The sequence below is a fragment of the Panicum hallii genome, chromosome 9 (genome assembly GCF_002211085.1).
Source record: "Panicum hallii strain FIL2 chromosome 9, PHallii_v3.1, whole genome shotgun sequence".
Lineage (NCBI taxonomy): Eukaryota > Viridiplantae > Streptophyta > Magnoliopsida > Poales > Poaceae > Panicum > Panicum hallii.
Window position 1 is genome coordinate 63,470,665 of NC_038050.1, and position 68,832 is coordinate 63,539,496.

A 68,832-nucleotide genomic window follows, 5' to 3' on the forward strand; every position below is an offset into this window, starting at 1 on the left:
GGAGTGCAATTAGAGCATGGTTAATAATAGAGTTAGGTGTTTAGCTATAAGCTAAGATATAGCGATAGCTTTTTTCTATCTATAAAATATTATTTAATTTATACCTTATATTTTCTTTTTTTATTTACCCTCGACCCATCTCTAGAAGTTCATCTTCAGCTTGTTGATTGCATGAGAGCTAAATTATCCTCTCTCCTTCTTCTCTCATCCACATCAGCAAAAATAATGATTAGCTTGACTATAAGCTTATTATTATATCTACTCTTAGAGAAAAGTTTATATTCTCCGCCGCAACCGGCGGCAAGAGTGTCATATCACCGCACGGTGGTGGTGGACCCCTTAGCATTTAATGCGCAGCAGCGAGCGCAGCGAGCGTTTCCGTATGCTCCCAGCGACCGTTTCGCGAGTCATCCGCTACACTCTCTCTTGCTTACTCTCCCATGTACGATCCCGCCGACTCTTCGCCCGCCCATAATACTTGCTCTTAGAGGATGTTTGGTTTGGAGGATGTTTAGTTTGGAGTGGCTTATTATAAACCCACCAATAAACCTCTAATAAGTCTCTTTTTATTCAAACGCGAAGTTTATAGGTGAGGCTTATACCCATGAGCCCTATAAGCCTATAAGCCACTCCAAAGGATGCTTACAGAGCTTATTTTCTATAGACCCCACCAAAACATTCTCTCTTTCCTTCCACTACCCTTATCTCCCTCACCTACAGGAGCATTAATAAGAGGTAGAAATATCATTACCAACTACAGGGTTTTTTTTATAAATCCTTATAACCACCCACCATTTTATATAAGCATACACAACTTTAGACTCGTAATAAACACTTCTCGTATATACGAGAGGTTTATGGGCTTATAATAAATTTCTCCAAACCAAACATCTAATTAAAATTAAGAGTTCCCCTCCCTCCTGAATGCCAGAATTTATTCCCGTAGTAAACGCGGCGCGATTCGGTCGCAGAGGGGATAGGGAATCGAAGGGTCCGACATAAATGGACATTCAAGCACCGAAGCTGGAAACCGTGCCCGGCGCTGACACACGGCAGCGCAGCAATCTGGCCGTACCGCGCCCCGTTGGTAACTCCACGGCATTCTCGTAAAAGAGCACAAACCTCCCTAAAAAAAAAAGAGCACAAACCAATGAACCATACGGCACATCACAGAAATCCACAGGCGTGGTACGCGCGCGCGCGAAAAGACCGGACCTTTTTTCGCCTTTTTGGCCCCGGCACCTCGACCTCGATCACAGCTCGCAAGACCGGTACCGTCAGATCAGATCCAGCAGCGGGGCGCCGTGGCGATTGACGAGACGGAGGTTCGGCATGTCCCCGCGGCACGAAACGCACGCAGGTGAAAACTGAAAAGCCGGTGGTAGGTGAAAAGGACGGCGATGAGTCAACTCAACGACCCCCCCGACGCATGCTCGCCGGCGAGTCACCGGTCACCGCAGTAGTAGGGCCGGCCGCCGGCGGGTTAGGTTAGGCAAGGTACTGTGCCTGTGCGTGGTGGCGGTACATGTGAGCGCGTGGATGACCTTTATTGCACATGCCCTGGCTGCCTGCCGGGCACCGCAGCGATGCCCCAGTGGCCGTGCGTAGACGATGGGCATGGGACCAGACGCACGGCCCGGCAGGGCCGGCTACAGGGCGGGTAACGCAAGGTAGCTAGCTCTGGACCGTGCTCCGGTCGTCTGCCTCGGCGATGGGGAGGACATAGACGGCTGGATTTATGCCTGGCCCAACCGGCCGCACATGGCTGGTGCCAGTAGTTGCTACAGGCTTACGGCTCCGGACATGGCGCGCAGCCGGATCGGGCGGCATTGCCTTCGTGTTCCTGCCGCCGGGAGAGTCGGTTGGGGCTTCGAACAAGTGCATATGCCAGTAGTTACTTGCCTACTGAGTGAGTCATTTTCGGGAGCTTGTAGTATTTTAAAAAGACAGTAGGCAGTAGTGCAGTAATCCATGTCGATGACAGGGGGACACCAGCACTGCCAATGTTAAAAAATAGAAATGGAAAAAGAAATAGTAGAATTTTTTATTTAAGAAATAGATACTTGAGCCTTAACTTGTGGCTTGGACGGACGGACGTAGCGATTTACCGATATGGCCCAATCGAAGAATGACTGACTATGCTTTCCAGCCCAACCCAATAATTTCAGGACGGATATCACAGTGGTGGCCCAAACAGCGCAAATGAACCGGCCTTTCGCCTTGCCGTTGCCGTGTACAGACAAAGGGCGTCGCATTTTCTCCATGAAGAAAGATCAACACTTTAACAGTAGTACCTACTCTATGTGATTGTACCTGGTATCCTTCGCGAGAGTGGGTTTTGATCTCCTAGCATCACCATGGTGTTACTAATCTTCGTTTTGTATGAAGTACCTCCTAGACATGACATCACTGTCAACGTGTACAAGCACATTCATCAGCGACTTCAGAGTCGCAAGTAGAACAGGGATGCAGGTTGGCCATGGTTGGGCACGGCCTGCCTAATTGGCTGACCTATCAACAATAAACTCCACAAATCATAGTGCCACTACAGGTTGCAGGCCTACTAGTAGCACTTGAATAGACTTGGTTTAGCATTCAGCTGGCTCTAGCTAACTGCTGTTTGTTAGCACACGTCACATGCGGTTGGGGGAATGATGCTTTGCGTGCTTTGCGGCATGAAAGCAGCAATACGATACATATGGGAAAATTAAACTTATATATAAAACAACTGTTTAGAAGAAAGACTTTGGGTACGTTAGAAGATCAAAGGGTAGATATGCATATGCACATGAAGCAGTAAGCAGCACCAGGGGATAAAAAAGTTGAAAAATATTGAGTATTTTTTTAATAAAACAAGAGTACGCAACTGTAGTAGTAAGGCACAGCACCGTGTCAACCTTCAGTTCCTGCTCGTTGTTGGATTCTTTCTAGTATCTTGAAGAATGAAACAGGCAAACAGCTTCCTGTCCGTAATGTTTGGTGCTATCAGCCATTGACCTAGGCACTAGCTAGGGAACGAGGTTAGGATGCTAGCAGCCCATAAAAATCAAAGACAATGAGATATCATCCAAACCTACCCTTTACTTATCGCTCGCAAAAGACGAAATACTTTTTAAATCATACTACTACTACTACTCATCATCATCATCATGTTTGGTGGCTTTAATCTAGCACATAGTAGTATATTTTATGCACTATAAAATAATCAGTTTGTGGCTATTGGGCTTTGGATTAGACTACCCTCAAAGCTCCTAGTCACACCTCAACAGAAAGGACCAAGTGGACGAGACGGAGACGCAGCAAGTCAAAGCGGGGAGTATCACATGAGGAGTATTCTAGTGTGCCGCCTTGACGTGCCTGCAAATCCAAGCGAACAGAAATGCTGTGGCAGTGGTTGATTACCGCATACTGATATCATCATGTCCTCATCTAGGTAAATATCATGTTAAAATGGGTCAAACTGAATAAGAAAAACACACAAAACTCATCCACATAGCCTCCTTTAGCTTTAAAGAGGGCAAAGAGGTAATAAGGTCTTGTTTCTCATTTCGTTGTTAAGAATGGTTAAAAGCCCATCCACATAACTTCCTTTAGCTTTAAAAACCCACTCACATATAACTTCATTAGCGTCGACATAAACACACTGCCCCGGTATTTGCTCTGTTTTTTGAGTTAACCTAGTCGAACGCTCTTTGGATTCAGATTTTTTCTTGCTGCCATAGCTTGCAGCATTTCGGTGACATCTGGCGCTATCCATTTGATACTACAGCAGTTGGGCGTGTCCGTGGGAGCGATCAGGTGCTTGCGTCATCCAAACTACTCCTCCACGTCCTGCAGTAGAATAATAAATGGCTGTCTGGCTAGCTGGACTGTTGGAGGTAATGAGCTTTTGGAGCTGTAAACGTAAAATTTTCGAAGGAATCTTACTAATTTGAAGTACTAAATAAAGTCTATTTACAAAACTTTTTGTATGGATGGGCTGTAAATCGCGAGACGAATCTAATGAGCCTACTTAATCCATGTTTTGCAACAGTGATGCTACAGTAACCATCCGCTAATTATTGCTTAATCATGGATTAATTAGCATCATTAGATTCGTCTCGCGATTTACAACCCATCTGTGCAAAAAGTTTTGTAAATAGACTTCATTTAGTACTTCAAATTGACAAGATTCTTTTGCAAAATACTTTTTTGCGTTTACACGCCCTGATCTAAACAGGCCCTTTGAGAATTTGAGTTATGAATTGTGATGCTACTACTAGTAGTATGTATCATTGTGCGACCTAGCGCAGAAGGAATCCAGGAAGCTGCCAAGCTGGTCGCAGGTCGCAACACTTGAAGTACGGCGATAGTGTGGCCTAGTGAGCTGCCCTATCATGGAGCAGTTGGGTTCGGCAATGGGCTCTTCAAACGTCAACAGAGTCAGGAATCTTCGGACGCTCTTTGCATCCAGTTCGCTGCTGCAAGGCTGCAGATTCTGTGGATGGAATAACTAGGAACCATTTGTCCATTTCACACACTGAAACAGCACAGTGATGCGTGCACGCACAACAGAGGCATGGGGCTGAACACGCTCCGGAGTTGAGTTTCAGAGCAGCTGAAGCGTAGATCCACTTGGCGCATCGTGCGTGCCGACGGGCGATGCTTTACATTTTCCGAATTCCAGATTTCTAGCGGATATATGCTTTACTTCGTCGAGGATGCATATGCCTGAAAAGGCAAATAATATTCATTCCTCTCTTTTATCACCAATCACAAAGTGGTGATAAAAGAGGGAGCTTAGAAAAACTTGACGCTAAAATCTGACCTAATATCGCAGAAGGTTCTTTTGTCACTTTCAGTGTGCAGGTTACGGTTCCTTCGCGCTTGTCCAAGCATACGCTCGCAGTGAGTGAGGCGATTACTGGTATCATGTTTAGAGGCAGAAAAAAAAAGGCGCACTTGGCGAGGGAGGGGTGACGGGGGGCATCTCGAAAAGGCGACCGGGAACGCTCGACAAGATTTCCAAAAGGACGCACAAGAAAGATCGCTTCTAGATCGTGTTTGAACTTTGAACGAGCTCGTCCTTCGCGTGCACTTGCATTTGTTTTCTTGTGACCGACAGCAGGAGCAGCGTACTGGGTCAATTGTCTTCGGATATATCGGTCCCAAACTAACAAAGGTCACATTCCTGGTTTCTCTACTGTACTAGTAGTAGTAGTAAACAGCAACCGCCGCTGCTGTTCAGGACTCAGGAGCAGCACCAAAACGTGGGCATGGAAACGGAAAAGCCTTTGATGGTTGCCTCTGCTGTTCATGACGGACGCACCGCCGCGATGGGACTCGCCACGGCCACTCTCTAGACGTTTGACAAAACCGGGGTTCTGTTCGCGAGGACGTACGCACCGGCAGGTCGGCACCTACCCGACCGGCGACCGGCGACCGGCGGGACCAGACAACAGTTGGGTCCGAGTCCATTCAGAAATCAGACGGGAGCACGCTGCCCAAATCCGCGCGACCATGCCACCATCACGCGCGTCCGCATCCCCCGCCGCCCCGCGCCCCCAGCCGTTGGCTGCCCTGACGACGCAACGCCGCCCACGGGCCGACGCCTGCGCGCGCCCCATCCGTGATCCGTCCACGTCCATGCCCGACGCCATCCCATGGGCGTCTCGCGGTCGCCGCCTGCCCTGCCCTGCCCGGCCGCCCCCGGCCCCCACCACGCTGACGCGGCGTGCCTGCGTCGCCGTCCTCGCCGCAGGCCCAGCCGCCCCCTTTATAGCCCCCGCGCGCCGCCCGCTCGCACACTCCAGTCCGCCCGTTCCCACTCCCAAAGTCGCAGGCGCTCCGCCACCGCTTGCTGCTCGCGAACCCGGGCGCCTGAGCTCGACACGCAGCGCTGCGCTGGTGCCGCGTCGGAGAGGCCCAAGGACGGACGCCATGGACGCCGTCTCCTGCGTGGGTGTGACGCCGCAGGGCGCGCTCCTGTCTCGCTCGTTCGCCGACGCCGCCATCGCCCGCGCGCTCCACTTCTCCCTCTCCGACGCGCCCGGGCCGTCCGCGCCCGCCGCCGAGGCGGCCACTACAGCGGCACCGCCCGCGGCGGCGGTGCTGATGCACGGCTTCGGGGGCCACACGCCGATGGGCAGCGTGGCGCCGTCGCCGTCGTCGCCCGCGCGGTGCCGGCTGGGGCCGGCGGGCGGGCACGCGGGGAAGCGGCGGCGCCCTCGGCCGTCGAAGCGCGCGCCCACCACGTACATCAGCACCGACGCGGCCACGTTCCGCGTCATGGTGCAGCGCGTCACGGGCGCCGACGAGTCCGAGCTGCTGCTGCAGCAGCAGGACGGCGCCAGCGGCCTCGGTCTCGGCCTCCTCCTGCCGCAGCTCGGCGTCGAGCAGTTCCTTCAGGCGGGCCCCGCGGCGCACGCCGCCGCCGCGGCGTACACGACGGCTCCCCCGCCCGCCCCGGCGGAGCAGCAGCCGCTGTTCCCGACGCTCGACTCGTGGAACGTCATGTACGGGAAGAAGAACGAGGTGGTCTGAGCTCTGAATGGCCAATGAAAACACGTCGTGTTATCACTGTAGTCCGTTCGAGGCGACCTTGCAGCATCAGCGTGGATGATCAGTCGATGTCGATGATCCCTTCTTCTTGATGGTCGCAGAAGCAGCACAATCGGGGTGACCGTGAGTGGTCTTCTAGGCCACTAGGGCTGTAGTGTTAATCAGAGAACCAGGCGATCAAGCTCTCTCTTGCGATTACAGTAGCTTTGCAGTTGCAGTTGCATGTACATGCCTCCCGTCAGCGTGAGCTTCCTGCTTCATGTATCAAAATGATGGCGTTCGTAAAAAAAAACTCTATCCCTGGTACTGCTAGTACTTTCTTGTGGAAAATCCAAATTACCTCGACATCCTAACACAAAACCATCTATGCTACTACCTCCGTACCAAATTACAATTTATTTTAACGTTTCTATATGCACATAAATATAAATATACATTATATTTAGATATATAGTAAAAACTATATATTAAAAAAAGTCAAAACGAATCGTAGTTTGGGATGGAGAAATTACTAACTATGTTTTGAAAACACACCCGCACAAAAAAAAAACTTTTTCATCCGTCTTGGTTCAATGTGCGCCTTTGCAACACAGCCATGACGAAACAGCGAACGCCACGGCAGAAGCCATTTTTTTGCGTTTGTGCTAATTTTCGATGATTTGAAGAGAATTACGAGTTCAACGAAATTCGAGCTCCACTCACTTCCTTTGGCGCGTGACCTGGTCTTGTATCATGTGCTTTGCGGTAAAGGGACTTTCTATAGGTGTTGGAAAGAGGAGGAAAAATGCTGATCCAAAATAACCAAAAGCTGCCTTTTAATTTGTTCCTCTGGGATAGTGATTGTGCCCATTTCTTTGCACTTACGACTTCCGCAAAACCACATGCCCCCGTTCACATTGCAAGTGCCGACAGTACAGACATGACGATGCCCCTCGTCATTTTAGGACTGAATCCACCGAGGCTCCTGCATTACACTTGATCTGAATCATCCGAATATGTCATGGCAGCACAAAGACGTCAAGGTAACAATTGGCCATTGGATCATCGAAGGACCCTGTCCCTGAGGATGGGGATCACGATACTCTGGGTACCCTTTGCCCTGAGTCTAAGATAGACAGGTGTTGAACTTGGAATGTTCAGGCCTCGGCGCAACTCGGCAACCGCCATGAGATTGCTGCATCTGAAGTCTGAACTTCAAGCAACGGAACCTAAGCTTTCAGTAAGGATTTACCGATCGATCAACAATTGCCAGTTAAGGATGTCAGCTGCTCCTCCGGCCTCGGGGCAATACAAAATGGGCCGCGACAAGTGGAACCTAAGCGTGCCCCCAGCTCGCAGGGCCCGCGTTCGGATTTCACGATAGGAAATTACGAGCCGCGAGGTGCTCTGAAACGGCGATACTGAAACTGTGAGACGATGCACCTTTGTATGGGGATTGGGACGTGTGGTCGGTCAGATTTGCACAAGTTTCAGATGAGGCAGCACAAGGAATGGATAAGGGAACAGCAGGGCACACAGCAGCCATCCACTTCCTCAGTCCTCCGCGAGCACATCCTCCCCTGCCATCCGCAAGCGCGGCCCAATCCAGAATCGAGCCAACAATTACACAAACTCCCTCAAGGCATCCCCCTTGAACTTGAACCCAAATGGCGAATTAGCATTCCCATCCCACCACCACGCCCACAAAATCAGCAAGAGGATGCAGTAACAAACGACGGAGCAGGCGAAGCAACACTGAACCCAGATTACCGGAGCAGCGGCGGTAGCAGCTACCTGCGCAGAATCGAATGGCTGCCTCTGCATCTGCTTCAGTCGGCAGGATGCTGCAACCATCGCTCGCGGCGGCAACCGGCGCCGCCCCTTCTTCCTTCGCCTCGCCGCCGCAGCAAGTCCCAGCTACTCCGGTGCGACGACGTCCTGGCGGCGTCGCCGTCCGGTGCGCGCCGAGCGGCGGCGTCGCACCGGCAGACGACACGATGTCGAAACTCCGGGTGGGCTCGCCGATCGTCGTCGTGGAGGCGCCCGTGATGCTGAAGACCGCCGCGTCGGTGCCGTCGCTCCGATACAACAGCGGCCAGGTCAAGGCCGGCGACGTCGGAAGGTACGTGATAACAAACTGATGTACTCTGCTACTTGACCAGAAAACAAAACGAGCTGCGTAACTACCATAGTACAATGGACTGACGATCGTGTGACTTCGATGGTTGAGCAGGATCATGGCGCGGAAGCCCAAGGACGTCTGGGCCGTGCGCCTCGCCGTCGGCACGTACCTGCTCGACGGCAAGTTCTTCAGGCCCTTAGATGCCGGTGAGGACGACGAGGAGTCCCCAGTGACCCCAGATGAATGACATATCGGTGCTTCAATGGCTGCAAATCTGCAATGCAAGTTCTACACACATGCCGTGCGAACATGTCAATAGCGAGTCGAGGTGATTGCAATCGCAGATGTGTAACTAACTCTAGCGCGCAACGCAAGCATACATCAAATTGTCGCTGTAATATTCTTGAAGTTTAAGTCCATAGTTCAGAGACATTCCAACTTTGTCGCAAGGTAACTTTCAAAGGGGATGCTAGAACCTACTCTGCTGTTTCTTCTTGATGAAGGAGAATGCTCAAAATTACTCGGTGTTGAGTGTTCCTTCTTCAAGGGGAATATTTTCAAGTTTTCTTGACCTACCAGGTTGGATTATGAAGAGCCCAACGAAAAAGTGGTTTGCCCGAGCCCACTAAGGCGTCGGTTTTATTTATCCCGGATATTTTTCAAGTTTGATTGACTTTTGGTCTAAATATTGAAGACCAATCCTTACCCGATGGCCATACATACAAGGATACAAACAGATCATGTCCATCGCAGAGGCAGCAAACCATACGATGGTCATCTACATCCAACATACAAGGATACAAATAGATCATGTCCATCGCAGAAGCAGCAACCTGATGATTGCTAGATGGGCCTGAATCACCACAGTGGCCAGTAGGCGGTCTCATTTTCAAACTCTCCCCGCCGGTTGGGTGGGATGCGGAGTACGCTTTAGAAAACTGGTCACATGTCTAAATCACTGCCACGTCGGCCCCTCCAGCCGGCTCTGACTAATCATCCTCCTCTTCGTTTCTCTCCCCACTCCCCTGCTGGCCTGCCTGCTGGCCGCCGGCCGAAGCGACACGCGAGGCCACCGATCAATCGACGCCCGTTTCGTTGTCGCAGGGCCTCGCACGATCATCGAGCCCTCTCCGCAGAAGCTGACGACGCTTCGCTCGGTATGGAAACCCTACCCACCTCGTTCTGTTCTGCAGGATATTTTCCCCCTTGCTGTGGCGACACCTCAGCTCTTAACTTCTCTTTCTTGGACGGATTAATCCGTCCTTGCTGCGAACTTTCCTTTCCGCGTGGAGGAGTAGAGCAGCGGGTTTATTGCTTTCCGAGATTGCTAGGGGTTCAGTGGAAGTCCCCCTCGCCCCACGTTTGGTCCGCACCTTTCTGGCAAGCTATCTGAATCGGGTTGCGCTGTGCGATTCTGTTCTGTTCCATGCTGGGGGTTCAAACAATCGCGGTGGTACTTTGCCATTTCTAATCAGGCTAAATGCGGCATGCGAACAGTTCCCATTTCCCAATTCAGAGATTGAGGGTGCGGTGTTACTGTTGCAGAATTAACATTGGTAGATACACATTTAAGGAAGCGAAATTTTGCCTATATTTAGGCAAGAAAAAACTGGTTAAACTGAAATGCAGACAATGTGCTGTACGTGGTATTCCTTTCATAGATGAATTAGGAGACAGCAACATGCAGGCACCCGGGTTCGAGCTTGGGCAGGCGGGCTCTCAATCTCAACCGGGGGGTTCTACCAATAAACTCATTTATACAGAAGATTCAGACAAGTTTAGCTAATGGTAGTTAAAGAGGCATCATGCGGAGAAAACTGGTTAGTGGATGGATAAGGAGAAAACGACACTTCTGTGTTGCTTGCCCGCGACAGGAGTGCAACTCTGAGAAGTAATCTTCAGACAGGATTACATATAGATGATGTTGCTATCCTCTTCTCTCATCATTTTATTTAGACTTCACGTCTACTCATTCACCATTTCTCTGAGCCAATTGCCGTTTTCGATCCTTGCAGTTTGTTAAAACGTTGCTGGGGTTGCAGCATGTGTAGTTGGGCATATAGAGAGATTACATTGAGTTAGTGCTCTGCTCTTGGCTGTAGCGACGCAATGGGCATCCTAAGAGCCGGTTCGGTTTGCTGGCTGTTCCAAGTGCTGGTTCCTGTCTGTGCCTTGTGTCAGATACTTTATGTTGGATCAGTTGGGGCTCAAACTGCTCAGTTGAGTGTGGATGCTTCACCTCAGAATGCTCAGGTGATCCCTGGAAATATGTTTGGCATCTTCTTTGAGGTGAGTTTACTGTCTGGTTGTTGTCAGTACATTGGTTTTATGTGTTATTAGAGTGAGTGACCTGTTGTAACATTTACCCTACCAATACCCCACCCTCTAAAGAGATGGCAATGCCTTCATAATGTGGGATTTAATAGGGCAAATCATTGAACTCATGTGCACTAGTCTAAATTGGTTAATGATCTATATTAGTGCTAATGGCCATACACAATCAACTTCAGCTCACATATCATACTGGCTGAGTAAGGATATTTCAGGAGCTCGTCTGGTGTTTACTTTTGCTATAAACTGTAGTAAAATAATTGATGTGAAACTTAACCTGCGGTTATACTAGTCAAAATAAACTGTTTCTTGATCATTCCAATTCCTTTCAACTTTTCATATCATAAAAATGAACCTGGTAGAGTAGCGCTAGATGCTGTTTGGTCATTTTACTTTGAAGGTAATGAATCTCTGTAATTCTTGGAATCATGGTTGTACTGGTAGGAGATCAACCATGCTGGAGCTGGTGGATTGTGGGCAGAGCTTGTAAGCAACAGAGGTAATGGGATTCAATGTCTAAGGTTAACTGGCACTCTGCATGAAGAAAGTCTTGTTCATCAGTTGATCCCATTTTTATTTTTCTGTTGGCAAGCAAATTAAAAGTTTTATCATCAGAATTGTACTTATGTATCTGTAACCATTTATTGCTGTCAGCAAAATAACTTCATGATGGTGACGATGATCTTTGTTTGCTATAGCCATACTAGTTGCTCAGACATTGATGATTTTTGTCTGTATAGATAATTAAAAGCAGAGCTACTAGTTGCTCAGACCTCATTCTGTCCAATATCATCCAGTTGTCCACTATAGAAACTAACAGCTACTCCTTTTTTCTAGGCGAATGTTTGTTTGTAGATCGTAAAGAATAGGATGTCAAGAATGAGCTTAAGATTCAGTCTTATACTTTTCTGGCTCCTTACAAGTTTCCTTCATGTTACAGGTTTTGAAGCTGGCGGTCCTAATACTCCTTCAAACATTGACCCATGGTTGATCATTGGGGATGAATCCAATATTATCGTGGCAACAGATCGGTCATCCTGTTTTGCTGGTAACCCAATTGCACTTCGAATGGAAGTACATTGTGAAACTACTGGAACTAATGCCTGCCCATCAGGAGGTGTTGGGATCTACAATCCTGGTTACTGGGGCATGGTACGTATGACCTTTACGCATCTGACATAATTCATACTTTTCTCCTTTTTTATTATGGAACTTTCCGTAACACTTTCCATCTGCCTTTTGTGTAGATTTTTTAGGACTTTTAAGTTAGGTGTTTTTTCATATTACTTGTTAATATCCTCTGCATTTTTCAGCGAGAGACTAATATCCCCTGTATTCACTACTCAATAATAATGTCTGAACCAATGCGCATATAATACATACACATTTCTTCTCGCTTTCGGACATGATAAGTCAATAAGACATGCTTATCTCCAGTGTAACAATGAGAAATATTTTTGCTACAATTGTTGCAGAACATTGAGAGAAGAAAGGTTTACAGAGCTACCATGTACATCAAGTCGTCAGAATCGGTGGAGTTGACAGTTTCCTTAACAAGTTCAGATGGTCTTCAAAATCTAGCTTCTCATACCATCACGTAAGCAATATCTCATGGTTCAATGCATCAATAATACTTCATTTGCTGCTATTTGTGCCCTTTTCGGTGAAAAAATAGCATATGCAATATAAATTGTAGGGGTGACAAAGAAGATTTTGTTGAGTGGACAAAGGTTGAACTTGATTTGGAATCGATTGGTAGAAATACTAATTCAAGACTTCAGCTTACGACAACCAAAAGTGGCATAATTTGGTTTGATCAAGTATCACTTATGCCATCAGATACTTACATGGTAATTTCATCTCCAAGTTCCCTTTTATCCTTTTGAGGTTCCATAGGAACTTGATGCATATTTCCTCCATACATTTTTTTTTTTTGCAAAAGAGTAGGATGTGAGAAGCACAAAGTCATACTACATGCCATTTTGCAATTACTACTATTTTATATGCAGATTGTATAATCACAAATCCAATACAGCATAACCTGAACCATGATTTTTGGTAACTTTAATTTCTATTGCCAGAAAGAATTATTCTTGGTTCAGAGAATGCTAAGTGATCTTTATCGAACTATGTCGTCCGTTCATAGCCATGGTGCAACCATGCAGTTATAATAGTTTGCACTCTAATGTCTCTAAATACAAGTTGCAGCCATCACAATCAAGATTGCATAGTGTCGTGATGCTAAATTATAAGTTCCTGTAAGCAAGACTATTGTATGATTGGACTTAATCCTAATTTACAACAGGAAATGTTCTAAACAGAAGAAAGGAAAAAAATATGATTCGTATAATCAACTAAGGTGTCAAGGAGTTTCCGTTTTTTGATTTAACAGTGACCCTTATTTATCAATTTTATTTCTCAGGGGCATGGTTTTCGTAAAGATCTTGCCTCTATGCTGGCAAATATGAAGCCTCGATTTCTAAAATTTCCAGGTTTGTCACTTAGCATTTTATCTTCCTTCTGAGATTCTTCATATGTAGAGGTGATGGTAGTATGCCTCAGTACAACCCAGCATGTGAGGAAAGAGCCTGGATTTATTTGACCATAAGACCAGAAAAATCTGTTAAATATTGTGAAATACTGGGCAAGTACTTGCTGATTATACAAGTACATGACTAGCGGTCAGGTTGAGAATTAGATGCATATACCTTGCACATACGCTTGACTCTCTGCCATGGACAGTTGTGTATTCCGTGTAATGTAAAATATCATACCTTGCTGACTCAGAGCAACATACAAGTAATCATTGTTGCAGCATGCGAGGCATACTCTTTGCCGCACTTCTACATGTGCAAGAATTGGATGGTGAATGTTGAAAACATATGCCTTGGATTCTAAAAAATGATATGTTGAAAAGATGTGCCCTGCAACTATGATTATCAGTTTATTATTTTACTAAAATCGGTTTCTTAATGTTGTTTGACAAAGAACTATGTATTCCATCCTCACCAGGAACAAAATTTCTGTTATTGTGCAAGAAAATTTCAAGAGAATAAAAAGAAGAAACTTCCCTAGATGTAATATCCACTTGTTGAATACAACATGTAATATCGATCTTTTACTGAATACAAGATGCATCAAGATCTCTTATGTTTGTGTTTCTGTTATACGGATAAACCAAGAACTACAAAAATAAATCATGATCTCCTTTTTGGGATCATAGTTAGACAGTGAGGTTGCTGGGAACTAACAGTACATTATGTTGCTTTTAGGTGGCAACTATGTAATGGGGAATTATCTTGTAAATGCATTCCGTTGGAGTGAAACTGTTGGACCATGGGAAGAAAGACCTGGTCATTTTAATGATGCTTGGGCCTACTGGACTGATGATGGACTTGGATTTTTTGAGTTCCTCCAAGTGAGTAACAAATTGCTACTTGTCTGAACTGAAAGTTCAACATAATTACAGGCACGCATTCTTGATGCTGAGAGTCCTATTTCATTGATGTAGCTAGCAGAAGACCTTGGTGCTTGCCCAGTTTGGGTGGTTAATGATGGTAATTGCTATGTCAACTTATAAATAAAGTATAGAAGAAGGCATAAAAAACCATTACATATTTGGAGAGATAACTTACCCTTGACTGGTTTGTTGGAATTCCTTTCAATGTGACAGGGGCCAGCCTCAATGAAGAAGTCCCAACTGCAACAATAGCTGCCTTTGTAAAGGTTTGTTCTTGAATACTTAAAATGGAAATGATACTTTAGTCTAGGACTGTTGGGCGAGTGGTTAAACTCGCACCCACTTAATTTTTGTTTTCATTTATATTATCAACTCCGGAATAGCATAATGTACTTACAATTTACAACACAAGCACTACTCAGGCAATGGTTGTGTTTCCTGTCTAAGTATGCTGGAAAATAGAGTCAAATGTTGGCATTAACATGAGGCTTTAATGTCTATATAATGCATAAGTTTTTAATTAGGATTTCTGTGATTTCCTGGTTATGCTAACCAGAAATGTCGAACATACATAACGATGAAGTTTCCTAGAATTTATGGCTCCATTCTAATAATATTTTCTAATATCACCAATAGTTAATCCACATTGTGTTGTTAAAATTTCTCCATGCTTGCCATGTTGCAGGATGTTGTAAATGGAATTGAATTTGCCAGGGGAGACCCCCAGACTGCATGGGGTTCAGTTCGTGCAGCAATGGGACATCCAGAACCCTTTCAGCTTTATTATGTTTCAATAGGGAATCAAGAATGTACTAAATACTATTATAAAGGTTTTCACACAATTCCATTTTCTTCCTGTCTTGCTTCATAGTAACATTCTTTTTCGAACCAACATAGAATTCGTTCAGTTTCATTTTATTGTTATGCAATAAAACTAATACTTCTCCCAATTTGTAGATAACTACATGAAGTTCTATTCTGCAATAAAAGCATCCTACCCAGACATCACAATCATATCAAGCTGTGATAGATCTGCTATTTCACCAGTCAACCCAGCTGATTTGTATGATGTTCACGTAATGACTGCTTTGCTTGGTCTTGATTTGACAATATTTTTCCCAGTAGTGAGACATCTTCTATGCTGCAGGTCTATACCTCATCAGGTGATATGTTTTCCAGATCTAGAATGTTTGATAACACAGCCCGCAGTGGACCCAAGGTACTTGCTTTGCAAATGATACCTCAACTGTCATCCTTACAACTGTTGTAATGCCCTATGTAATTCGTAGGCAATTGTTAGTGAATATGCTGTGACTGGAAATGATGCTGGTCGAGGAACACTGATAGCTGCTTTAGCTGAAGCTGCATTTCTCATTGGATTAGAAAGAAACAGGTTTTTTTATATGTTATTTCTGGTCTGGCTCCTGGGTGATTTAGAGTATGTTATGGACTCATCTGCTTTGCAACGGTTTCTTTGCAGTGATGTGGTTGAGATGGCAAGTTGTGCTCCACTCTTTGTAAATGACAATGATCGAAGGTAATTATGGATAATTACTTCTGCATGGTAAATGTGTTTCTACTTGATTATTCATCGATATTTAATAAAAGGTTCCGCTCTGCGATAGGTGGAACCCAGATGCCATAGTCTTTAACTCATGGCAGCACTATGGATGCCCAAATTACTGGATGCTACACTTTTTCAAAGATTCAAGCGGCGCGGCACTTCATCCATCCACTATTCAACTTTCAAACTATGATCAACTGCTCACATCTGCTATCACTTGGAATAATTCACAAGATGGGAATACCTACCTGAAAATAAAGGTAGTTTCCTTTTCTCATTGGGAAACTTAGCTTTGTGAATGAAAATGAAAATTAACTTGGCAAAAAGAAAATCTTTTGCAGGTTGTAAATTTTGGGAGCAAAGCTGTTAACCTTAATATATCTGTAACTGGGCTGGAAACTGATATTCAGACATTTGGATCCATCAAGACCGTTCTTACTTCTGGTTGGCTGCGGGATGAGAACTCCTTCCAGCAGCCAGACAAGGTTTGATGCATCAACTTGATTCAATGCATTCAAACTTACCAACATGGTACTCCTGTAGTGATGTAACGTCGTGATGTCTGAACTTCTGTGCTATAGGTGGTGCCGGCGGCAAGTCCTATAACCAACGCGGGCGAGCAGATGGGTGTTGTTCTGGATTCCTACTCCCTCACCTCATTTGATCTCCTCCTGGGCTCGAGCCAAACGTTGCATTCAGTCTCAGGGTCGAGCTTGCATTCAAGCTTGTGATTACAGTGTATAATGTTGCCACGATACGGGTCCTCCAAGGCTCCAATAGAAAAATACAATATCTGTGAATTAATAAGAAGCACAGCTGGTCATATGTGTGTTTAGATTATTTGCACCTGAAAGTCAACAAACCATGGTTTCCTGAGCGGAACGATGTGTTGTGAGGATTATTAATCCATTTGTAAGGATTTGTATAATTCAGAACATATCTAAACAGACATCTGTTGTAGTCTAGCTGGTTAGGTTGTAGGCGTACGCTACACACGTTTAGGTGTCCGAACTTCTCTTCTTTTTTTTTGTTCTGATTCACTACGAGTTCCGCAGAAGTTGCTGAAAGCGGCTTTCGAAAGAGAGGACAAACTTCTTCAAAGACAACGCTATGCGCCTGTGTGCTCAGTGCACGTGACGACAAAGATGTCGCAGTGGTTTCCCTGTCATCAAGTTACCGCTATCCCTTAATCACATGGATTAAGAATCTTGGTTTGCCTACCAATTTAAAATTCCACTTTCAACGGAGGGCTAAAACGCATTAAGCATCCTCCCAAATTAAACTCGATCGCCCCTCAACTAATCCCGGCCAGAAAGATTCCCTCTCCAGCCGCGCACGACCCCTTCTATCCTCCGGCGCCCCGACCAGGACCGCCAACACCGACCGCCGCCATGTCTCCGGCCCCGCCGCCGCCGTCGCGCGCCCGCATCCGGCCGTGGCTGGTGGTGGGGGACCTGGCGCTGGCGGCCGCGTGGGTGTGCGCGGGTGCGCTGGTGAAGCTGCTCGTGTACGGCCCGCTCGGCTTCGGGGGGCGGCCCGAGGCCGAGGCGGTGAAGGTCTCGCTCTCCATCGTATACATGTTCATCTTCGCCTGGCTTGAGGCCGCCACGGGCGGCGCCTCCTACAACCCGCTCACCATCCTTGCCGCCGCCGTCGCCTCCCAGGGCGGACCGGTCGTATACCTGTTCACCGCCTTCGTGCGAATCCCTGCCCAGGTAATTAATGTTCCCGGACGCGATGTCCGCCGTCAACTCGCAATTCTATCTTCTGGATTTGGTCTTCAATCTTATCCATTTGTGAAACACAAAACGGCCTATACTAATTTGATTGATCACATCTATGGGTAGGGGACCAAAATTACTGATTATGCTATATACCTGTCTGATATCTAATCCACCAAGTGTTGTTTTATTACCTTATAGGCATATGCCAATTTACAACATTCATACAACAGGCAAGATGCCTGATGCTATAACTTGTAATGCTTGCCACTTTGTCATGATATACAGATACTGTAGATTGTCATTCCATTTTGTCTCGGTTAACTATTAGGGACACATTGATCTGTGTATTTTTTGATTAAATATTTGTCGTCCTTGTTATGTTTATCAGGTGATTGGGGCGATTCTGGGAGTGAAGCTGATTCAGTTTACTTTCCCTAATGTGGGTAAGGGGGCCCGCTTAAGTGTTGGTGCTCATCATGGGGCGTTAGCTGAAGGATTGGCAACTTTCATGGTTGTTATGGTATCGGTGACTCTTAAGAAGAAGGAGATGAAAAGTTTCTTTATAAAGACATGGATCACAAGCATCTGGAAGAACACAATTCATATCTTTAGCTCGGACATAACTGGAGGGATAATGAACCCTGCATCTGTAAGTCTTTCAGCACAGGCATTACTCATTTCTGACTTACAAATGAACCTTTTGGATTTCATCTCTGATTCAGGAGATTTGCTTCCCTAGGAACCAAACTGAAACGATCCAAAAAGTACAGGCATCAATTTGTTGTGACTGCATTCATCCTCCTAGTCCGCGTACTGTTATACTTATACACATGTGTCATTGCAGCATGTCATGTGTGAATTGAGTTGTGCACCAGACAGCAATTATGCAGTCTTGTACTCAGTGTTTTCTAGTCATCCGACTAATCGTGATTAGTCACGATCAGTTGGGCTTATCGCTCCCTTGCCACCGATAAGGGCCAGCGACTAGGTATGAGTGACTAGAAACCTAGTCGTCCGGTTAGTTGTAGACTAACCGTGGTTAGTCGTCCGATTAGGCTTGAAACGATCAGATTTGAGATGATGGGCCTCGGTCAGTGGATGATGGGCTACTAGGCTGGCAATTAGGGCCATTAGGTTTTGGGTATATATCTCACAGCTGCAGGTGCTGCCAAGCCACCTCACCCCAAAACGCCCCCCAGAACACACGCGCGGACGCGCCACCATCCACCTGCCAAAATACGCACTGCCGCCCACCCAAAGGCGCATCCAGCCACCCAGGAGCACACTGCCGCTGAGGAAACGCCTAGGGGCTCCATGCCTCCCCGTTGCCCAGGAGCTCAATGCCTCCCCGCTGCCGGGAGATACATGCTGCCCAGGAGCTCACGCCAAAATTTGTGGTGTTGATGCTTGCTATACACTATGTATTGTACAATATACATATCATATCAGTACTGGATGTGCATGACGACTATACAGACGACTAGGCTCGACTAGGCTCGATTAATCGGCCTTATCGACGACTAATCACCTTATCGGTGCCATGGCGACTAGGTTCGATTAGACGACTGTAAAACATTGCTTGTACTTGCCAAGTGGATGATTCAAGCTGATATCAAACTTACATGCATTTTTTTTTGTTACAAAGGACATATGAAAGGTTTGTGCTATGAAAAGGCTATATGGCAGTCACTGTAGATTATGCCAATTGGCTCCGTGTTAGATGTTTGCTCCTATTATACCTGACATTCATAATTGCTTTAGTTCATGTAGTCCTTGAAAGATTAGTAATCCATATTCAGTTTCCTGATTACTTCTTGTTCTGGTATGTATTTGTAGGCTTTTGCTTGGGCATATGCTCGAGGAGATCATACAACATTTGACCATCTACTGGTATATTGGCTGGCGCCCCTCCAAGCAACCCTGTTAGGAGTGTGGGTAGTGACCTTCTTAACTAAACCCAAGAAGATCAAGGAGCAGTAAGCAGATGAAAACAAGACCAAGAAGAAATAGACTATTCTTTTGCGGAGTTAGAGCTCCATTTCATCTTCTTAAGAAGAAGAGATGAATGTTTCGAAGCTAATCTAAGAAATGCCCATCTATCATTGTCAGCTTCTGAGAAGTCTCCTTGTATCTGGCTTGCTTAGATTGTCCAGAAGCTTGTAAATATCTGTTCCAGCCAAGATATTTGGAACAGTGTATAGGAGGTAAAACTTCTCAGAGCTGATTGTAGCCTACATTATTGTTGCACCAGATTGGTGAAATTATATTTGATCTCATTATCCATGATAATTGGAGATGCCATGTTACGCCCGCACTACGCTGGCCTGGATGGGAGTGGGAAGGCCGAATTCCGCATACCGCATGAGCCTGGGCGAGGAGGCCCAAACTCATGAGGCGATGCAGCTAAAAGGTGCGGCCCATGCAACCAAATTCGTGCAAGCTGCATAAAACGGGCTTGGCTCCAAGCCCAAATGGGTATCATCCCAAGCGAACATGTCGTTAAACTTACATGACAATTCACTCCGTATATTTTGCATGCAGCATCTACTTAAGCTTTTTTCACTTAAGCTGCACGCATTATAATGAAAATACCATTATAGTTATTCAAATAATAACCCAACCACAAATACAATACCTAATTCAGTCACAAAATAAAGTGACGTTCTGGACAGCTACATCTACATGGTTTCCAAAGCACAACTGTGACTAGCACTTTTCCGAACAAAGTATTCATAAAATGTAGTAAAATTATACTTTTTATGAAACTGTATTCTGGGATGAATATTTAAACTCTTGTCATATTCAAATACTCGAACCCAACTTATAAAAGGTAATTTGCAATCGAAGTATGGAATGGCTAATTTAAGACAACCTCAGAATGCCAGGAGTTGGCCTCAGGCTGGTGCCAATGGGGGGCGATACCGCCCCCCTGTCGCCCCAGCCCAGGCGAGAGCGAGGTGAGAGGCAGGCGAGAGGGAGAGAGAATGCGGTAGCACTACCGTCGGGCGAGAGCGGGCACGCCCGCTCTTGCCCGCGTTGGCAGGCGGTAGGCGGGTGATAGGCGAGCGGTAGCGAGGCGGTGCGCTGGCGTCGGGCGAGAGTGGTGGGGCGGGAGTGACGTGGCGCGTTTCTATTGGTCCAAGTGGAGGTTGAAATAATTAAATTTGAAAAAGAAAAGCTGACGTGGAGAAGAGAGAAGTGAGAGTTAGCACTATAGTCTCTGCATTGGAGGGGTGGGGTGAGAGTGGGGGCGAGAGGTGACGTGGCGGGACGAGAGTGAGGCGAGCCACTGGACTCAGCCTTAGAGCCTACTGGGATGGTTTCCTAAGTTTAATACTCGCGCTGGGCCCTTGATACGTCCGGGATGGCCCTGATAAAAGCAGGCTCGCGATGCATTTGAACTTGGAAGAGCTCGGGCAGAGGTCAGGAGAATCAATGGCATCACAAAATGCTGCGGGTAGCCTTGATTATCCAGCAAAAAGTTGCAAAGAAGAGTACTCGATCGCTGCTCAGCGTCCTGTCGCACGCGGGTCTAGGTCCATGTGACATGCCTCTTTTCTGCAGGGCATATGGGCCCATGAAAGGCCGGAGAAGCTCATGCAATGCCGTCCGTTCTGTCTAGCCACTGGCCCACTGCCGCTCTGGTTGGCCCAGTTCAGAACTCCAGATCCACTCACTACTGTCCGCAGCAGCTGCATGGCCATCAGGCGACGAGTATTCAGTAATGCTGGCCCCTCTGGGCCTCTGGTCCTTTTTTCTCCATTTTTGAGGGACCATCATCGTTTCCTTTCCTGGTGAGAGATTTCTATCAACTCAGTTACTACCACACGAACATGCGACCTCCCCCGGAATCCCCTCTAAAAAAAGGACGCTAAACATATGGACGTCAAAGAGTAGATGCGTCATCCTGAGGAAAAGTTCCTGACACGAGTACACGACCACTCAATTGTTTCATAGCTCCAGTTGGCCTAGTCTATCATCCGAATCGGATTGGATTAGTTTAACTCGCAGATATATTAATATTATTGACGATATCCGTTCGGAGGCGGCGATTGCGTCGCGTCCGTGTGCCGCGTGCTGCTTAATTTTGGAGGAGGCGGCATGCTTGAGCAGAGCTCTCACGCAACGCCATGCACCCAAACAAAAACTTGGTCCCCATGAAACATGATTGGAGTTGCCATTGTGTCCTACGATCATTATCTGAGAAAGTTGCGTCGTCAGACATTCTGAAAGCAGGTGCGGCGGCAGATAAAATAACCGGCATGTTAACAGGACAGGCATATACAGCCGGTGGGAAAAGGATATCAAGGTAAAGTGTTCGTCAGATGAAATATAAAACTAGTAGTCTCGGAAATGCAGAGAAGAGGTACGACAGGGAGGTTAGGGATCGTGGAGCGATCTCTGAACTCAGAAGCAGACAAAAAACAACAGATGGTTGCTTAGAAAAAGGAAGAAACGAGTACGGTCAAGACCGCGAGAGTAGGCAAAGAAAAAAGATCGCGACAACAGGTAGGAGTACGTGGGCTTGTCAACTGACCGTTCGAGAAAATGAAAACGATAACGGGGGTAGAGTGTGTGTGGATGTGGCTCAAGCCCAGGAATGTTCGGCGCGACGTTCCATCAGGCGTCAGCCGAGGAGAATTTGATTCTCCGTGGACCCGATCGAAGGAATGGAGCCTTCATTAACCCATTTTTTATAGGGCGTGCGATTGGATTGGATCCCGTACATTCTGGTGGCCATGTCAAGCTCGAATATAATCCTCGGGTTCTTTATTCATTCTGATCCAGAGCAGACGTGCACGCAGACTGTCATCTGCGCACCATGCTCGTATGCCAGCGATTCAGAATGTCTGGTTCCTCAAAAAGAATGTCTGATTCCACAAGACCACGACCGTGGCATATGCCCGGGCATCATCACCCATCACTTTTTTACGCGCATGTAATCCCGTGGGGCAAGGTACGCGAGGACCACGAGGTAGTCGTTCCCTTTTTTACTTCTACGCGAGGACCACGCGCACCATGCTCGTGCTCCATCTCCTTTTAGCATATTAAATATATAATTTTTACTATAAATCTAGATCTAATATAAAATCTATGCATCTAAATTTATTAAAATAACATACGTTTCGAAACGGAGAAAGTATATATATATATATTGATCATTAGCCATACATAGCCAGAGGTACGCGCGAGTTGTTTAGTGTGAGATGGGACACACTTCGAGTGTACTAAATCTTATCATCAACAAGATGTGGGGAGAAAAAAGGAGGACTGCCAGTATGTGATCAAACGGCAAGAAAAACCAAGGAAAAGTCCAGCACCTTTTTGTTCCTGCAACATGCATGCAGTAGCGTGACGTTCACCAAATTGGTCCTAGAGTATGTGATGTAACGGCCTGGTCGAGACGGTACGTACGGCCTGACTGATCTAGGAAGGTGCACGTGCCTCTCTCTAGGCTCTAGCGTTCCTGTGGTCTTATCTCGACTACTATGCCGGACAGGCCAGATCACATGCGTCAGTGAAAAAGGACGCGGCGGGCAGTCGGCCACGTCCGCGTCGTGCCACTGTAGAATCTAGTGGTCTTACTACTAGTATGATCGTGACTGGACGTGGAGACTCCAGTGCGATCGGTCGAGGCGCGCAAAACCCAAACGCGAATTCTCTACTCTGCTCGTCGTCGTACTAGTTGCGCAGCCCGGCACGACGAGGAGTAAATATCGCACTGACACAGGGCCTATCATGATCGCGCGCCGTACGTATGGTCCGGACTCCGGAGACCCGGACCGGGCAGCTGCTCTCTGCCGTCGGCACGCCGCCGCGCCGCCACCCGGCCGACCTTTCTGACCGCAACCCGTTCCAAAGCTCCGCCACGCCGGCACACGCGCCGGCACAGGCGCACAGAGGCACGTTCGCTCGCAGGGACCTCGCGCCGCCGCGCCGGGCCAGCCAGAGCACGGCAACCTCGGCGGTCGGCATGGCTATCGGCACGACAGGCTACAGCAGCCAAGCCACGCCCCGCCGAAGGCCGAGGCGCTAGCTGTAGATACTAGATAGGCATGGCACGGCCAGCTCAGACGATGTGAGAGTGCGTGGGCCGCGTACGATACGAGACCCGGCAGGGTAGGCATAGGCGGTGGCGCGCGCTGCGGCTGCGGCAGGCGATACGATAGCCTCCCACCGCCGGCGCCGCGCCAAGCGATCGGCCGGCCGGCGCGCGTGGGGCCACGGGCGCCGCGCGTCGTTTTCCCTTTCCCCCCGTCCCATGCGCCCTGCCGCCGCTGGACCGCCCGCTTTCCCGTCCCCGGGCCCCGGACGAAGCTGCCAGGAAGCTTCGTCGCCCTCGCTCGCATCGTACGCATGATCCCGGCCGAGCGCGACGTGCGTGCGCCGCGCCGCGGCCCCCGTGGCGTCCAGGTTGGTGGCGGTGGTGCGGGTACGGGCCGCTACAGGACAGCGGCCGGCCGGCTGGCTGGGCCCGGGGTTCGGACGTGGCCGGCGAGCTGACGTGCCATTGCAGGGGTGTTTGGCAATGCCCGTGGCCCGGCCGCGGTGCCGGCCTCGGCGCGCCTGCCTGCTTGCGCCGTGTTTGGCAATGTCCTGCACGGCGTGAATGGCTTGTCCGCCTATTACGGGTAGGCTGAGAGCCACCACGCTTCCATTGCCGAGCTGCTAAAAAATCTGGATGAGAAGTTGCATCAGGACTGCGAGGACGCGCCAAGAACCAGATCGCTCGCCTGTACGTCTCAACGAGAGCATCTACTTTTTTTTTAAAAAAAATAAATTAATTGTTTCCGACCTCTGCGACCGCACACATTTTACATCACGTGAGCATCAGCTACTAGCTTTTCAAATTCGATGCGATCACGAGGATCTCATCTGTGGACGACCGAGCAATGTTGGGCGGCCGAGCAAGTAAGCAGCGCCTGATATTTCTCCGTGGTAAACATGCGAGATGCAAGCGAAACCATTCATTCCCAAAACGTAAGAAACGAAACATTATAGTAAATGAAGCAACAGCAGCAACAGCGACCATTCGCCTACGAACATCTGGGCCAAATTCTATCGTCGGATTTGGCAAACAAAGGGAAAGCAGGCGGCCCGCTGTCGCGTTCGCCGACCCCTCCCACCCTCTCGCGCGCAGCTGCCGGGAAGCTTCCTAGCGCTCATCCCCCGGACGGGACTGTCCGACGTGGCTCGAGCCGACTCGATCGGTCCCACGGACTCCTGTCTCGCGGCACTTCCAGAAATGAACCCATGGCTCCCCACATTCCCATCGACCATCCACTCCGTCAGCAAGAATTTTTTTTTTCCGGTAATGATCGCCGAGCTACGGATTATTCGACTGGTACTAAACTACTACTACAAGCAAAGTTGCAAGGTCAAATTCTCTAACAACTTTACACTTATCTTTTTCTTTTTTATTTCTCGAACACGCAGGAGGGTTACATATCTTTATATTAAGAGAAAAAAATAGTCCAATTATAATAGACAAACAACGGTAGAGCTGTTACAAAATTATGAACCTAGAACCTGACCACACCTTTACACTTGTTGTACTTCCAGAAGGTAACGGACACGACGGCGACGGGGATTAAAAGGCAACATTGCACCCGTAACAGAATATCGCAGTCCGTTTTTTTTTTATCGGCCGCGTGGTCAGCCATTTTTTTTATCGGCCGCGTGGTCAGCCATTCTCAGATCAGCTTAAAGAAACCAAGGAATTCTTGCTTGCACGAATGGCCATGGTTGTCCTCAGCAAGCTCTCTCCAGACGCCAATGACTGGAAAGTGGAAACGAGAACGTAAAACCGCCACCTGCTCGAAACAATGTCTGGCCTGAACAAACGGAGGAAGCTTTCTTTTTTCTTTTTATTTAGGCGCGTGCAGTTGCGCGAGCACGCTGCACGCCTGATGACGTACCGAACCGGCGCCGCGGCACGGCCATGGTTCGCCCCCGCACGTCGTGTGCCCGCGAGGCGAGAGCGTGCGAGCCCTTTCTCCCGGGGGAGCAACGAGGCACGTGCGCGTGCTCCCCCCGCGAACTTTTGCGCCGTTTCCAGCCGGTACGGAACAAAAGCGCCACGGGATGGCGATGCCGAGGCATTTCACCGGATGAACGGCGCTGATGCGCGTGTAGGGTTCTACCGGGTTTGGGGTTGGTTATCCTTCCTGCCAGTTTTTCCTTCTTCTCTTTTTGTTACTGCGCAGAAGATCTTTTGATTTGCTGCTGCAGTTCTCTTCCTCCTCATGTTGGAGATACTGCAGCTCTTCTCCAGGCAAGCAGATTTCTCTAGGGTTTTTCCCTTTCTTTCCTAGGGAATTATCTGAATCGACCATGTAAAGATCCACTTGTTTCTTCTTCAAATTCCTCTGGTCTCCATCTGCACAATGCTGGAATTTTCACCCCTTCATCTCCCGTCGATCGAGAGGAGCATCCACGATCACCTGGGTCCTCCGGTGGATCCGGTTGGCGCGCGCAATCTTTACCAAAAGAAGCCTGATCCTCCTCCCACGGTCCCACCCGATCGAAATATCCAATCAATTGGCCTACAGCGTCACCATGTGCCTTTCATCAGTTTCTGCTCGCCCCCCTGTTGCCCCTGCGCGCCCAAAAATCGACCGAGCACGGAGCAGGGCGCAGGCGCGCGGGTACACCGGTGGCCATCTTGAGCATTTTTTGCAGGAAAAGGAACGTCACAATTTCTCAACATTTTTGGTGGTGTGAAGCCTGTGTCCTGCCAACAGCCCAAACAACCAATACCAATGCTGTCCTTATTAACAAAAAGAAACAGATGCTGCGAAAGTCCAGCGGATTTATTGGCAATATGTTGCTGTTTGGTTCTGTCATTCGCTCCTTTTCTGCTGGCCTGCTTTCAGAAAATAAAATCGGTTCCCACGACAACAGCTCGCGTTTTGCCATCTTTTTTATGAGTAGACGTGCGCAAGGCACCAGCCCATAGGTGAACAGTACGGCTAGCTGGAGTATAGTACTGTCTCCACACTAAACAGGTGGATCATTAAAATCCTATCTGAGTGACGACTTCTGAGATAACAATTAAGGTCGAGGAACCTAGACCCTGTACTTGCTGTCAACGGTGGTGCAAATGCAAATCCCAGCACTGATTCGGCTGTAAGATTCTTTTTCCTCCATTTTTCGATCAGAAGAAAGGAAGGAATTAATAGCAGTGGCCCAAAAGACACAGGATGCGACGCAACCCTGCAACCCTTGGGGACCTGAAAAGGGCCAGTGAAGCGGCAAATGCAATCAAACAAGCTTTTGGTGCCGAGACCCGGAGCCCCACCTACAAGCCCCTGTGTGTCTACTGTCTTGGCCGGTTGCCACAAGGCCACACCTCGCCCGCCCCAACGCTTTATAGCACCACCACACCCCTCTCGTTTCTCCCCCAGCGTAACATCCTTCTCCCAACTCTCAACCTAGTGCTCGCTCTCGCTTCGCTCTCCTCCTCGAGTTCTTGCGAGCCGCTGATCATCCTTCGCTCTGCGCTGGAACCGGAAGGTGAGCTGCGGTGCCTCAGCCCCGAATCTGTTTCTTGTGTCACTTTGAGCTGCAAGAGTTTTGCATTTGGGTTGTCCTTTAAGCTGTGATTCTGAGACGATGGGTTTCCGGGGGCAAAGACTAGGCTTCAGCATGATGCTGCTTCCTGTAAATTGCGAGGCCGCTTGCTGTGGCATTTTCGGTTGTCCTCTCCTCTGAAATAGTGCATTTCCCTTTGGCGGCCTTGGCGTTTCCAGCTCATCCGTGACCTTTCGCTCCGCGCCAACATCTTTTCTTCTTTCTCTTGATTTGTTTCAGCAACACCCCCCCCTGTAAAGTGCCTTTTGGTCTGAATTTTCGGGTTTTGTTCTGAATGATCCATGTCAATCAGCATGTGGCGTATGCCTGCACAAATGATGCCAGTGCTGTTGCCTCTATGCTTTTCAGGGTATCAATGCTTTACCTGCAAAAGTCTCAGCCATTCGTAGGCTTCTTTGTGCTGCCTTGCGCCTACTGGTTGCAGGCGCTTGTCTTACCCTCCTTTTATATTGGTCAAACCGGATCGAATCATTCTCTGGTTTGGAGCTGTCTGGTCATTTTTTATCGTTTGGATCAGGTGGTGGTAATGTTTGGGTGACAAAATTTAGGATTTACAGAAGGCTGCGCCCTTTCCCTTCTCCTTTTTGGTTTCGGGGAAAGAACATAAGAGCTTCTCTTGAAAAGATGACACATGTAGACAACTCGGGAATCGTTACGCTTTGTAAACTTTGCATGGCATTCATTTCCCGTCAGTTTTTATTTTTGTTGTTTATTTAAAGGCGCCCCCGATGTTTGCGTTCCAACTTCCTGAGTTCTTTTGGATCAATGCCCCACCTGCCGTTTAATCTTTTCGATATTTTTTCACCCTCTGGTCATTTCTTTCAGAGTTGTCTGTTGAGCGCTAGCGATCTATGCTCACCTGCAAGAAATTTGTGAGTGTCCAGGGCATACTGTTGAGTAAAGCCTAGTTCTTCCTTCCAGGAAGATGATATAGCCTCCTTCCAGGAAAATGATATAGCACCAGAGCGTGTTCTGTTGTCTCACTTTTCTCCAAATTTTGCCATAAGATTCAGTCAAAACAAAACTCCGTACTGAACTTAGGAGTGCGTCCACCTAGCCTCTCGTTTCCCTCTTTAGCTCGTGTGTTTTTATTTTCCTTTTTCTCACCAGCGCTTGTCACTTGTGTATTAGAATAGCTAATTTTCCAAGGTACTAATTCAAGGATTGGTTTATTGAACAACTGCAGGTATTTGAATAACAGCTCGAAGGTTCAAAGGAACCTTCGTTCGTTGTAGGATGTATAGGGCTAAGAGAGCTGCACTGTCACCAAAGGTGAAGCGCCGTGTTGGGAAGTATGAGCTCGGACGCACCATTGGGGAAGGAACCTTTGCAAAGGTCCGGTTTGCGAAGAACACTGAAAATGGGGAGCCTGTTGCTATCAAAATTCTTGACAAGGAGAAGGTTCAGAGGCACAGATTGGTTGAACAGGTCAGTATCAGGCAATTCCTTTCTAAGACCAAGCACTAGTTTCTTGTCATATCTTTTGTCTGTCCATATCATGATTCATAGATCAAACTTCAATAAATTAGAAATACCAAAATCAAAAGTCTTATGCTCCCTATATAAGCCGTATATGACTTTTCTAGATAGTAAGATGTTCAGTCTGCCAAACAGTCAATCTTATCAACGTTCCTGACAGTCAAAGATGCAACATGTGGTTTCCTTCTGTCAAAATTCACTGTCATCACTTATATCTTTGTATCAAAAGGAACAACTGGATAATGAATTTTCTTCCTTAGATGTTGCCGTGTCAGCATGGGAGCATAGGCAGATGAAACTCCAATTAAGAAACGATTCTATATCTACATATTTGCATGCCATCGAGATATATCCACATGGTGGTCTTCCAGTTATACTACCAACTCAGTATGTTCTCCTGGTGCCTTGTGCTGTTTCCAGTTGCAGTCTAAACTTTGTGCAAATTGAATACAATGTCTTCAGTTTGTACACTTCAGTATATGTTTTCTTCTTGAGTGCCCTATTGAATCTCCATGTCCTCAGTTGTTCATTAATTAACTTTATTCATTTTACTTCTAACCATATAGTTCCCGAACAAATAACTTGATATGCCAGAACAATTCACAGTGAAAACATACAGTATTGTTTATGCTCCTCAGGAATGATTCTTGCTGTATGCATTTTTTAAGCAGATTCTCACTATGTTCTATACATCTCTACGCTGATACTATCCTAAATTTAATGCAGATTAAGCGTGAAATTTGTACTATGAAGTTAGTCAAGCATCCTAATGTTGTTCGACTGTTTGAGGTAAGATCCAAAAAAGTATCAACACTTCATGATGTATCACTGCATCTTTCTCGGAATACGTTTGTTTTTAATCTGGGAATGTATTTTTTTTCATGCCTATAATCTGACACTATTTGGCTGGAATTATGCCTTCTACCTCAGGTGATGGGAAGTAAAGCAAGAATTTTCATTGTTCTGGAATATGTTACTGGCGGAGAGCTTTTTGAAACCATTGTAAGTGACACTATATCATTCGTTTGAAATGCCTTTGTCCTACATGAGACTAATGACACGAGTTACACAATCATGTTTTTGATTAATTCAATTTGCTGTTATGCAACAACTTCATGATCAGGCTACTAATGGAAGGTTGAAGGAAGACGAAGCACGGAAATATTTTCAGCAACTAATCAATGCAGTTGATTATTGCCACAGTAGGGGAGTGTACCACAGAGACTTGAAGGTGAACCCTTATTTTCCTTCGCATATTCTTCTAAAATAAATTATGGGAAGAAGTCAAGAAAAATGAGATATATGCTTAACCTGTATTTGCAGTTAGAGAATTTGCTGCTTGATGCTGCTGGAAATCTCAAAGTATCCGACTTCGGTTTAAGTGCTTTAACTGAGCAAGTAAAGGTACTATTCGAATATATTAGTTGTGATAAATTCTCAATAATTGTTGCATCGTGTTCCCTTTTTTACTGCGTTTCATTTCTTACACTCTAATATTATTGTTAATTTTTTGCTTTAAAGGCTGATGGTCTGCTTCATACTACATGTGGAACTCCCAACTATGTTGCTCCTGAGGTAACATTTTTTTCTTATCACAGAAAAGTCGTGTTTTGATTACACAGTATTAAACAAGTTTGTCTAAACAATATTACTATTGTGTCTTTGTAGGTGATTGAGGATGGAGGCTATGATGGCGCAACTGCGGATATTTGGTCTTGTGGAGTAATCCTCTTTGTTCTTCTTGCTGGTTATTTACCTTTCGAGGATGAAAACATCATTGCCTTATACAAAAAGGTAACATTGATGGAAAATAGACAATAAAAATAGAACCAAGATGCTGTTGTTTTTTTATTATGTTTTAATACTCCCTTTTACGATCACAGATATCCGAAGCTCAGTTTACATGTCCCTCTTGGTTTTCGGCGGGAGCTAAGAACCTGATTGCCCGAATTCTTGATCCCAATCCTACAACTGTAAGTATCATATTACTTTTGAGCATAGGTGCATAGTTGTTGAAACAGATCATAATCAGCTAAACAAAACACTCGAAATGTTATTCCCCCCACTCCTGCAGATCATTGAACCATTTTGTTAACTGAGTCTTGTAATCATTATTTCAATTGTTGATGAATATTTCTTGAATCTCAATTTACGTTTATTTTTTTTGCTTTTCGATGTTTATCAGCGGACCACCATTGCTCAGATACTGGAAGATCCTTGGTTCAAAAAGGGATACAAGCCTCCTGTTTTTGACGAAAAATATCAAACTAGTTTCGATGACGTTGATGCTGCTTTTGGAGACTCAGAAGTGAGTCAAATGGACCAATAAATATTAAGCCTTTTGTGGTAGGAATTAATTGAGTAAGTGTCATAATTGATTTGTTTACCAGGACCGGCATGTGAAAGAGGAAACTGAAGATCAGCCAACCACAATGAATGCATTTGAACTGATTTCACTAAATCAGGCACTGAATCTGGAGAATTTGTTTGAGGCAAAGAAGGTCAGATATGGTTCTGTGTCTTCTTACAGGGTCAATGTTATGTTTCGATATTTTATTACATTCTTGTTAATTCATCTATCTTTTGGAAACTACATATTTATAATGATCCTACTGTAAAAAAAATTGACAGGAGTATAAAAGAGAGACAAGATTCACCTCACAATGTCCTCCTAAGGAAATAATCACAAAGATAGAAGAGGCTGCAAAACCACTTGGATTTGACATTCAGAAGAAAAAATACAAGGTAGTCCTGTTGATTACAAATATAGATAAATAGTTCTCTCACTGCTTTCAACTGTACTGCATTTGACTATTACTGCCATCTTTTCCATACATATGTCCTGAAAGGTTTTTGTGTTTCTTGTTTTCAGATGAGGATGGAGAACCCGAAAGCAGGTAGAAAAGGCAATCTAAATGTTGCAACTGAGGTAAGTGAAAAGACCACGTTTACAAAAACAGCTTAAAAATTGAAGACAAATCATAAATTCAGACTTTATTTTTTTTGAAAAAGTTTTAATTCAGACCTTATTTTTGTATGGCAAACTTTAGGTTTTTCAAATAGCCCCGTCCCTTCACGTGGTTGAGCTCAAGAAAGCAAAGGGGGATACTCTGGAGTTTCAAAAGGTACTAGTTTCGAGCAATTATCCTTGCAGTTCTCTTTAAGCTGTTAAGCTGGGGCATTGAATTAGTACCCAAATTAACCGTGCTGTACAACAGTTCTACAGAAGTCTGTCGACCCAATTGAAGGATGTTGTGTGGAAGTGCGACGGCGAGGTCGAGGCCAACAGCACGGCAGCATGAAGCGGCCTCCGAAACTTCCACAGGCCGGCGCTGGCTTTCCTTTGTACATAGCTTCTCCTTCGGATGATCGGTGTCCATTGCAGAGTCGGTTTTGCAAGAATGTTCTTTGGTTCATTGGTTGATGGCGAGTAAGCTCCGATGAAACAACCGCCTTCAAGGCTGTTGCGGATGGAAGCGCGTTGCTTAGTCTATTTTATGGTCTGGAAGTTAGGTGGGACGGGAGCCACAATCAAGGCTATAATAGTGCTGTAGTAACGAGGTATTGATGAGGTACATCAGATGGTGTAAGGGAGTATCAATTGTTAGTTCAAGGCTTCAAGCTTAGCCCCCCTTCAGTTTGTTCTATGGTGTGTTACTTCAGAATAAACACTACTTCTAGATGTATGACGTGAACACAGTTAGCCTGTGTCCTGGTCTTTGTGCAGTGTGCATGATCCTGAGTGCTAGCCTCCCTTAAAATTTATGATGATGGAGGAATGACAGCTGAGGAGGTAAAATGAAGTCTGAAAATCTGCTGTAGCAATGGCGAATTTTCGAGTGTGGTTAGTTTACCTATTACGTCGCTCTGAAGCGTACGGCGGCCCGCCGCCGGGGAGAGAAATCGCAGCCGACGGCGGCCGCCAACCGCCGCGGCCTCCACACTTCCAGAATCCAGAGACGGTGTTCCAGCCAGCAGGAGGACGCGGAAGGCGGTTCTACTCACCCGATCGCGCTGCGCCGCTGCCGCAGCATCTCCTTGAGCTCTCCCTCCCTCTCAAGCCCAATCCATCATGTGCTGCAGGGGCTGTGGGCTCAAAACAGTTCAAGCAAAACGCGACGGCCCGTCGCCGTGCCCCTAAACTCGGGCTGTTGCGGCCTAAATGCCGGGTGTTCCGTCGGCATCTGTCTACATATGTCGGTCAACCAAACCAAAAGGTCAACTCGGCCAGGTTGATGGTTTATGGGAAGCAACTGGCTGCTCACTGGCACCAAAGGAGACGAGCAGATTCGATCGATGAACAAATAGAACTACAAACTGGATTCAACCGCAATCAGGGTCCAGAACAAGCAAAGCCGTACAGATTCACACAGGAAGCAAGAGGTTCGTTCGACGACACACACTGGGACAGGCAGGGGTGGCAGCAGAGGGACTCAAATGTTCAGCAGCTACAACTAGTACGGTTTTCTTCAGGGGAAGACGAAGGAAACAAGAGCCGCATGCCTTACTAATACGCAATGCACGGTTTCCTCCTTCCGGCGGGGGTAGTATACCATCAAACACGAACTTCACTTGGCCATCATCACCTTGACGAACTCCTCGTAGTTGATCTGGCCGTCGCCATCGACGTCCGCCTCACGGATCATCTCGTCGACCTCCTCGTCGGTCAGCTTCTCGCCGAGGTTGGTCATCACATGGCGGAGCTCCGCGGCGGAGATGAAGCCGTTCTGGTCCTTGTCGAACACCCTGAACGCCTCCTTGAGCTCCTCCTCGGAGTCGGTGTCCTTCATCTTGCGGGCCATGAGGTTGAGGAACTCTGGGAAGTCGATGGTGCCGTTGCCATCAGCATCAACCTCATTGATCATGTCCTGGAGCTCAGCCTCGGTCGGGTTCTGACCCAGGGAGCGCATGACTGTTCCCAGCTCCTTGGTTGTGATGCAACCTGTCCAATGCACAGCAGAGAACAATTTCAGATCAATTTATATAGGATTTACATAGCAGGATAAGTCAATGATTAACAAGCCTCAATATCATGTTTGCTCAAATCGACAACACAACTAAACCAGACATTAAGCAATCATGCCAGAAGAAATAAGCATATCATTCAGAAAAAGGACGACATTAATTCAAAAATTGTGGCGCATCGATGTTGTGAATGGTTTAGAAGGTTGATGGTCAGCATTCAGCAAACCATTTGTCCAGCTCCAACCTTGGGAGGTACTTCCAAAGCAAGTATTGAATTTGATACTTCCTGAGATATAATTTTTTGGTACTTCCCTAGGGCCGGCAAAGCAGCTAATCGGCCTTTAACTAAAGTAAACAAAATCTTTTTTGATATTAGAAAACTCCTAACTAAGTGGATTTCTTCAAGCGTACCTGCCAATTTAAAGTACAATGTCACAATTATCACACCATAAACATGGTGATACCGTAATCATGGCCAAGCAAAATCAGAGAGTTATAACCTGAACTCAAAACATTAAGCAACACAGGCCAAAATCAAAATCTGAGGAGGCCCAATGCCACTATCAGCTCTATACAAAATCTAAACATTTCTCTCCACTGCTTTCAGATCCTTGAAACTGTGAGCCCCCAGCCTACACCACTAACCCGAGGGGGGAAATCCTTCCATGGTTTCCAGCCCACAGGCCACAGATACAGAACACAATGTCAGTCAAAAGTGAAGCTATACAGGTCTCATGTGCCCCTTGCCTGCCATGACCAAACAAACCCCAATATTCTGCCCTATGAAAAATTTCCAGCCCGCAGGCCACAGATACAGAACACTGAACACATATTGTCAGTCAAAAGTGAAGCAGTGCGCATTCAAATGGTATACATGTCTCATGTGCCCCCTACCTGTCATGACCAAACAAACCCCAACATAACCGACCCCAGCATAACCGACCGATCTGGACAAAGGCTACCTACCGCCTACAAGTAAAACGATCCCAGCCTGACCCGGTCCACAGCAATGGCCCGGATCTAAGCCTAACTGCTTCGCCACTTCTGGATCCGAGACGAGGCCACGAGCAACCACATCGATCTAGATCCCAGCAGCGCTTTTTGCAGCCTGATTTTTCATGAATCGCACGAGATCTCTCGACCCACACGCAGCCGAGCAGCGCGGGCGTGCCACCGCATCACACCATGTTTTGGTCACGCGTCACCGCTCAGTAGAATCTCGCTACCGGATGCTCTGGGCGCGGTAAAATTTCAGGCGCACACGCACGGCACGGCATCCTTTCAACATTCTGCACCCAGACCACGAACAAGGATGCGGAATCCACGGGTTTCTAACGGAACATGGAGAACGGACAAAAGTCTTCTTCAGCAGCTACGACTACGAGCCTATAACACGGCAGATCACCGGCGATAAGAGCTGCAGCGACGGAGGAAATGGTCGAAGAAGGGGGCGTGTCTTAGCTTACCGTCGCCGTCCTTGTCGAAGAGGCTGAAGGCCTCCTTGAACTCGGCGATCTGATCGTCGGTGAGCTGGTCCGCCATGGTCTCCGGTCTTCTCTCTCCGAGCGGCGGGCGAGCGCGAGCGGGGGAACGGCGTCGGGCTGGCCGGAGAGATTAGGCAGGCAGGCAGGGGGCTGGGGAGGGCGACCGGAGGCAGGGAGCGATTTGAGGCCTCGCGCCGGGGAATTTTACCGGCATTTATACGCGCACGCGGCCCGTCGGCTCCGTTCCGCCGTCCACGCCCTCCCCCGTTAACGCCGCGCCGCGAATTGCCCAAACTGCCCTTCCTCCCTAGCGCTCTCTGTCTAATCATGCAGCCGCCTGCTTGCCCCTTGGTCCCCAGGCTGGACTGACACGATGCCAGTGTTCGAGACGGGCGCTAGCACAGGAGAAACGGTCCCTGATTGGGACATGCGTGCCACGGGGCCCGGCCGATCGCCAGGCACGACCGGCGGTGCGATGATCTGGCCGGGGTGTTGTCAACATCGCGTTCATGCGTGCGTGCATGTCGTGGCCGGATCTATCTATCGGTCTACGGATCGTGATCCGTGGTAGCATATTTTCAGTGTTGTATTGTGTTCATCTTGCATTCGCGTGATAAGAATTATTCCCTCGGTTGTAAATTAATTTTTATCCCAAATCAAAAATTTAACATCGACAAAATTTATAAAAAGTTGCAATAGCATGTATACAGTATCAAATGGCTGCACTGCGTAAGGTCTCGTTCAATTGCAACTGAATTGCAGCCGGATCGGGCCGTTCCGGGCCCGTTCCACGTGGATGATGTCAGCCCAGATAAAAACCGGCTGCGAGTCGGATGGCCCGTTTATTTCGGCCTGGCTTGGAATGGAAACCGGTCCGGATTGACGTTTCCACTCCCCACCACGGCCTGGAACGGAGCCGGACCGCCCACCCTCCGGAACGGATCTTGCCTAGCGACGGGAGCGAGGGCGTGAGGAAACAGCACGGTGGCGGCGCAAGGAGACGGTGCGGGTTCGCGGCGGCGCGGTGACGGCTCGGTTGCGAGGCGATGATAGCGCGACCTCATTCTCGCTGGTGATCCCCTCGCTCTTCCTTTCATCCTACTCTTCCCTCCCTCTAGGGTTCTTTGTTCTTGGATCTCTTAGTACGAGAGAGCGAGAGATAGGTAGGGCCCTGGAGCAGTGAGGAGCTGTAGCCGCCTATAAGGAACATGTCTCCATTAAGTTATGACTGTGATTTTGGTGATTGTATGACAACATAGTCAATGGGACTGTCGGTACATACGGATAGGGGCACCTCCTGTTAGGGTGTCCAGGCCCTTAGCGTCACACCATGCCTAATCTCCCCCTCGCCTTCTGGGTGACGTGGCATACGGCCCGGGTCTGACAGCTGGGACCATGGTCTCCGAACCCTCCCTGTGCTCTTCAAGGTCCGGGGCCTCCGCGTGCCCAGGAAGGCTGGAGAGCTCTCGGGTAGATCCCGCGGACCCGGACTCCCCAGGGAGGTCCGGGGCCGCCACGTGTGATGGCCAGACCATCACAGACCTGGCCGCTCCCAACCGGCCTCGAGGGCCCGGACCCCCTTTCCCCGGGAAAGGGGTCCGGTGCCACCACGTGCCACCCCCGCGGTGGGAGCGGGATTGGCCCTGCCACGCGTCCGTTGCCGGGGGCTCTTCGTGGGTCTTCAGTCCACCTACCGGCATTTAATGCGGTAGCTGGGCCGGGTGCGCCCAAGTCAAAAAGCATGGCCTGCCACTGACACACGGGGCAGGTAGGCTGACACCACGGTAAGCCCGCCTGTTTCCGAGGCGGTGCGTCGTGTCACCGTATACTGTGCGCAGGCGGTGTACAGTCCCGTCACAGCGCCGCGCACGGCGTGATGATGGCCTGTAATAGGTGAGCCGAGGCGTGCGCTGTTACAGTATGCGCGGAGGCAACGGCACGGCGGGACAGTGCTGCTCTTTCGTCTGACAGGTTCTCACCCAACAGTGGCAACACGGCTCCACAGTTGGGCAGCACTGACAGCGGTCACTGCACAAGACAAGGCTGCATACGGCCATATCCTGGCTGTAGATACGCACATCAACTTCTCGATTGAGAGGACTACGGAGAGGAGCTGGAGATGAAGATCTCCATATCTCTCATAGAACAGGCTCCTGTTGGCTGGGCCCATCTGTCGGGGCCCCGCACAGTGTAAGCACACCCCTTGGACTATAAAAGGGAGAGTGCACTCGTTAGAAGACAAGGTTCACAGGGCTCTCAGACAGGCTTCTACAACCAATACAACTTCTAAGTGGACGTAGAGTGTTACGCTCCGGCGGCCTGAACCACTCTAAATCCTTGTGTCTTTCCTGCGTTCATCCGCACATCGATCGAGCGCTCCTAAGTCTCCTCCAAACCCATCCTTAATTAGGATTAGGCGGGTGCATTCCGCCACCCAGCTGGAGATTTCCTCCAACATTTGGCGCGCCAGGTAGGGGGCTTAGATTTGGTTTGCGCTCGGTCGACCCTCAAGACCGCAATGGCGCAGGAAGATGGTCACCACGACCTCCAGTTGGGCGAGGAAGTGGCGTCCATGACGCCACATGTTTCCCGTCGTCCAACGTCCAGGGTGGCGCGGGCAACACCGCAGCGTGCTGCGGCACGGGCCTCCGTGGCCCAATCGGTGCCGGCACCGAATGGGCCGCTCATGGCAGCCAGGGAGTTGCTTCGCAACCCCCCTGGTGAAGCGGCCTCGCCAGACGCCCAGACGAGTGGGCCCAGTGGCGCTGCCCCTGGCAGCGGCAAGAAGAAGAACAAGAAGAGCCGTGGCTTCGACAAGTCACGGATCGGGGGTCCGGCCGTTGCTGCAGCAACGACCGGGGGCCAGAACCCCCGCGGCAAGCGCCCACGGCAACAGCGCACCGACCCCGGGTTGTGCCCTGTTCACCCTGGGGCTCGCCACAGCGCTACCGAGTGCCGCGAGATCCAGAAGCTCGCGGAGCGCCTCAGCAAGAGGCGTGACCAAGCCTCAAGGGAGGGCTCCTCTCCTCCACGGCGGTCCGGCAAGGAGAAGGCCTCCGACGCTGACGCGGCCGCAACGGAGAGGGAGTTGGGGTATAAAACCCCCAACAAAGACCTCAAGGGTCTCTTCCACCAGTCCGACTCCGAGTCCGGTGGTGACGACCGCCGCAAGAAGCTGTACGTGATGTACAGCGGCAGTTCGGAGCTCGTCTCCCGGTGGGACATCAAGACCCTTCGCCGAGAGGTCCTCTCGGTGAGTCCGGTGACGCCGAAGGCGGCGCCCCATCAGCGGTGGAGAAACACCACCATCTCCTTCGGACCGTCCGACTGCCCGGAGAACATGGCGGGCGCTGGTGTGCTGCCGCTTGTCACGGCACCCACCATCGCCAACGTCCGCCTCCACCACGTGCTGATCGACGGAGGCGCAGGCCTCAGCGTCATCAGCTATGCAACGTTCAAACACCTGCAGATCCCGGAGTCCAAGCTGACTCCTTCGCGCCCATTCTCCGGAGTGGGCCTGAACCCGGTGTACCCGGTAGGGACCATCACTCTATCGGTTACATTTGGGACGGAGGACAACTTCCATACCGAGAACGTGCAGTTCGAGGTGGCGGAGGTTAACCTCCCCTTCAACGCCATCATTGGTAGATTGGCCCTGTACCGGTTCATGGCCATTGTCCATTACGGGTACCTGGTCCTGAAGATGCCTTCTCCGGCGGGCGTCCTCACTGTCCAGAGTGACCGGGCCGCTGCCGTCGTGGCGGTCGAGAAGCTCCATGCGCTGGCAACAGGGCTTGCCCCTGCAGCTGGCGCCCAGGGGTCCGACCCTTCCACCTAGCGTGCCAAGGCTCTGGCCAAGGCACCCAAGGTCCGTCCGTCCGACATGGACGATGTGCCCGTGAAGACCGTTCAGGTTGGAGCGGAGACCTCCCAGACCACCCGCATCGGGGGGAATCTGGGAAAGAAATAGGAAAGCGCGCTCATCATCTTCCTCTAGGCAAATGTCGACGTGTTCGCCTGGGAACCGTCACAAATGCCCGGGATCCCTAGGGAGGTGATTGAGCACCATCTGAAGATCCACCCCGACGCCAGGCCGGTCCGGCAGAAGCCACGCAAGCAGTCCATCGAGCGGCAAAATTTCATCCGTGAAGAGGTCCGCAAGCTGCTGCAGGTTGGCTTCATCGAGGAGGTCTACCATCCAGTGTGGTTGGCCAACCCAGTCGTGGTCCCGAAGGCTAATAGGAAGCTTCGGATGTGCATCGACTACACCAATCTTAATAAGGCATATCCAAAAGACCCATATCCACTTCCGCGTATAGACCAGATTGTAGGCTCCACCTCCGGGTGTGATTTGCTGTCCTTCATAGATGCCTATTCTGATTTTCACCAAATCAAAATGGCCGAGGATGATAGGAAGCATATAGCTTTTGTAACAGTGGATGGTCTTTATTGTTATATAGTAATGTCTTATGGATTGCTTAATGGTGTACCCACCTTTGCTCCTGCAATGAACATCACTTTAGGTGATTTGGTTAGAGAAATAGTTGAGGTGTATGTTGATGACATCGTTGTCAAGACTAGAGAATCAAATTCCCTCCTAGAAAACTTAGCTCAAGTCTTCGACAAGTTACGAGCGACCTCCACCAAGCTTAATCCCGAGAAATGCGTCTTCGGCGTGTCAGCGGGAAAACTCCTTGGCTTTCTGGTCTCCCACCGAGAGATCGAGGCCAACCCGGATAAGGTCCGGGCGATCAAGGCAGTGAGACCCCCTATGCGCCTCAAGGATGTCCAGAGGTTGACGGGGTCTCTTGCAGCTCTCAGCCGCTTCATCACAAAGCTGGCGGAAAGGGCACTACCCTTCTTCAAACTGATGAGGGGGTCTGGTCCATTTTCATAGACTAAAGAGGCGGAACGTGCCTTCCAAGAAATGAAGAAGTACCTCACCTCCTTGCCGGTCCTGGTCGCACCGGACCCAGGTGAGACACTGTTTCTTTATCTTGCAACAACGGCCGAAGTGATCAGTATGGTGCTGGTCACTGAGAGGTCCGAGCATCTTCGGCAGGGGGCGCCTGCGGACCCCCCTGCAGGAGGCGGAGGTCCGGCCTCCACCACTCCAGCAACTGGCCCTACTTCGGAGGGTCCGGCCGGGTCCCGACCCGGAGAAGCACCAAGCAGCATGGGGTCCGACGGGTCCCCAGCTCAACCAGAAGGATCCGCTCCGGCTGGCAGAGTCAGGACCGTCTAGAAGCCGGTCTACTACGTCAGTGAGGTCCTTCATGAGGCGAAGGCCAGGTATCCTGAGACGCATAAACTTCTTTATGCCATACTCGTTGCGTCCAGGAAACTCCGCCACTACTTCCACGCCCACAAGATTGTGGTGGTCACCTCCTACCCATTGAGGGCCATCCTCCATAATTCCAACGCCACGGGCAGCATCGCCAAGTGGGCAGCTGAGCTCGCTGGATTCCAGCTCGACTTCGAGCCACGCCATGCCGTTAAGAGTCAGGTCCTCGCTGACTTCGTCGCGGAGTGGACACCAGCGCCAAGCGTCCCTGGGGGTCCGGGAGATGGCTCGGACCCCCCACGTCAGGAGGTTACGGCTCAGGTGTTCACCGAACCTCACTGGACACTCTTCTTCGATGGGTCCGCCGGCAGCAAGAGAGCGGGGGCTGGCGTGGTCCTCATCGACCCACGTGGCGAACAATTGAAATATATGGTGCACCTCAACTTTGAGGCCACCAACAACATGGCGGAGTATGAGGCCTTGATCTTTGGACTCACGGCGGCTCTGTCCCTGGGGGTCCGGGAGTCCTGGTCAAAGGGGACTCCCAACTCGTCATCAGGCAAGTCCGGGGGGAATGTTGCTGCAACAATCCCCAGCTCGCAGCCTACCTCTTTCATGTGAAGAGGCTGGAGAACGACTTTGATGTGCTGGAACTGTAACATGTTCCACGCGAGGACAACTCAGCAGCTGATGCCCTCTCCGCGAGTGCATCGACTCAGGCACCTGTGCCCGAGGGCGTCTTCTAGAGACGTCTGCTGAAGCCTTCCGCCCTTCCTGCCGACCTGGGCGAAGGGGGCCGAACTAGCACCTCGAAGCTAGCGGTCCCGGCGGCGCTCCATCCGTGGAGCCCGCCAAGGGTCGTGCACTCCCTCGAGGGTCCCGAAGACCTCAGGGAGCCATGCCCAAATTCTCAGGAAGGTCCCGATGCATGGATCTCTAAGGTCTGGGACTAACTGAAAGATAATTTCCTTACTGAAGACCAAGCATCTGCTGAGCGTATAGTCCGGATGGCTAAGCGATACACAGTGGTAGAAGGGGATCTCTACCGCCGTCGCGCCAACGGTATCATCATGCGGTGTATTACCCAGGAAGAGGGCCGCGACTTGCTCGCGGAGATCCATGGAGGCGAGTGTGGAAGTCATTCTTCATCCCGCACGCTGGTCGGTAAAGCCTTCCGGCATGGCTTTTACTGGCCGACAGCGCTCCAGGATGCAGCTGAGTTGGTAAGGTCCTGCAAAGCGTGTCAGTTCCATGCAAAGCAGATACACACTCCAGCTCAGGCGCTGCAGATGATTCCTCCCTCTTGGCCCTTTGCTGTATGGGGGTAGCATATCTTGGGACCTTTCCGTAGGGCCATCGGCGGGTACCGGTACCTTTATATCGCCATTGACAAATTCACCAAGTGGCCAGAAGCAACTCCAGTGGTCAACATCACCAAAGCGTCAGCAACCGCTTTCCTCAAGTCGATCGTGTGCTGGTACGGGGTCCCGAACCGGGTCATCACTGGTAATGGGACTCAGTTCACGAGCCAATACTTCCAGGAGTACTGCGAGGACATTAGCATCCAGCTCTATTTCGCCTCAGTGGCGCATCCCAGGAGCAATGGCCAAGTCGAGCGGGCTAATGCTGAGATCCTCAGAGGACTCAAGATCCGGACCTACTGCGATCTCGAGAAACATGGCGCAAGGTGGATTGATGAGCTTCCGAGTGTGCTGTGGGGAAACCGGACCACACCCAGCCGGGCAACAGGGGAAACCCCTTTCTTCTTGGTCTTCGGGGCCGAAGCGTGCCTTCCTCCGGAGATCACCATGGGCTCTCTACGAGTCCAAGCTTTTGATGAGGATTTGCAGGAACAACAGCGTCGCCAAGATGTGGACCTCGTCGACGAGCGCAGATGGCAAGCAGCAGTCCGAAACGCACGGTATAACCAAGCGCTCTGGCGCTACCACCAACGGTTCATGCACAGCAGGGAGCTCCGGGTCGGTGACCTAGTCTTGAGGCGGGACCTAAACCGAGAGGGCCTGCACAAGCTCTCCCCCAGTTAGGAGGGGCCCTTCAAGGTAACAAAGGTGTGCCGACCCGGATCTGTTCACTAGCTACGGAGGAAGGCATGCAACTATCCAATCCATGGAACATTGAACACCTCCGTAAGTTCTACCCTTAGGACCTGGTTGAGAGGAAATTTTTTCTTTGTAATTGGTAGCATCAACGTGCGGACCAGGGCGTTGGAGGTCCGCCCTCGTAAACCCGGCCCCTGGCGTACATCGCACAACTCTTCTGTACTAATTCATTAAGGAAAAATTTATTTCTCAGTGTGTCCTTGAAGTTTATACGATTCTATTTTTCTTTGTTTCTTGCTACGCTAACCTCCACGTGGCCTTTCGCGTCTGTGTCGTGCCTAAGGCCTTTCTTAAGTTGCTGCGCTACGTTTCTGCACCGGGACCTCCGTCTCGCAGGAGAAAAGGAACCGGACACCCGGGAATCGGTTTCAGGGAGACGTGCTCGTTCTTTGCTGGGGTCCAGGGTCGTGTAGCCGCTTAGCCTCGTTCCGTACCCTAAGCCTGCATGCCCTGACCCCCTAGAGCGAGTATCGTCGTACCTCCAACCATGGACCCGGGGGCCGGGACCCCTTTAATCCCCGAACCTAGGCCCTGGTGCTGTGACTCGCTAAGCAACTTAGGAGTCCTTCGCTCGCCAGTCCGGGACCTCGTGGGGATGTCTACTAAACGTTGATCCTAAGTCATGTGCAGGACCTCGGTTCTATGGCAGCTAGTCCCGACCTATCGCGACTACCTCCCAAGGGGCCACGGGACCTCGGTGTGCTTGAGAACACTTTACAGATTAACAATCAGGAAAACAGCTAAGTTTTTCACAAAAAGTAGACGCATGAAATACTTAAATGCATTACTGATAATGTGCACAACATCACAAAGTTATCTTACAATAACAAAAGTTATATTATAAAAGAAACAACAAAAAGATACTAGCACTATTGTCCGGCGGCACCCCCACTCTCTGCAGGTTCGAGGCGGCGTCGGATACGGGCCACAACCATGTCGTCCGCCTCCTGGACTCCTTCTTGCGCGGCGGCTGCCGTTGCCCGGAGGGATCCGACCAAGACGGGAGTCAGTTGGATGGCAGGGTCGTGGCTCCGAAAGCTGGTGAGGATGTACTCCGCCATCCCCCGAGCAACTGCACGCCCTTCCATCTCCAGGAGGTCCTGTATGCTGGCCTCCACGTCCCGCAGCCGCGCGGCGGTGGAGTCCAGCACCTGGAGGGCGGCGCCAAGTGGAGATGGAGCTCCCGTCACCCGGATGGGGTTAGCTCTGAGTGTTTCCAGCAGAGGGTTCACCGCACCGACCCATCTTGTGATCTGGCCAATGCTGGCGCTCCGCTCCGCCAGGAATTCCTCCACCTTGGCCTCCCTCTCCTGGAGGGCCGCCTCGCACTCCTGGAGCCTCCGGATCCCGGCTGCCAGCTCCTCCTCCACGGCCTCTTCCCGCTCCTGGAGCTCCTGGAGCTGGGCCACCTCCTCTGCTTCGCGGGTGGCAAGCCTTTCTTCTCTCTTCGCTGCGGCTGCCGCCAGTTCAGCAAGAGTAGTCTCCTGCGCCTTGGTCGCTGCCACCACCCTCTTGGCCTGGTTGGCCAGTTCCAGGGCGGTCCGCTCCCTGTCTGTCGCCGCCTGCACCTTCAGCTCCGCCGCGAGCTCCCGCTCGGTGGCGTGCTTCTCCCGCCGTGTGGCCGCTCTCTCCCGTTGGGCCGCAGCCGCTTCACGGTCGAGAGCCTGCTGCAGTTGCTCTTGCAGGAGCTCGCGCCCCTGCACAAGCTTGGCGCGCTCGTCGGCGTAGCGGGCGGTGACGGACTTGATGCGGTCCCCTAGGCGGTGCTCCCAGTCGGAGAGCCGGAGATGCTCCGCCTCCAGCTTCTCCCATTCCCGGCGAATGCCAGCCTCCAGCTCCTCCTGAGCCTGCTGGCATTTGGCAAAGAGCCGAGGGAGAGGGATCTCCGCTGTGCTCGGGAGGAGGCGCCTTCCCAGAACCACCTCCGATTCCTCCTCCTCTGCTGGTGGGGCGGCGGTGCTGGCAACCTCAGCGACCTCCGGTGCCGCTGTCTCCGCCACCTCCGCTGCCTCCGGCGCTGCAGCCTCCGCCGTGGCAGCGGCCCCCTCTGCTGCTGGCTCAGTTGGAGGTCGCGAAGTCAAGAGGGATAATGAAAAACTCTGACAAGACTACTTACGCTAAGTCGTACCACTCCCATCTGAAAGCATCTAGGCCCCTAATTCGAGTTTTGGTAATTAATGATAACGGCTTGTGGATTAACAATTCCTTTTGAGATAATGAGTATAGATTGATCCACGGATGAATGAGAGTTAATAGTGAACGTGTGGATTTTTGGAGACGATAATCAAAGCTTGGGCTCAAGGCAAAGGTATAAAATAGGATCTTTTGAATTTTACCGGTCACAAGGCGTTTAGTGGATGAAAAGTGACCGGATTTGTTGGATAGATAGCCGTACTATCAAGAGGGGTCATGTACTCGTGCTTGACGGGTCTTTAGTGCCATTTTGCTCAAAATGTCTAGGTGCATGCATGAGGGCTAACAACGCTTTGTCGGGTTTTGAAAAAGAACAAGTTAGAGAGTTGACTGCTCTAGCGCGGATGGTCCGCTACCGTTACAGAAGGTCTGGTGGAATTCACATGTGGCCGGCGGACGGTCCGGCCCACGTGGGCGGACGGTCCGCCACTCTAACTCTTTTTGTTCCAGAAAGGGTGTTCTCTGGACAGGCTTGTGTTCTGCTCTGCAGACGGTCCGCTGCTGAGTCGCGGACAGTCCGCAGGCCTTTCGATAATTTGATCCAGAAACATTGCTGTCTCTGCTTGTTTTTGTAGGATGAATTGCGGACGGTCCGCTATTTGGGAGCGGACGGTCCGCTGGCTAATTTCAGTGTTGTTCCAGAGACTGTTTCATCTCTAGAGTTGTGGAACTCTTAACTGCGGACGGTCCGCCGATTATGCGCGGACTGTCCGCCAGGGCTGTAACGGCTAGTTCTGACACGCATTTAATGCACTCTGTCTCTCTGGCTTATAACGGCGGACGGTCCGGTTTTTGAAATCGGACGGTCCGCGATCTCGCAGAAAAGAGTGTAACGGCTAGTTTTTGATGGGATGTCTATATATACCCAATGCCCGGCCATTGGGTCATTCTTTTGGCCATTTGAACTGCATTCTTGACACTATAGAGCTAAGACATCCCTCTCTCACACACACTTGCTAAGAATTTGCATTTTTGAGAGCGAGAGTGCTTTCTAGTGCATTGCATCAAGAGTTTGAGCTTTGTGGCACTAGGGAATCTTCAAGCAAGGGTCATTGGCTTGTTACTCTTGGGAGTTGCCGCTCCCTAAACGGCTTGGAGAAGGTAATTTCGTGGAGCTTCTTGAAGTAGATTGTTGAGAAGCCCCGATTTCGGTTGTGAGAGGTTTTGTGCTCACCTTACCGGAGTGGTGAAGAGCAACTCTAGTGGAATCGAGGTGTGGAGTGGTTCCTTGGTTCAAGCCGGCTCAAGATCAAGAGGTTCTTGATAGAGGAGCGGTTGATTCTTGGAATCCACCTCAACGTGGATTAGGGGTGAACTACAAGTCCGGAGGAAGACATTAGGTGCTTGATAGTGGATGCACTCAACACATGACCGGAGATCCAATGATGTTCTCCTCTCTAGATGAGAATGTGGATGGCTATAGTGATATCATCTTTGGTGACAATAGCCGAGGCAAAGTCAAAAGAGTTGGTACAATTTCAATATCAAGTGATTATTCTCTTTCAAAAGTATTGTTGGTTGATTCTCTCAAGTTTAATCTCTTAGCAGTCACTCAACTTTATAATTTTGGATATAAGTGTAGTTTCACTAAAGATGATGTTGCAGTGACTAGCTTGGATGGAAAAAATCACATCTTTACGGGATTTAGATATGAGGATATATATCTTGTGGATTTTACTACTAAAGAGGCAAACTTGTCTACATGTTTGTTCACTCAATCATCTTTGGGTTGGTTATGGCATAGAAGATTTGGTCATGTTGGCATGAAACAACTCAACCGTCTCATAAAGCATGATTTAGTAGTTGGCTTGAAGAATGTGAAGTTTGAGAAAGATAAGTTATGTAATGCATGTCAAGCCGGAAAGCAAGTTGAAAATGCTCATCCCACTAAGAGCGTCATGTCAGCCGAGAGACCATTGGAATTATTGCATATTGATTTATTTGGTCCTACAACATATAGAAGTATTGGTGGAAATTGCTATTGTCTTGTGGTAGTGGATGATTATTCAAGGTATACTTGAGTTTTCTTTCTTCATGACAAAGCCGATACTCATGACATATTCAAGAAATTCTTGACAGGGGCCGAAAATGAATTTGAACTCAAGGTGAAGAAAGTGAGGAGTGACAACGGAAGTGAATTTAAAAATACAAGAGTTGAAGAATGGTGTGATGAGAAAGGAATCAAGCTTGAATTTTCAACCAAGTACACTCCGGAACAAAATGGTCTTGTTGAGCAGAAAAATAGAACCTTGATTGATATGGCAAGATCAATGCTCTCCGAGTACAACGTTTCCGATAGCTTTTGGGCCGAAGCAATCAACACGGCTTGCCATGCGTCTAATAGATTGTATTGCCATAGAATTCATAACAAGACCCCATATGAGTTGCTCATTGGAAGGAAACCAAATATATCATATTTCCGAGTGTTTGGTTGCAAATGCTATATTCTCAAGAAGGGAACTCGGTTATCAAAGTTTCAAAGCAAATGTGATGAGGGTTTTCTTCTCGGGTATTCATCTTGTAGCAAGTCTTATCGGGTCTACAACAAAACACATGGCATTGTTGAAGACGCATATGATGTTGAATTCGATGAAACAAATGGGTCTCATAATGAACAAGAAAATCTTGATGATGTGAGAAGTGATGGTTTAAGAAATGCAATGAAAAATATATCAATTGGTGATATTAGACCAAGAGAAGAAGATGAAGGTGATGATGGTCATTCTATCTCTACTAGAGTTAATCCTTCAACTTCTATCTCAAATGATCAAGCACAACAAATTGTATAAGATTCTAGTAATGATGATTCTCAAGTACAAGATCGAGTTGGTTCATCAAGTTCACCTTCTGTATCAACTCAAGAACCCATTGTTCCTCAAAGAACTCATCATTTTCTTGCAAAGGATCACCCCGTGGATCAAATTATGGGTGATATTAGTAAGGGTGTCCAAACTCGATCTCGCATTGCTTCATTTTATGAATATTATTCTTTTGTATCTTTTCTTGAACCTAACCGTGGAGATGATGCATTGAGAGATCCGGATTGGGTGAATGCTATGCATGAAGAATTAAATAATTTCACCCGGAATCAAGTTTGGGATCTAGTTGAGAGGCCTAAAAATTATAATGTCATTGGCACTAAATGGGTTTTAAGAAACAAGCAAAATGAAGATGGATTGGTTGTGAGAAACAAGGCAAGATTGGTGGCTCAAGGCTTCACTCAAGTCGGAGGTTTGGATTTCGGTGAAACTTTTGCCCCCGTTGCTAGACTAGAAGCTATTAGAATTTTATTAGCTTATGCGTGCTCTCATAATATAAAACTTTTTCAAATGGATGTAAAAAGTGCTTTCTTGAATGGCAAGATTAGTGAACTTATTTTTGTTGAGCAACCTCCCGGTTTTGAAGATCCCAAAAAGCCAAATCATGTATACAAGCTCTCTAAAGCTCTTTATGGTTTGAAGCAAGCTCCACGAGCTTGGTACGAAAGATTGAGGGACTTTCTTATTTCCAAGGGATTCAAAATAGGTAAGGTTGACACTACCTTGTTCACTAAAACAATTGGTAACGATTTGTTTGTTTGTCAAATTTATGTTGATGATATTATCTTTGGTTCAACTAACCCAAGTTTTTGTGAGGAATTTGGTGAAATGATGTATAGGGAATTTGATATGTCCATGATCGGTGAATTGAGTTTCTTTCTTGAACTTCAAATCAAGCAACTCAAGGAAGGCACCTTTGTGTGTCAATCAAAATATGTGAAGGATATCTTGAAGAAATTTGGTATGGAAGATGCAAAACCAATCAAGACTCCTATGGCCACCAATGGGCATCTCGACCTAGATGAGGGAGGTAACCCAGTTGATCAAAAGCTCTACCGTTCTATGATTGGTAGTTTACTTTATTTGACCGCATCTAGGCCCGATATCATGTTTAGTGTTTGTATGTGTGCACGATTTCAAGCCACACCTAGAGAATGTCACTTGACCGCCGTCAAAAGGATTTTGAGATATTTGAAATATACTCCTAGTATTGGTTTATGGTATCCCAAGGGTGCTCATTTTGATTTGGTTGGATTCTCGGATTCGGATTATACGGGGTGCAAGGTTGATAGGAAGAGCACTTCCGGTAGTTGTCAATTTCTTGGTAGGTCTCTTGTTTTTTGGTCTTCAAAGAAACAAAATTCCGTGGCTCTTTCAACCTCCGAAGCGGAATATATTTCGACCGGAAGTTGTTGTGCACAATTGTTATGGATGAAGCAAACTTTTCTTGACTATGGTGTGAAATTTGATGAAATTCTCTTGTTGTGTGATAACGAAAGTGCCGTGAAGATTGCTACTAATCCGGTTCAACATTCAAGAACCAAGCATATTGATATCCGCCATCATTTTCTTAGAGATCATGTGAACAAGGGTGATATCAAGATTGATGGTATTGGCACGGATGATCAATTAGCCAATATATTTACTAAGCCCTTGGATGAATCTCGGTTTTGCAAGTTGAGGAATGAGTTAAACATCATTGACTTTCTCAAATGTGGCTTGAAAACTAGCACATGTGGCATATGGTTCTTCCATGTTTTCTATGTTTTATTTTTCTGAATTTTTGAGGGATTTTTGAGCCGTTTATGAGTTTTCATGATTTCACTCGATTTATTTTTGAATTCTTGTTATAACTTGCTCATATGAGATTTTGGAAGGTTTTCATGCAAGAATTGAGATTTTTAGATTTTTATATGAGCAATGATCCCATATTGAAGTTGGAATTGTGAAAGTTGGCAAAATTCTGAATAGAATGAAATTTGGTACAGCGGACGGTCCGCGGGTAAGAGGCGGACGGTCCGCCGTTCATGAGGATTGTTCACCAGAGGCACTGCAGAATTGATCTTAGCAGCAAAATTACAAAGCGGACGGTCCGCCGGGATGTCGCGGACAGTCCGCCACTGGACAGATAGATGGGGCCGGCCTGACTTGGCTTATATTTGAATGTCACTTTCTCTCCTCCCACCAAACCGAGCACTTCTCTCCAAAAGCACCCTCTCTTTCTCTCTCAAGCACGTGGGGAAGACTTCAAGGTCAAGGCCTTTTGGCGTGATTCGCGGACAGTCCGAGCACATCCCCGGACTCTTATCAAGATTCTTCATCATGTCCTCTCGGTATTTCGATGAATCCGTAACTCTTGTTCTTGGATTTCTTCATTGGAAAGAGTTAGGGTTAGTTGCTCCGATCTACTTTTGGGCCATGGATTCTTGTAAATACTTGGAGCAACTTGTTCCTAGTGATGAGGAGATGGTGTAGTTGAAATTTGGTTGGTAGATTTGAATCAAAACTCAAATTGTGGATGGATCAAATTTTGGGGCGACTGTTGTGTTCCTGCGCTGAACAGATGAGTCGCGGACGATCTGCGTTCAGTGGGCGGACGGTCCGCGTTCAGTGGACGGACGGTCCGCGTTCAAGATTTTTTCAGCAAGATTCTGAATTGACTTATATGATTATGGATTGGTTCTCTTACTTTTGTAATTATTCTTATGGTCAATTCTTGATCTCAGGCCACCCCGGAAAATTCTCAAAGCATTCACATCTAAAATCAAGAAAGCTGGGACATCAAAGAGGCAAAGAGACGGTGATAATTCCGATGACTCGGACTATGATCCTAATCCTAGTGAGATGGCTGCAGCATTCTCAGTGGGTGGTGTTGGTGATGAATCTTCAGAGGAAGAATTTGAGGAGTTTGAAGATGATGTCACTGTTCTGATGGGGCTAGATCTTCCTAACCGACAGTGGACTGCTGAGAGCTATGCCAATGCTAGAGCAGTGAATCAGTTCGACATGCCTTGTGACACCAACATCCTGTTCTTCAAAACTAAGGTACAACAAGATGCTTACTTTGGTCATTTAGTTAAGAAGACTGTATTCAAACATCAGACCATTGACCTAGGCTATATGAGATCACATCAAGTCATGTCTGATCTAGTGGATAGATTTGAGGAAATGGGGTTAGCAAATTTTCTGCAACATAGATGTGATTGGAATGAAACAGTCATACGTCAGTTCTATGCTACCTTAGAGATTGATATGGTAGAGGCAACATTTAAGTGGTCAACTGGGAAGAGAACCTATTTTGCTACATTTGCTCAGTTTGCTGCAGCTAACCAGTTGGACTATGATTTCATTACTAGTGAGCAAAGCATGAATGTTGTCCTAGAAAATCCTTTAGATGAGAATGACTACCCCATGTACTATGAGACCGCACATCTTGGTATTGCCAGAAGCTTTGGGGAACTCAGGGCCTGAGGCATCATCCTGCAGTGATCAATAAAATTGCAAGAGTCACATTCATGCCTAAGAGTGGAAACAAAGACAAAGTTAGAGGGCTCTATTGGAATGTGATTTCTCATATCATGAATGGGAATAGAATTGATGTCATTGCTCTCATTATGGATCAGCTTGCAGATTTAAGGCTTAATATGGAGATGAACTTATACTTTGCTCCATACATCATGTCCATCATCAAGGCTAAGACATCTTTTAGAGGCATTTGGGAGTGCAAGCACACTCCCTTTAGGCCATTCAAGAATGACCATGCTTTTCTTATGAGGCCGTTGACTCCTTTCCCTGGAGATGCTGAATAACAGGAGCATGATGGTGCTGACGATAGTGATGATGATGTTCACATAGGAGCAGCTGTAGCTCATCATGCCATGCCACCACCACACCCTCCAGTACAGCAGCAGTTGGCTCCTCCAGCTGGCTACTTTGATCCTTGCTTTGCATCCATGCAGGAGAGTCTATCCTATCAGATTGCCGGGTTGACTAGTCAGATGCAGAGTCAGATGGACCTTAACTTCCAGAACATGCAGCAGCAGATGTTCCAGCCCATGATGGCTCAGATGCAGGATGTTCAGGAGAGTTTACACTCCGATATTGCAGCTCTTGACTCCTGCTTTGAGGATTTGCCTTCTTCTGAGCAGTTTGAGCAGCTCGAGCATATGCAGCAGCATCTAGAGCAGCGCTTTGATACCTTCAGCACAACCTTCACCGGGTTTTCTGACCACTTCTACTCAGTATTCCCGGCTCCAGTGCCGCCTCCAGAGTTCTACTCGCACCAGCCGTTCTACCCACCTCCCCCTCCTCCACCGCCGATGGATTGATCTTTGTGACAATTGATGCCAAAGGGGGAGAAGGAGCTTTGGAGTGCTTTGTTTTAGGGGGAGCTCATGGATTTCTCATGGAACTCATTCGCTTTCGGCTTCCGCTTGCCACTCATATTTTATTTGTGTTGAACTCTATTGCATGGACTTATGCTTTATATCTTGCGTGGATTTGGTTTGTAGTATGTGATGAACTATGTTGATTTGTGCTACTCCTATTTACTTATGTTCATCTTGTGGTTGTGAGGCTATGCTAATGAAGCTAAAATTCATATCATATATATCTTGTATCTCGTATGCCTCGATTTCCACTTGTAGGGGAAACCCTGTCAAAATGTTCATATATATATATATATATGTGCGCTCTTGGTATTCATTCAAACCTATATGCACATACCAAGGGGGAGTTCTCTCTACTCATCGAACTTGGTGAATTTATTCATACAATATTCTGAAATTTTCAAGAAAAAAGAGTAAGTTCTTCCAAAGTTAAATTCCAAGTCCACCTTATGCCTACTGTATAAAGTTGACTTGAACACTTTTATCACTCCAAAACTTAGTGTTGTCATCAATTACCAAAAAGGGGGAGATTGAAAGCATTTAGGCCCCTAATTCGAGTTTTGGTAATTAATGACAACGGCTTGTGGATTAACAATTCCTTTTGAGATAATGAGTATAGGTTGATCCACGGATGAATGAGAGTTAATAGTGAACGTGTGGATTTTTGGAGATAATAATCAAAGCTTGGGCTCAAGGCAAAGGTATAAAATAGGATCTTTTGAATTTTACCGGTCACAAGGCGTTTAGTTGATGAAAAGTGACCGGATTTGTTGGATAGATAGCCGTACTATCAAGAGGGGTCATGTACTCGTGCTTGACGGGTCTTTAGTGCCATTTTGCTCAAAATGTCTAGATGCATGCATGAGGGCTAACAACGCTTTGTCGGGTTTTGAAAAAGAACAAGTTAGAGAGCTGACTGCTCTAGCGTGGACGGTCCGCTACCGTTACAGAAGGTCTGGTGGAATTCACATGTGGCTGGCGGACGGTCCGGCCCATGTGGGCAGACGGTCCGCCACTCTAACTCTTTTTGTTCCAGAAAGGGTGTTCTCTGGACAGGCTTGTGTTCTGCTCTACGGACGGTCCGCCGCTGAGGCGTGGACAGTCCGCAGGCCTTTCAATAATTTGATCCAAAAACATTGTTGTCTCTGCTTGTTTTTGTAGGATGAACTGCGGACGGTCCGCTATTTGGGAGCAGACGGTCCGCTGGCTAATTTCAGTGTTGTTTCAGAGACTGTTTCGTCTCTGGAGTTGTGGAACTCTTAACTGCGGACGGTCCGCCGATTATGCGCGGACTGTCCGCCAGGGCTGTAACAGCTAGTTCTGACACGCATTTAATGCACTCTGTCTCTCTGTCTTATAACGGCGGACGGTCCGGTTTTTGAAATCGGACGGTCCGCGATCTCGCAGAAAAGAATGTAACGGCTAGTTTTTGATGGGATGTCTATATATACCCAATGCCCGGCCATTGGGTCATTCTCTTGGCCATTTGAACTGCATTCTTGACACTATAGAGCTAAGACATCCCTCTCTCACACACACTTGCTAAGGATTTGCATTTTTGAGAGCGAGAGTGCTTTCTAGTGCATTGCATCAAGAGTTTGAGCTTTGTGGCACTAGGGAATCTTCAAGCAAGGGTCATTGGCTTGTTACTCTTGGGAGTTGCCGCTCCCTAGACGGCTTGGAGAAGGTGATTTCGTGGAGCGTCTTGAAGTAGATTGTTGAGAAGCCCCGATTTCGGTTGTGAGAGGTTTTGTGCTCACCTTATCGGAGTGGTGAAGAGCAACTCTAGTGGAATCGAGGTGTGGAGTGGTTCCTTGGTGTAATATCCCGGTAGTTAGACAATGAGATAGTAAGTTTGGATGTATTGTATGTATGCATGTTATGGTATATATACAAGTTGTACAAAGCAATAGGGGTATATTTGTAAATTATGAGTTTTATAAATTCTTGTGTGCAAGTGTGTAAATGTTCTTGAGTGTCAAATTCAGATGGCTATAGAAAAGAAAAGAGCAAAAGTTAAATAAACCTAAGGGAAATAGACTTTATATGAAACTAAGGACCTTTACGTGATTAATACAAAGATATAAGGACTTACATATAAAATGGTTGAAAGATAAAAGTAAAACTTAGTTCACCTAAGGGCTAAAGTGTAAAAAGAACTAGTCATGATTACTGCAGAAAATCTTACAAAGTGACCCCAAACATTAGAGCATTTTGTTTGAATTATAACACAAAGTTTATAATTTGAATTGTGTTCAAAAATTCAAAATAAAACTGTCTCCTTTGAGATTCTGAACTTGAACCCTAAAGCATTCTTGTAGGATTTGAAATTCTCTACAACTTTGCTTTTGACATTTTTCTCATTAGGATTTTGTACCAATGGGAAATTTTAGTTTTCAGAGGGGTCCCTGGACTTTTTGGGAATTGCAAACGAGTCCTTCTGACTCCTGTCTTCCTTCTCCCTCCTCTGGCACCGCTGCTTCTCCTCTGCTCTGCTTCCGCCGCCGCCGCTCACCGCCGGTGCAGTCCCCCGAGCACCACCTCCTGCTGGATTTCTCTTCCACGCGTCGCCCCTTGCCATTCCCACTTCTGCGCCCCTCCCTTTCTGGCATCCCCTGCGCTTGCCACGCGCACGCCGTCGCCGTTCGGCCACCACCGAGCTGCCGCCGTGGCGAGCTCCAAAGCAAGTGCCCAACTCCTGTGTTTCCGGGCGCATCAGAACCACTAGGACCCCCTCGACCTATTCCAGCCATCAGTTCGTCATTTCCTCGCCTTTAGCCCCCGGAACGCCGTCGTCATCGCCGCCCGAACGCCGGCGAGCACGAGCTCACCGTCGCCCCACTCCACCGCAGCTGCTCCGCCTGCACCAACCTTGCCTTTAGCTCCAACGCGTCCTCGCGCAGCTGTCCAGCCAACCTTTTTCCCCGCTCGGCCACCGGAGCGCCGCCGCGCCGTTCTTCCCTGCGCCGGCTCGGCCTCACCGTGGGCAGGCCTACACCGACCTCCTCGACCCCATCCGCAACCACCCGAAGGTCGCCCCCGACTCCCTCGTGCTTATTCCCGCTTCTTCCCCCGCCGCCGGCGACCAACCTCGCCGGAATCGACGGTCAAAGCTGTGCCCCCCGCTCTGACTCCGGCCAAGGGCCACATTGCAAGCATTTTAATTTTCTAGGGTCCTTTATGCAAAGTTTCAATCCCTCCCTCTCTTTTAAATCTGTGAACTTTAAAAATGCATAGAAAACAGTAGAAAAATCACAAAAATATAAAACTTGTTGCGTTGGAATCCTTGTGATGAATTCTGCAACTTTTATTTCATAACCATGTCATGAAAGTGCATAGCTTGTTCTGTATTTTAAATACAAGTAAAGGGATGCTTTAATTGAATCTCGTGATACATAGCCTTGCTACTGTTGGTTTTTGGAGCATGTGTTGTAGGTGATGTAAGTAGCCCTGTGTAAATTTTTGAAGCATAGATCAGCCCTCTAGCTAGAGTATTTGGTTACTTTTGTTATATGTTCATGAAAGCTTCACAAAGTAATTTCAAAAGCACCTGTGCATATTTAGAGATGAAATTTCTACCACAACTTGATCTTTATGAGTATGACCCATCATAAAAATTTAAGAATCAGAAACCTAATAGAACTTGAATTATAAGTTTCAAGCTTAAATTCAAAGGTAATTCATAAATAATATTTATTATGCATGAAAAATTATGAAACTTTTCTGAAATACTAGCCTTGAGTAGTTTATGATGCCCTTAAAATTTGAACTCTAGTTTTAGTGTAAAACCCCAGATATAATTGCATCTTGAAATTTCAATGTAGATCTTGTTTAAATTGGTGACTTAGTTCCTTTTAGAATAAAAATCCAATAAAACTACAGTAAATATATCAAATATCAATCTGTGCTTAGTAAATTTTGTAGCACTTGTTATGAACTATCTTGCACTGTAAAAATTATTCAAGTTAAACATTTTGTTTAAATTAAGTGAGTTGTTCTAATTATCTATTGTATAAAATATTTGGAGTAAGGTTATTGCAATTAAACCCACTTAGGGAAATTTTCATAAGTATTAATCCATTTACAATTTGTCTAAATTAATTCAAGGTCAACCATAATTAAATAATAACCTAAAGTTAATTACAATGTTTAACTAATAAAATAAATGGAGATTGTTAAGTGTGTTTTGTTGTTGCTTATGGTAACCAGATGTGTTACTTAATATAGTTAGTTGGGTATTTAGGGTAACCCCCCCTGTTGCTTAACGAGACTAGTTAGTTTAGTTAATACCCGATAAATGACTGCCCAGTACAGGGTAGTTAGGTTGATTGTCAGATTGTAATGTTTCTTTAATTGGATTGCAACTTTATCGTGAATTGAAATGAAAAGTGTATGCATTCATTAAACTCCATCTTGCATATCATATAGATTCGACCACTCTCACCGACGGAGATTATCAGTTGATTCCGGAACCAGAAGGAATTTATTCTGAAGACCCCGGGAATCTCGTCGCGGATTTCTCTGAAGCCCCGAACCAAGGTTCGGAAGAAAATAATTTGACTAACCCCAGCCCCACCAGCGAAGGCAAGCCCCGGACATAACCTACTATTTTTATTACACTGCACACTATATTTATTTATGTAATCTATGCATTAAGTTCTTAGGAGTTGTTTGAAAACCTTAGTTGCATAATTCCAGGAACCAATGTATTGTACACTAGAACTTGAGTCCGACTAGCTGCTATGCTGATAGGACCGGTAGAAGTCGAGTGATTTCCTGTCACTCGCGCGATATAGGAATTGTGATGTTTACATTCCTGTTATCATTATAAGGATGACGGACGGGAGTTTTATGAGGTATCATGGTCAAGATGATACCCCGTCTGTTTTGATGAATTTGATAAGGTCGCAGTGTGTGGTAGCGGTGGTTAAGCGTTTGAAAGTACTAGCCACATACCATGAAATATGGTAAGCGGTAAGCCTAGTAACCGATCGGCCCGAGGAGTGGACATACCCCCCACCACATGTATTTGCTTCTTTTGGTTACTTAGTTCGACGTGTAGGCATACGTGTTGCTGGGCAACCAGGAGTACGGGTTTTGTAGTCGCGCTACAGACGTACGTCCTGCACTTTGGAAGTGCGTATGACCTGCAGTCGCTTGTGGTGGATCTGATCCACGAGTCGGAATGAAAGGCAAACGGTTGCTTCGGAACAACCCTTTGGTGTTCCAAGCGTGTGTGTTAGGTTTACCCTTGCAAGGTTTGAATCTCGATTCAGAATCGTCCGCCTCTCACGATGAATGAGACTGCTTATTCCCTTTACCACATAGAGTAACAAGAGCAACTTTATGATTATCAAAGATGGTGCTTGATTAAAGATTTTACCATGCTTGATTAGTTATAGGTGCTTACCTAGAATGGTTAATCCACTAGGACCTGAAAAGCTAAAAGTTGAAAATAAGGATCTACTTTTTGTTGCTTTTCAGCTGAAAACTCTACCTAAAAGCTAAAAGCCTTCATGAGTCTAGTTATGGGCTAAGGTATACCCAATTCCGGGTAAGTCTTGCTGAGTATTAGTATACTCAGCCTTGCTTTTGTTGAATTACTTCAGGTAATCCTCCTGATGAGCCAGCATTCATTACACCATGGCCCTACCCTTTGCCTGATGGTTGGTCCGTGGAATGGGATCCGTCCCTGACCAACACAGATTCCGCCGAGTGATATCATGCCAGGACTAGCATGATATCTGTAATACGACGTGTACAATATTTACGCTTTTCAAACTCCGCTGCTTTGACTGAAAACTTAAACCTGTTTTGTAATAATCTCTCCTCAGTGGGAGCTAATGATACTTTGTATATTTTTGTAATATAACTGCCTGTGGTGTAAAATGTATTGGCATTATATCTCTGGACTCACCTTCGTGTGAGGTACCTTGTTGGATCCTGTTTCGGTGGTTTATCGGGACGTTACCCGACAGACCAATAGTATTATACCGTTTGAAGTACGAGGTAGCCCTCCGGCGAGGACTCGCGTACTTGAGCCGGTATAATTCAGGTTGGTTCCGCCACACTTGGTTCAAGCCGGCTCAAGATCAAGAGGTTCTTGATAGTGGAGCGGTTGATTATTGGAATCCACCTCAACGTGGATTAGGGGTGACTGGCAAGTCATCGACACCACGGGATAAATTTATGTGTCAAGCTTGGTTATCTCTCTTACTCACTTTAATTGTCATTTTATTTTGAGCAATTTACTCTACTAGAGCTTGAATTGTATCTTGTCACCCTAGGTTGCAAACCTTTATAGAGATAGTAGTAGCTTGACATAGGGCTTTCTTTTCTTACTAATTAAATTTCTCTAGTGTTGTTGATTTTAATTTTAAACCGCCTAATCACCCCCCCTCTAGTCGGTGTTCTTGATCCTACACCATCTGCCCCGGGCGGCTGGGGGGACCTTCTTCTCTGCCGAGGACTCCCCGGACCTTTGGCGGGTGTCCCCGGCCACCGGTGCTTCTGGCGGCGGTGGTGGGGTCTGTGGCCTGGGCTTGGACGGTGGTGGTGGCGTCGCCGGCCGCTGTGTCGGCGGTGATGGTGGAGGCCGTCGCGCCTCTTCCGGTCTCCTCTCCGGTTGCTGGCGTTGTGGCGGAGGTGGTGGAGCTCCGCTCTGCTCCTCCGCCCCCACCGTCTTCTGGCGCTTGGGCGCCAGCTCCCGACCATGGAGCCGTCGCCACGCTGGAGCCTCCGGGACTTGCTCCCTTCGGCTTGGCTGCTCCGCGCGGGTGCTGCCCCCTGAGCCTTGTCGCTCCTTTGGGCCGAGGCAGCACCCACATTGTCCTTGTGCCGGTGCCGGAGCACCGGCACCTTCTCTTTCCCTTTCCCGCCAGGGGCCGGACCTCCGGGTCTTGGCTCCCTGGGACCTTCGCTGGTACGTTGCTGGCGGTCCGGTGTGGCGCCAGGGATCTGGAGCCCGCGGTTGGGGTCGCCTCCCAGTTGCCGGATCGCCAGGCCGCCCTCGTCCAGGGTCAGCATCGACGCCAGGACTGACGCCCGCTGCGCCTGGTCCTCGCACAGGTCCTTCACCCCGCTCGGGAGGACCAGGGACTCCGGGCTGAATACGTCACCGGTCATCCCCCGGATCGCGACCTCCAGCTCCGCTCTGGTGAAGTCGGCCCCGGGTCCGCGCGCGATCCTGCAGCAATCATTTAGCCCTGTGTACATGTAGGCCATCCGGCTCCGCTGCTGCAGGGGGGCGATCCGCCGCTTCAAAAAGTCGCCCAGCACCATCATGGATGTCAGGCCGCTCCGTTGGAGATTCTTTACCCGATCAAGGACCGGGCCGAGCTCCTTCGGTATCGTCGGCTTGGCCTTCCAGGTGCTCCGGTCGCTCTGGGGTCCGTCGGTTGGCAGCTCCAGGCGGTCCTGGGGGTCGGCCTCCGCAATGACCCAGCCTTCACGCCATTCCTCCCACTTGGAGCTGGAGAAGGCGGGGATGTAGGAGCTCGCCATCCAATGCCGAAGCTGGAAGTAGTACGTGCCGACCTCGCGCCTGCTCCTCCCGGTCCCGACCAAGGCATAGAAATGCCTGAAGATGGTGGTGCAGGGTCGCACCCCCATGAACATCTCCATGAAATGGGTGAAGACCGCCATGAGAAGGATGGAGTGGGGGATGAGATGGTGAAGTTAGAGGCCGAACTCCTCCAGGAGAAGAAGGAAGAAGGAGGAGAACGGAGGGACCAACCCGCACATGGCGTACGAGTTGAAGAGAATGAACTCCCCGCGGCAAGGTCGTGGAGGGGGATCTTGTCGGCCTTGATCTTCTTGGCGTTTGCCGGCGAGGTCCATCCCACCAGGCGGCGCACCAGGTCCAGTTGGGCCTAGGTCTGGAAGCGACGCGGGAAAGGAAGGGAAGACATGGCGATGGCGTTGATGTAGGATCGAGATGGCGGACTAGAGGGGGGGTGAATAGTCCTTTCTAAAACTAATTGCGCCGGCTAACCGAAACTTATGCGGAATCGAAACTATTCGCTTAGCCAAGACTTCACCCCTCTAACTATGACTCTAAGGCACTTCCAAAAAGATCCTACACAAAACAAATGGAGTGCCAAGCTAGTAAGAGCTCTCCTAACAATTCTAATGCCAGGCCACACAAGTCTAAGCACTAGTACTATACAAACAAGGGGAGCTCCTACACAATTCTAATGGGCAATAGCACAAAGCCAAACCTAAGCTCACTAGATGCTCAAGGACAAGGATACACAATACAAACTCAAGAGCTCAACTTGCTTAGCTACACAATCTAAGCAAGAGCAACTAATTAAACTACACAAGCTAACTAGTTACACTATGATCTCTACTTCTAGCTACACAAGCAAGAAGATGATTAGCAAGCTACACAAACTAACTAAACACTAGAGAGCAACTACACAAGCACAAGATATATATGAATGTAAATACAAGGCTTGTGATTTTGAGAATGCAAACCACCGAGAAGAGTAGACAAGATTGACACGGTGATTTTTATCCCGAGGTTCACTTGGTTGCCACCAAGCTAATCCCCGTTGAGACAAGCTCCAAGGTTGCCGCCGATCCTCTTGCTAGTGGTGACTCTCAAGTCACACTCTCCCACGTGGAGTGCTCACACCGAGCTCTAGCACATGATCCGGACGAACCACTTGTTGCTCTTCACGTCTCGCTCAACTAGAGTTGCTCTTCGCGGCTCCCACGGGGTGAGCACAATACCCCTCACAATCTGTTCTCCGGAGCACCACACAATCTTCTTGCGGGCTTCAACGGAGCCTCTTCCCACCAAGCCGTCTAGGAGGTGGCAACCTCCAAGAGTAACAAGCACACCGGCTTGCAACACGATCACCTAGTGCCACTCGATGCAATCTCTCAAAGCAATCGCACTAGAATCGCTCTCTCACTCAATTGGATGATCACTATCAAGTTAGAGTGAGTAGAGGGCTCTCAAGCACTCTCACACATGGACACCAAGTCCCCAAGGTGCTCAGCACTCTCAAATGGCCGGCCACACCCTCTATTTATAGAGGGAGGCCCCAAACTAGCCGTTACACTCAAATCCCGAGAAAATAGAGATTTCGCGGACTGTCCGCCTCACAGAAACCGGACCGTCCGCCATTCAAAACCAACGGCTAGAACAGCAATTATTATGTGTCAGAGTCGACCGTTAGAGCCCCGGGCGGACTGTCCGCGCCCCTAGGGCGGACTGTCCGCGGTTCAAAACTTCGAACCAACCGATTTGCAAATATCTCTGACTAAATCTGGAAGTGAACGGCGGACTGTCCGCACCCCATGGGCGGACTGTCCGCAGTACAAAAAGTGAGCACACACAGAAACCGTAGTGTTTCTGTCCCAGAATTTTCAGTAGGAGGCGGACCGTCCGCCCCCAAGGACCGGACGGTCCGCAGTTCATTTTGGACACCCAAGATAGAACTACCAAGAATCTGCGCCCGTTTCAGCTTTTAATGGCGGACCGTCCGCCCCCATGGACCGGACGGTCCGCAGTTCATTTTGGACCACCAACAGAGCCAAAAATGGCTCTGTTAGAGCTCATCCGGGATAACGGCGGACCGTCCGCCCCCCATGGGCGGACCGTCCGCAGGTCTATTTCCAGCAGAAATGTACCTCGGTAAAACGGCCATAACTCTTAGCTCCGATGTCCAAATTAGGTGATCTTGGACTCTATGGAAAGCTAATTCAGAGGACTACACAACCGAACTGAATACTTGGTCCAAAACATAATGGATCAAAGCAGTATTCCACTCCAAGAGACAACCTAATTTCCGGAGAAAACCGAAAAACCTTTCTTGCTTCCCAAAGTTGATCAACATCAACTCCAACTCTTTCTCCTTTGCAAAAGTGCCAACACCACCACGTGAACAACACCATGTGCATGTGTGTTAGCATTTCACAATCATTTTCAAAGGATTTTCACTTGATCTCACCACGCCACTCGATCCTAGCAACATCGCAATGTTAGATCGCTCAAGTGGCACTAGATGACCGATATGCAAACAAGTTTGCCCCTCTTGATAGTACGGCCATCTATCCTAAATCCGGTCAGGCACTTCTCTACACAACCTTTGACCGGTGAAATGAAATGCCCTACAAGTCATACCTTTGCCTTGCGCGTTTCATTTCATTTTCCCAAATGTTGATGCCACACAAGCACCAAATTCCATCAAGCCTTTTGATCATCTTCATAAGTCAACACTTGGCTTGATCTTCCTTGAATGATATGATCCACTCCATATCATCACATGACCTCTTTGGTCCATCGATCTTGACCTTGCTCGCTCTTCACCGTTGCCTCGGTCCATCGGCGCCAAATCTTGCTCAAGCTTCACCGCCTCGCGGTCCCTCGCTTCAAAGCCTTGACTTGCCCTTCTCCATTGCAACCGGTCCATCAAGCCAAGCCTTGTCTTGATCTTCTCCATTTTGGTCACATAACTCCATGTTATGTCTCATATGCAATGAGCTCATCGATCACACTATATGAGCATAGCATCAACCCTTAGCCATTTCTCCTCCATGGCACATGTTGCTCATACTAGTGTCTTTGTGTGGACTAATCTCCTGTGTATCTCAACATAAACACTTATTAGTCCACCTAAGTTGTCCATCAATTACCAAAACCAAACAAGAGCCTTTCAGTTGAGATCACTAAGGATGGATCACAAAGGAGCAGTGAAGAGAAGGAAGCCGAGCGCAAGAAAGCTGATCGCAAGGAAGGTTGTGAAGACGAAGGGGCGCTACAGCTTCTGTTGATGGCAAGAGCGAAAAGGTAGCCGTTCCCTTCGGCGCTTATCTTTTATGCAAAAGGCTGTTGCCCTCTTGCGCTCTGCGGCGACCGAGGAGAAGTCGAACGGTTGCCCGCACCAAGCCCCCTCCTCTCACACCCAATGACCGATGGGCCCAGGCCCGCCAGTCAAAGGCGTGACCGCTGGAAGAAAGGGGGAAAGGCGGAATCCGAATCGCCCGAGCCGCGGGACGGGCTCGAATAAGACAAGAATCTGAACCGCCTGACACGCATGGCGCGGGCGGGGGACGGGCCCCTCGGGGATCCCGCTTTGAGGGAAAAGTCATCCATGCCCTTCCCCGGTGGGAACAGGCTGTCCACCCGGCGCAATGCTGGGGACTGGCCCCACCTACGGGTTCATCCTTCACCCAAGGTGGGCTCGGGGGCCTGTGTCGGTACATACGGACAGGGGTACCTCCTGCTAGGGTGTCCAGACCCTTAGCGTCACACCATGCCTAATCTACCCCTCGCCTTCTGGGTGACGTGGCATACGGTCCGGGTCTGACAGCTGGGACCATGGTCTCCGGACCCTCCCCATGCTCTTCAAGGTCCGGGGCCTCCGCGTGCCCAGGGAGGCTGGAGAGCTCTCGGGTAGCTCCCGCGGACCCGGACTCCCCAGGGAGGTCCGGGGCCGCCACGTGTGATGGCCGGACCATCACAGGCCTGGCCGCTCCCAACCAGCCTCGGGGGCCCGGACCCCCTTCCCCCGAGAAAGGGGTCCGGTGCCACCACGTGCCGCCCCCGCGGTGGGAGCGGGGCTGGCCCTGCCATGCGCCCGTTGCCGGGGGCCCTTCGTGGGTCTTCAGTCCACCTACCGGCATTTAATGCGGTAGCTGGGCCGGGGGCGCCCAAGTCAAAAAGCATGGCCTGCCACTGACACACGGGGCTGGTAGGCTGACACCACGGTAAGCCCGCCTGTTTCCGAGACGGCGCATCGTGTCACCGTATACTGTGCGCAGGCGGTGTACAGTCCCGTCACAGCGCCGCGCACGGCGTGATGATGGCCTGTAATAGGTGAGCCGAGGCGTGCGCTGTTACAGTGTGCGCGGAGGCAACAGCACGGCGAGACAATGCTACTCCTTCGTCTGACAGGTTCTCACCCAACAGTGGCAACACGGCTCCACTATTGGGCAGCACTGACAGTGGTCACTGCACAAGACAAGGCTGCACACGGCCATATCCTGGCTGTAGATACGCACATCAACTTCTCGATTGAGAAGACTACGGAGAGGAGCTGGAGATGAAGATCTCCATATCTCTCATAGAACAGGCTCCTGTTAGCCGGGCCCATCTGTCAGGGCCCCGCACAGTGTAAGCACACCCCTTGAACTATAAAAGGGAGAGTGCACTCATTAGAAGACAAGGTTCACAGGGCTCTCAGACAGGCTTCTACAACCAATACAACTTCTAAATGGACGTAGGGTGCTACGCTCCGGCGGCCCGAACCACTCTAAATCCTTGTGTCTTTCCTGCGTTCATCCGCACATCGATCGAGCGCTCCTAAGTCTCCTCCAAACCCATCCTTAACTAGGATTAGGTGGGTGCATTCCGCCACCCGGCTGGAGATTTCCTCCGACAGGGACAAACGAGTTTGTGAGCTCAAATTTGTAGGATTTCTAAGTCCATGGATGGAGTCCAATCCATATACAAGATGTTTGTAGTGACGAATTGGACAAGTGCCAGTCGAAATTAGTCGACCGGTTGAACCGATGGTCCCAGAATAAAACGGGTCGGTGCATTGATAGTTGAAACAACGATCAAGTACAGAAGAACCCAGATGCACTGGTTGAACCGACGCTATAAAAATGGAGGTATCGATGCAATGAAAAGATGACATGGCAATCAAGTGAAGAAATGGCATAGGCACCGGTTAAACCGACGGTGCAAAAGAAGGCGTCGGTGCAAGCGTGCTGTGGTTACTCAGTACGCATATTTTGGTTCCAAAAGGGTTTCCAAGCAAAATCTTCAGCACCGGTTATACCGACGGTCGTCGGTGCAATGACGTCAGCACAGAATAGCAGTTGAAATTCAACGGCTAGTAGGTAGGCCGAGTGTGGCCGGTTAAACCGACGGTGGCGACCGGTTTAACTAACACTTTATGCTTCTTAGGGTAAAATCATGTAATGGCAAAGAGTGGATCTCTAAACTATATAAGGTCTCACCCCGGATCATTTTGAGGCGTCTGGAGTTTGTGAGAAACTACTCACACTCTAAAGAAGTTCCCCACGCCACCCAAGAGCTCATTGATCACATTCTTAGGTTTAGCACAAGTTTTGAGAGTGTCAGTGCTAGGATTAGCTCTAGAGAGAGTGAGAGAGCAAGGTGTTGTTGCCTTGTGTGCTAGTTCTTGAGTGAACCACAAGTTGTATCTCGGTGTGCTGGCCCTTTGGAGTCTTGGTAGCTCGTCGGCAAGTCATCGACCCTCCGGCTTGATGTGGAGCAGCGACGACGGTTTTGTGCGGAGGACGTGGAGACCCCCTTCCTGGAGAAGCTTCTTAGTGGAGATGGCATCGAGGTGGCCGGGGACTTGGCGAGAGTCTTGACGGCTAAGTCTTGGTGGCGAGTCAAGAAAAGTTCCGAAAAAGACTTGGTGGCTGAGAAGGAATACCCTTAGTGAGTGCTTCAATAACATAGACTAGTGATGGCTTTGTGCCTACTGATACCACGGGATAAATCCTCGTGCCGAGAGTTTGCTTCTTCTCATCTCCTTCTTATTGCAATCTTGTGGCCTTTACACTCTTAGTATCCTATCTTGTTAGGATTGGCTATAGGTTGCAAAACTGTTTGGACGAGGTTTTCACACTAGTTGAACCCTAGTTGCACATCTAGATTATATATTTTAGCTTATCATTTATGCTAAATAATTTGAGTCATATGTTGAGGTTTTAGAATTGTCTAATTCACCACCTCCTCATCTTAGGTTACAAGCACCTATTCTTTCACCGCCGCGGAGAAGAGGTGTGGGATCGATCCAGTGGGGGTGAGGTGAGAATCACATAGGGGACGATGGTGATGATGATGATATCTTAACTCGAGTTTGGTTTGTCCTCATATGGGCATGTCGTCGCGGATCACACCTCGCGCCCTCCCTCCTCTGTCTGCTGGAAATCTAGACTAGAATAGAATCGGGCGGGCAGAAACCTAATCTGTTTGGGCTGGTTGGGATCGTGGATCTGGCGAGTGCGCGCATTAATGCGCGTACGGATGCGAGAATTTGGTTAAGCTAAATCTAATGGAGCGCTGCTGCTGCTGCTAAAATCCAAAGAACAAAGAGGAGAAAGAGAGAGAGGGGGAGAGATTTGATATGTCTCACCACCCTTTTGCTAGCTTGTTTGAGGAGTAGTACTTGTGTCAGTGCTTGTTTGGAAATGAGAAATTTCGTAGAAATTTTGGGGATACAAATATTTTAAGAAGGGGCACTAGCGGTTTAAACAGTGAGTCAAGTCGGACATCCAGCATGCAACTTGCAAGCATTATTTTAGAAAGATGGCATATTAAGTTAATCATTTTGGATAATTTAGGTTTCTATATGAATGGAAATACAACTATAAAATCCTTGAACACTATACTTGAAAATTTATGAATGTACTGAGTCTCAGCTTCCAGAGGCAAAAGCTCTTTTTTAGCTCACCTGAATTTGTTGTGACTTGGATGGTCATGCTTAAATCACCATGATGGCCTTCAATTGGTTTTTAGCTCTGCGATTTTGTTTCAGGTATGACGGAATGCAAAAGGAGTGCAAGAGGACATTGTATCTGTTCTGCATTACAGTTGGAACGTGGCTTTCGGGTGTTCTGCGACTCGGAATGCGGCTTTCAGGTGTTCTGCAATCCGGAAATGCAAAATGTTCACCTCTGCTTTTTGTCATTGGAACCAAATAGACAGTAACTTATCACCATTTGCCACGGTGAGGGAAGAAGGCCCGGCCCAGACAGAATTATAAGTTAAACCAACGCCAAGACCATGGCACGACACACGATCGACATTCGGCATGGATCAGCACAACCACAATATACTCGGATGGAATGCCCGGGGGGTTGAATGCGCAATGCCGGCGTGAATGTTCGTGAGGTCGTGCCATGGGTTGGCCTGCGGGCAGCAACACTAGGTTCGCTAGGATAGTCCCTATTGGCTAGTGCTTACATTGGTTGATAAGCCGTTTAAGTTTCTTCGTGTAGCTAGACTCGTGTGCGTGCGCTCAGTTAGCCCACGTTGTAAAAACCATATTTAATCTTTTTAATACAAAGATGTGTAGCTCTCTTGCCATATTCTGAAAAAAATAAATTAAACCACGGAGATATCGGCCCCTATTGCTATCTCTAGTTGACATGGATCTGCCATGTAGGTCTCTGAACTGACTCAAAAGACGGCCTTGCGGAGGTACACCTACAGCCTACAGCGGTAGAAGAGCGGAGGTACACCTACATGGATCTGCCATGGAGTAGAAACTTTCTTTCGTTTCATTTTTTTCGTCCCGAGGAGCGAGGACCTTCAAGCTTCCGCTTTGATCTTTTGGGGAACAGAAGGCCAGCATCCATGGCGGTCGCCGGTCAGTGCCATCATCATGATCAGCTAGCTTGCCTGCTTGCTTTAAGCTTTGCAAAAGGCATGCGATGATTTGGATTTGCTTCTCGGGGCGCACGAGGAAGGAAGCTTGGGATCTGGTCAAGGTGCAACCTGCTGGTCCAGATGCCCCAGGCTGCTGAGTGCTGATGCCTGCCACCAAGCTCACTCGATGAAAGCGCCTATGGCCAGTGTGGCATTGTGGCAGTGAAAAATGGCTAGTATTAACAAGGAAAGTGGACGTGGGCCCTGGTCCTGCCCGTCTTTCATCTGCGTTCCGTCTGGGCCCAGATCTAGCTCGGGAGAAGTCCTGGACCGGGCTGGACTGCATGTCTTCCCCTTTTACTTTTCCATTTCTTTGATTCTCTACGACGTGTTTCAATCAATCAACAAACATCTGTTCAGGATCTAAGACCAGGACCCTAGAAGATAACCGAGATCGGTAGTTGCTGCAAAAGAGGCCGTACGTGTCCGTGGTGTCATGGACCTTTGCTTTGCTCGTAGTGGCAATGTCGTAGCCTCCTCTTTTTATTCAACCGTTGGATCGTGCGTGGCGATCGAAAGTCGACACTGGCTACTGCCTGCTGCTAAAGAGAGCTGTACATGATCACTATGCCTTCTCGTGTGAGCTGCAGGCACTCAGGATGTAATATGGTTCCTTCGTTCTGACTTGAGATGAGTTGGGAGTAGAAAATTCTAGAGTAGCTTCCACTGAACCGCATTTCGCTAATCCAAGCTCAAAAGCATACAAAAACCACAGTTTTAGTCAACGATTTGTAATAGCCTTGTTTATTTGCACGAAATAAAGCTTATCGAGAAACTGCATTTCTGATGACATGGCGAGCGCAGCTGCCGTGGTCACAAAGCTCTAATATGATGCTCCGTTTGCCGTCGCGGAGGTTGCATTGCATGCGCCCTATGTATCAATCAAAGAAAGAACAAGAAACAGAAGGCCCTTGCTTGCACACATGGAGATGGAGTCATGTGTTCCTTGGTCCTATCGCGACCATCTTTCTCTATGAATGACCATGCATGCTGTGCGTGCCCTGCAACAATCATTTGACCGAGCATACACAACCGAACGAGCACTCGAACAGTTGCGAACATTAGCACGCGCTCGCACAGTGGCGTCACTTGGCAGCTCTTGCGCGTGCGCGAACCGTGTGTTCGGTTGGATGACGAGACAGTGTCTGGCCATGGCCGATTCCCCTGCGTCGTAGTAGGGAGTAGCCGAGGAGTAGTGGTACGTACGCGCGCGTGCGGGTGCGGCTGCCTGCCAGCATCTGTTTTTGGCGGCAGCGGCGCGCGCGGCAAAAGAAATCGGAGGGCAGCGCGCAAAGTTATTGCGAAAGCCAGGCTTGCGCAGCATCAGCAGCAGGCTAGCTCGCGTAGCCTGTAGCCTACTTC

General features: G+C 48.5%; 6 protein-coding genes across 7 annotated transcripts; 5 read left to right on the forward strand and 1 right to left on the reverse strand.

Annotated features, from left to right (window-relative positions):
- The first annotated feature begins 5,787 nt into the window (after positions 1–5,787).
- Positions 5,788–6,855, forward strand: LOC112876388 (VQ motif-containing protein 22-like). The gene has a single exon (XM_025940486.1). It carries the CDS (start codon positions 5,920–5,922, stop codon positions 6,520–6,522), a length of 603 nt encoding a protein of 200 aa, XP_025796271.1. The 5' UTR covers positions 5,788–5,919; the 3' UTR covers positions 6,523–6,855.
- Positions 6,856–8,028: 1,173 nt separating this feature from the next.
- LOC112874298 lies at positions 8,029–9,248 on the forward strand. The gene is made up of 2 exons (XM_025937543.1): positions 8,029–8,641; positions 8,753–9,248. Exons 1-2 carry the CDS (start codon positions 8,328–8,330, stop codon positions 8,886–8,888), a joined length of 450 nt encoding a protein of 149 aa, XP_025793328.1. The 5' UTR covers positions 8,029–8,327; the 3' UTR covers positions 8,889–9,248.
- A 396-nt stretch (positions 9,249–9,644) lies between these two features.
- On the forward strand, positions 9,645–16,947 carry LOC112874296 (alpha-L-arabinofuranosidase 1-like). Its single transcript, XM_025937541.1, has 18 exons — positions 9,645–9,798; positions 10,657–10,930; positions 11,417–11,471; positions 11,913–12,124; positions 12,448–12,569; positions 12,669–12,822; positions 13,395–13,464; positions 14,245–14,390; positions 14,484–14,529; positions 14,646–14,698; positions 15,118–15,262; positions 15,390–15,508; positions 15,580–15,651; positions 15,722–15,825; positions 15,913–15,969; positions 16,058–16,256; positions 16,338–16,481; positions 16,578–16,947. The coding sequence occupies exons 2-18, from the start codon at positions 10,751–10,753 to the stop codon at positions 16,725–16,727; spliced, it is 2,028 nt and encodes a 675-aa protein (XP_025793326.1). The 5' UTR covers positions 9,645–9,798; positions 10,657–10,750; the 3' UTR covers positions 16,728–16,947.
- A 344-nt stretch (positions 16,948–17,291) lies between these two features.
- On the forward strand, positions 17,292–20,009 carry LOC112874297 (aquaporin SIP2-1). The gene is made up of 3 exons (XM_025937542.1): positions 17,292–17,711; positions 18,109–18,369; positions 19,557–20,009. The coding sequence occupies exons 1-3, from the start codon at positions 17,388–17,390 to the stop codon at positions 19,698–19,700; spliced, it is 729 nt and encodes a 242-aa protein (XP_025793327.1). The 5' UTR covers positions 17,292–17,387; the 3' UTR covers positions 19,701–20,009.
- A 6,977-nt stretch (positions 20,010–26,986) lies between these two features.
- On the forward strand, positions 26,987–32,511 carry LOC112878320 (CBL-interacting protein kinase 31). 2 transcript variants are annotated; one of them, XM_025942769.1, is made up of 15 exons: positions 26,987–27,236; positions 28,501–28,742; positions 29,520–29,582; positions 29,724–29,795; positions 29,917–30,024; positions 30,117–30,197; positions 30,315–30,368; positions 30,462–30,587; positions 30,677–30,766; positions 30,979–31,101; positions 31,184–31,294; positions 31,425–31,538; positions 31,666–31,722; positions 31,844–31,918; positions 32,012–32,511. In XM_025942769.1, the coding sequence occupies exons 2-15, from the start codon at positions 28,551–28,553 to the stop codon at positions 32,093–32,095; spliced, it is 1,350 nt and encodes a 449-aa protein (XP_025798554.1). In that variant the 5' UTR covers positions 26,987–27,236; positions 28,501–28,550; the 3' UTR covers positions 32,096–32,511. The 2 variants fall into 2 exon arrangements, with proteins under 2 accessions (XP_025798554.1, XP_025798555.1); XM_025942770.1 differs by lacking the exon at positions 26,987–27,236 and adding an exon at positions 29,054–29,180 and having other exon boundaries at positions 28,536–28,742.
- Positions 32,512–33,088: 577 nt separating this feature from the next.
- On the reverse strand, positions 33,089–35,448 carry LOC112878321 (calmodulin). The gene is made up of 2 exons (XM_025942771.1): positions 35,225–35,448; positions 33,089–33,735 (listed from the first exon to the last, which is right to left on the reverse strand). Exons 1-2 carry the CDS (start codon positions 35,298–35,300, stop codon positions 33,362–33,364), a joined length of 450 nt encoding a protein of 149 aa, XP_025798556.1. The 5' UTR covers positions 35,301–35,448; the 3' UTR covers positions 33,089–33,361.
- Between the last annotated feature and the right edge of the window lie 33,384 nt (positions 35,449–68,832).

Excerpts from the sequence above, each read along its gene's own strand:
- LOC112876388 (XM_025940486.1), top strand. The coding sequence starts at position 5,920 with ATGGACGCCGTCTCCTGCGTGGGTGTGACGCCGCAGGGCGCGCTCCTG.
- LOC112874298 (XM_025937543.1), top strand. The coding sequence starts at position 8,328 with ATGGCTGCCTCTGCATCTGCTTCAGTCGGCAGGATGCTGCAACCATCG. Across the intron at positions 8,642-8,752 it reads AAGGCCGGCGACGTCGGAAG|GATCATGGCGCGGAAGCCCA; the intron begins GTACGTGATAAC and ends ATGGTTGAGCAG.
- LOC112874296 (XM_025937541.1), top strand. The coding sequence starts at position 10,751 with ATGGGCATCCTAAGAGCCGGTTCGGTTTGCTGGCTGTTCCAAGTGCTG. Across the intron at positions 15,652-15,721 it reads CAGCCCGCAGTGGACCCAAG|GCAATTGTTAGTGAATATGC; the intron begins GTACTTGCTTTG and ends TGTAATTCGTAG. Across the intron at positions 16,482-16,577 it reads CCTTCCAGCAGCCAGACAAG|GTGGTGCCGGCGGCAAGTCC; the intron begins GTTTGATGCATC and ends TCTGTGCTATAG.
- LOC112874297 (XM_025937542.1), top strand. The coding sequence starts at position 17,388 with ATGTCTCCGGCCCCGCCGCCGCCGTCGCGCGCCCGCATCCGGCCGTGG. Across the intron at positions 17,712-18,108 it reads TCGTGCGAATCCCTGCCCAG|GTGATTGGGGCGATTCTGGG; the intron begins GTAATTAATGTT and ends TATGTTTATCAG. Across the intron at positions 18,370-19,556 it reads GGATAATGAACCCTGCATCT|GCTTTTGCTTGGGCATATGC; the intron begins GTAAGTCTTTCA and ends ATGTATTTGTAG.
- LOC112878320 (XM_025942769.1), top strand. The coding sequence starts at position 28,551 with ATGTATAGGGCTAAGAGAGCTGCACTGTCACCAAAGGTGAAGCGCCGT. Across the intron at positions 29,796-29,916 it reads GAGAGCTTTTTGAAACCATT|GCTACTAATGGAAGGTTGAA; the intron begins GTAAGTGACACT and ends CTTCATGATCAG. Across the intron at positions 30,767-30,978 it reads TTGATCCCAATCCTACAACT|CGGACCACCATTGCTCAGAT; the intron begins GTAAGTATCATA and ends GATGTTTATCAG.
- LOC112878321 (XM_025942771.1), bottom strand. The coding sequence starts at position 35,300 with ATGGCGGACCAGCTCACCGACGATCAGATCGCCGAGTTCAAGGAGGCC. Across the intron at positions 33,736-35,224 it reads CTTCGACAAGGACGGCGACG|GTTGCATCACAACCAAGGAG; the intron begins GTAAGCTAAGAC and ends TGCATTGGACAG.